At 42.3% G+C, this 53,745-nt stretch overlaps 5 protein-coding genes across 9 annotated transcripts; 2 read left to right on the top strand and 3 right to left on the bottom strand.

Annotated features, from left to right (window-relative positions):
* Positions 1 to 9,880: 9,880 nt before the first annotated feature.
* On the bottom strand, positions 9,881 to 27,788 carry NDC1 (NDC1 transmembrane nucleoporin). Of its 2 annotated transcripts, XM_075759359.1 has the most exons (18): positions 27,636 to 27,788; positions 27,434 to 27,554; positions 25,978 to 26,079; positions 25,461 to 25,635; positions 24,823 to 24,961; positions 23,356 to 23,464; positions 21,823 to 21,874; positions 21,068 to 21,200; positions 18,701 to 18,793; positions 16,932 to 17,013; positions 15,933 to 16,088; positions 14,583 to 14,837; positions 14,331 to 14,449; positions 14,036 to 14,086; positions 13,029 to 13,092; positions 11,716 to 11,816; positions 11,016 to 11,176; positions 9,881 to 10,144 (listed from the first exon to the last, which is right to left on the bottom strand). In XM_075759359.1, exons 1-18 carry the CDS (start codon positions 27,681 to 27,683, stop codon positions 10,081 to 10,083), a joined length of 2,025 nt encoding a protein of 674 aa, XP_075615474.1. In that variant the 5' UTR covers positions 27,684 to 27,788; the 3' UTR covers positions 9,881 to 10,080. The 2 variants fall into 2 exon arrangements, with proteins under 2 accessions (XP_075615474.1, XP_075615475.1); XM_075759360.1 differs by lacking the exons at positions 27,434 to 27,554; positions 27,636 to 27,788 and adding an exon at positions 26,934 to 26,967.
* Positions 27,789 to 28,271: 483 nt separating this feature from the next.
* YIPF1 (Yip1 domain family member 1) lies at positions 28,272 to 36,250 on the bottom strand. Its single transcript, XM_075759353.1, has 11 exons — positions 36,132 to 36,250; positions 35,516 to 35,660; positions 35,180 to 35,254; positions 34,348 to 34,511; positions 33,567 to 33,647; positions 33,368 to 33,455; positions 33,124 to 33,240; positions 31,499 to 31,665; positions 30,693 to 30,875; positions 29,579 to 29,673; positions 28,272 to 28,555 (listed from the first exon to the last, which is right to left on the bottom strand). Exons 3-10 carry the CDS (start codon positions 35,208 to 35,210, stop codon positions 29,584 to 29,586), a joined length of 921 nt encoding a protein of 306 aa, XP_075615468.1. The 5' UTR covers positions 35,211 to 35,254; positions 35,516 to 35,660; positions 36,132 to 36,250; the 3' UTR covers positions 28,272 to 28,555; positions 29,579 to 29,583.
* A 34-nt stretch (positions 36,251 to 36,284) lies between these two features.
* On the top strand, positions 36,285 to 40,607 carry DIO1 (iodothyronine deiodinase 1). Of its 2 annotated transcripts, XM_010306441.2 has the most exons (4): positions 36,285 to 36,679; positions 38,041 to 38,184; positions 39,264 to 39,463; positions 39,944 to 40,607. In XM_010306441.2, exons 1-4 carry the CDS (start codon positions 36,349 to 36,351, stop codon positions 40,007 to 40,009), a joined length of 741 nt encoding a protein of 246 aa, XP_010304743.2. In that variant the 5' UTR covers positions 36,285 to 36,348; the 3' UTR covers positions 40,010 to 40,607. The 2 variants fall into 2 exon arrangements, with proteins under 2 accessions (XP_010304743.2, XP_075615470.1); XM_075759355.1 differs by lacking the exons at positions 38,041 to 38,184; positions 39,264 to 39,463; positions 39,944 to 40,607 and adding an exon at positions 37,282 to 37,424 and having other exon boundaries at positions 36,295 to 36,679.
* On the bottom strand, positions 39,885 to 44,707 carry IFT25 (intraflagellar transport 25). 3 transcript variants are annotated; one of them, XM_075759357.1, is made up of 6 exons: positions 44,208 to 44,566; positions 43,626 to 43,732; positions 42,859 to 42,927; positions 41,691 to 41,734; positions 41,120 to 41,242; positions 39,885 to 39,991 (listed from the first exon to the last, which is right to left on the bottom strand). In XM_075759357.1, exons 1-5 carry the CDS (start codon positions 44,303 to 44,305, stop codon positions 41,135 to 41,137), a joined length of 426 nt encoding a protein of 141 aa, XP_075615472.1. In that variant the 5' UTR covers positions 44,306 to 44,566; the 3' UTR covers positions 39,885 to 39,991; positions 41,120 to 41,134. The 3 variants fall into 3 exon arrangements, with proteins under 3 accessions (XP_075615472.1, XP_075615473.1, XP_075615471.1); XM_075759358.1 differs by lacking the exon at positions 39,885 to 39,991 and having other exon boundaries at positions 40,800 to 41,242; positions 44,559 to 44,707; XM_075759356.1 differs by lacking the exon at positions 39,885 to 39,991 and having other exon boundaries at positions 40,800 to 41,242.
* LRRC42 (leucine rich repeat containing 42) lies at positions 44,706 to 51,635 on the top strand. Its single transcript, XM_075759352.1, has 8 exons — positions 44,706 to 44,867; positions 45,855 to 46,342; positions 48,491 to 48,622; positions 49,687 to 49,805; positions 50,218 to 50,306; positions 50,396 to 50,509; positions 50,659 to 50,743; positions 51,147 to 51,635. Exons 1-8 carry the CDS (start codon positions 44,724 to 44,726, stop codon positions 51,401 to 51,403), a joined length of 1,428 nt encoding a protein of 475 aa, XP_075615467.1. The 5' UTR covers positions 44,706 to 44,723; the 3' UTR covers positions 51,404 to 51,635.
* Positions 51,636 to 53,745: the final 2,110 nt, after the last annotated feature.

Raw genomic sequence — 53,745 nt, 5'->3', positions numbered from 1 at the left:
CATGGGACACCCGCAAAGCACCCCACCACTGAACAGCCGGCAGCACCCTATAAACAACTTCCGTGCAAAAGCCACAGCAACTGCAGTGTGTCACGGAGGAGCAGTGGGAGAGAGCAAAAGCCTTGCCAACAGCCTGGGCCTGGAAAGCAAAGAGATGTGTCAGAGGTGGGTACAACCTGCCCAAGACATCTCCTCAGTGACGCAGTTTCAGATGCCTTCAGTGCTTCTGTCTATATGGTGGTCGTGCACCATTCCATTCCTGTCCTACAGGTGCCTGGAGCTGGCCCATTCCATTAGAGGCAATTAAGCTAGCACAGAGCAATGACATTTGCGCTGACTCCTTCTGGGCCAGCTCGGGTCTGGAAGCAATCTAGCTGGGTTTATTAGCTTGGGCCTGGTTCCAAGCAAACGCAGGCTGAGCAATGATGCACAGCTTTGCACCAGCAAGATTTACCAGCCCACTCTTTGCTGGCTCGGGGTTGTTTGCACCCTGCTGCCTTGCATGCTGCTGTCAGCACAGGTGTAGCACAGCAGGTCTGTGACACACCAGGACAGCTCAAAGATAGGAGTGACTTGGAGTCCCCCCCTGATTTACATGGGTGTAAATCAGACAGATATCTGGTTGGAAATCATACCTGTTTACATCAAATCTAAAGGAGAGGCTTAGGAGATTTAGCATGAGGAGGGACAGCTACTGAACTGGTGTCTTGCTATGCCCCTCCTGAGGAGCATCCCACAGCTAGATGACAGAGATCTTCATCTTCTTGCAGCACAGATGCCACACAGAGTGCCTCGCTCACAGTTTTATCCATCCCCTTAATCACGTATGCCACCCTGCGGAGTAAAGGAATGGTCAAGACAGGAGGCCATGACTTTTTCTTGGCAAATGCTAGAAATGTTGTCGATTTGGTGGGAAGGAGGCAGCTCTCTATAAAAGATGGGAGAGCTTGAGATGGAACAAGCAGTTCTGGGAGCAGTGTGCCTCTCCCGCCATCCAGCGTGGATGTTCCAAGGTCTACAAAAGGAGCTTGCCAGCCTTTACCCTCAACAAGGGCAGTAATAGAGTCTTTTTCTTCTGTAAGGCCATGTCTTAAATTGTTCAGAAGTTAATAGCTCTCTGTCAAATGTGGTTGAAAACTGGTAAATGTCCTCAGAATATGTTAGTAGGAGCAAGATGCTACAAAAAAAGGAGAAATCCCCACCTTACCTCTCTGTAGGAAACAAAACTAACTATCAACTAGCCGGCGCAAGCACTGAATTTTAATGGTGACATCCTGGGGATTTATAAAAGCAAAGTAAAAAGTCTCAGCGTATGTTATCCCTCTGTGTGGCTGTTCTCTACAGCCATACAGCACCTCTCGGTGCTCTGCTACCCTACATCCAGTCCCCAGCCCCATCAGTATCTCTCAGGACCGAGCAGCTCGCTCTCTTCGATTTGGAAATGCTAAAGGTACCTGGCAGTGCTACCAGGAACAGTAATTATTTAAGACACAAATACACTGTGGTGACAGTCTAAACCCCAGCGATGTGAAGAGGCAGTAAAATTTACTGAGGGAAACATTATTCCAGAACGCAGTGTAACCAGGGTAATCTCGCTGCTTCCAGCACAGGAAAAATCCAGTGTTTAGGTGGATCCTGATCATGGATTGTGCAGATTATTACATCTATATTGATACACACTGTCTGAATATCTAAACTAGAGGATTTTTCCTAGAAAACAGGCAGTTTGGGGTATATTGTATAGCTTCCTAGAAGGATTTTCTTTCATGGTTAGGCATCTTCCCACAGCAAGCAGAGAAAAGGACAGACTTCAACGCTTTGGCTGCCCTCACCGCATTAACCCACATCATTCTGAATTCCCTACCTCAGGCCACATGTGTCCTGCTCTGAACCACTGTTTATTTCTTTTTTTCTCTCACCATTATCCAGAATATTCTGCAAAGTACCGGCAGGTGCCGCCACTCGCTTAGCAATAGCCCAGGGCTGGGCTGTTCCGCAGGCAGGATTGAGCACAGAGCCTCCTCCATGCTCTGGGCACCTTCTGGACAGAGGGATGGCGGGGGGAAAGCCTTTTTCACACAGGTGGCCAGGAAGGCTGCGGACCGAAGCACATCACAGCTCCAAGCCTCAACAGCGCGTTGGACTGAAGCCTTCACAGCAAGGTAAATCTCGCAGGTCATCTCGCAGAAATGTAGACTGCATAAGCTCAGGCTGCAGGTACCCACATTCCTTCAAGAGGAAATGAGGCCTCGTGGACTCAAACCTTCTCTCACATCACTACTTCCTCAGTTTCAAGCAAGATGTTTGGCAGCTGCCCTGTCTTTGCTGGGATTATCGAGCTGGGGATGCCCATCCCTGGGCCTGAGCAAGAGAAGCAGGCAGTGGACAGACATCCTCCTCCAGACCTAGCTGTGCCTGATGGAGACTTGACACCTAGAGCTGTTCCAAAGCAATGACTTGGCTCCTCCAGCAAGTCCACAGACACAGGAGGAACAAGTGCTGGGAGGAGCCTCCCTGCTGAATCAGAAGACGCTTCATATGTTTTGGTTCTGGAACAACGGCCAAGCAAGTGCAATCACGGCTGCTAAGACTGTTTTATGCTCTGGGTCACCATGACTTTGCTGTATGCACAAGCTGTACAACAAATACTGATTCACCCAATGTTGTCACTACATCCATGAGCTAGATGGATGTCTTCCATCCTTGTGTAAATCAGTCATTGGTCTCTCTCCCCATGACAGCAATACTCTCCCTTTAGTAGAATGGGGGATGGGGAGGAGATTTCTCCATGTTAGCCACCTTCAACATTTCTGGTTGCCAAGGGCTGTGGTCGTGGGTCATTGCATGACCTGCAGTTAGCCCAGTTACCTCTTCCCTCTATTAATGAAGTCACTATGACCAAAGCAGACATTCTAGTTGGAAGCAGATAGGTCATCTTCAGTCCCTGAAGCTAGTCCCTGGGGGTTGCTTCAAGTCAGATACAAAAAGTGAGGTTGCAATTTTGGATAAAAACCATCCAGAGGAATACAACTGCTTGCCTGAATATCCTCTCCCTAGGTCAAGAGGGTAGGACACAAGTGATAAGTAACCAGAAGCTTGCCCATCTGCCCATTCACTCCTAGTTGGTGACCAAAGAAAGAGAAAACAGATAGTAGTCTAAGGCTAGCTCCAGCTGGGGTGAAATTGTACCTCATGGCAACTAAGAAAAAGCCAGGACGTAGACAATTGCTGGTGCAATGGTGCTAGTTGTGCCAACTGGTGTCCTTGTAGCCAGATGGCACTGAAACACTGATAAGTTCCTTGCCCTCGTGGTTCTGGGCAGTGGTGGTGGTAGGACAAGGCTGTGACACCAAAACCAGCTCCTAGACCACATTAGCCACAGAAACTAGCCAGTCCTGCACCACCACAGCACAGTTAACATAGCTGCACCCTGAGCACGCTCAAGACCATATCGTACCAGGCCCAACTCAAAGCTTACACAGAGCAGTGAGGAGAAAACCAAATTTTTTCCCCGCTGATACCAGCCAAGATCTGGTCATTGCCACAAAGGTGGTTTTCTCAGGGTCTACAGGTGCTTTTGTGGACACGCAGCCTCTTTGCTCCCAACGGCATGAGCCCCTGCGGTCACATCTGCACAAGCAGAGGCGCAGCTTTCCTGGCTTGAGAGGATGCTGCCTGGGAGCTGAAAACACATGAGGACAAGGAGAGATCATCTGTAAAGGGTGAGGGGAAGCAGGAGGGGGGAAAGGAAATTATGTGAAGGGGACCCCAGTTCACCAGATCCAGTCTTCAGAGTGTGCTCTTTTACCTTTGTCAGGAACAGATGGTTGTAACTGGCCTCAGCATTATGGCTGCTCACAAACCGGATCTTCGAGAAACTCCCAGAAGCTGAAAACTCCCAGTTCCCCAAGCAGTTTTTCTGTGGGAGGAGAGGAATGAAGCAGAACGGATGCAGGTAAGGTGAGCTGCACAGAGCAAACAAGCAGAATTGAAGTATTAATCTCTAGTTCACGTACTGAAATTCCTGCTTCTACTCCAGCAGGCAACAAAATTAAATTTCAAAAGGACAGAATTGAAATTGTGAGGCCTTTGTGTAACTGCTGCAGTACAGACAGAGATGGGAGGTGTTACCATATTAACAGTATTCTGTTAACAGTATTATGCCCTATTAATATAGGGCAAAACAAGTTCTCTGGTGGGAGAAATAACAAACTTTGTTATAAATAACCTGGTTGCAAACAAGCTGTCGATTCACACACAGCAGTTTATTTACAAAGGCATGCCAAGTCCAGACTTGTTTTTGTTTTAATTTACTGCACCACAGATAGTAAAAAAGAAACAACCAAACAAAAACTGAGCCAAAGGGATTGTCTCTGTAAGTATCCCCGTTTCTTAGAGATTGCCCATATCCCTTTAAGGCAGCACAAAGCCCGTCTTTATAGTGGTTTTAAAATGACCTCCTAAATTCAGACAGCAGGGTCAAACTGACCACACATTATCTAGCGACGTACTTAACTATTGCCTCATAACTTACAGATTTGTTTATAGCTCTTCCAGTTAGAAAAAAGAAATTCCTCAGATCACTGTGACTTATCTTTTAAAAACAAGTCTCTTTTCAATAGCTAGCATATTTTGGGAAAAATCACACAATAGTCTTCAATCCACCTTTGTCCTGCAGATTGCAAGACACGACCAGCATCTCCAAAAGCCACTGTAACACTACAGATCTATCTCTCTCCTCCCTGCCTCCCCAGTTAATTGGCAGATCATTCTACAGGACTTTGAGGGAAAAAACCTCTAAAAAAGGGTTCAACCAGCCTCCAGTCAGGACATGGTTGTTTACACCTGTAGTTAGCTTCCTCAAACATTCATCTGTATTATTTCTCTGCATCAATCCATAAATAGATTCACACCATTCATGCACAACACAAGCAGTAAAATAAACTTAAGTCATAAACAAACAAACAAACAAGCAAACCCAGGACAGCACAACTTAAGAATGTTCAGCTTGTAAAATCCAATCCTCAGCACTGGGACATGCCAGGACTAGAATTGCTGGTACAGCCTCGATTCACGCCTAGTATAAATGAGTTATACTACTGGCGTTATAACATGGCCCCACAGTTATTTTGCCTGGGGATCTATATATTCAATACACTGAAGATAGCAATTGCAGAATGAGCAGCTAGTCGCTCTTCTGTTTTGTCTTTATTGACATAGTGTCTGGACCACACATTGAATATATTTATTTCACATCAGCTGAGCCCTGTGCAGAATACAGAATTATTGATTTACTCCAGCGCATTTCTTTGGTGTCCATCACTGCAGCAGCCTACCAATTTGCAAAGAAATATTTTGGTTTTATCATTGGAGGTGAGGGAGGGTGGGGTTAGACTAAGCCCCATTTTACAACAGAGGTCCAGAAGCCAAAGGTTCAGTTTGAGCGCTAAACTTGTGACAAAGACTGACTGCTTCCCCCACCCCTCACTCCAGGTTATGTAGCATTTCCCATCATTGTATATGGTAAAGCACATTTCCAGTTCCATCAGTTAAGCTCAACCCTTGGTGTCCCAAACGGAGTGTGCAGAAACTGGGAGACTTGCAAAGAGCGACCACCCGTGAAGAGCTGAAGTGCTGCACAGGATCTTGGTGATGAAGGCAAGGACAAACCACTTCTCTTTGGCAGTATTCAGCTTGCACTAACCGTGAGACTGGCCTTTCTCTTCCTACAACGCTCTTTGTGGTTGCTGGTAAAGCCCTCTCCAGACCTGACTGCCAGTGTCTGCAAAAGCGACAACCCCCTCAGTACCTAACATCGAGCTGCAGCCCTGTGCTCAACCCAAAACTTTGTACACCGAAGGTCCACGCACAGCCTAGTGCTTCCCCAGACCTGCTTTGAGCAGTGACCTCTGCTGGTAACCGGACAGGGAACCCAGTGGTTTGCAAAGCTGGTGACGCATCTACCTGGGCCTCAAAGCTTGCCCTGAAGGTAGTCACTCAGTCTTGATCTGAAACATCTAACAGCCCAGAGCTGGAGCTTGCTGAGTGAGAGCACAGAATGATGCTTACACATAATCTATAACAGTCTTTGACTCACAGAAGACTACATATTCCCACTCCTAATTCCTTCAAAATTCACTCCAGGGCTCTCACCATACCTTTTCAGACAAGATGCAGTTAAATACAACAGCCTGCCCCAGCATCCATGGTTTAGTTGTCAGATTTAAAAGTCGAGTTATTCAAGGAGCAAAAGGCAAAGCCTGTATTTTGTATGTGTTTTGAGCAGGGGAGGGAGAAGAGCTCACTATTGACTCAGCACTTGGTTCTTCTGCTGATTGCGTGAACACATACACGTGCTTCCTAGGCCATAGTTTTCTCTGAAATTCATCCTACTTCTGGAACTGACTCTTTAGGGGGATTAAAAAAAAAAAAAAAAAAGAGAACTCCTATCCCATCACCACCTATTAGAATAATCAGCTAGTGTAGGCCACTCAGGGAACTATTCCCCCTTGAATTTGTGGTTTTGATCTCATGGCAGGCTCGAGAGACACCACGTTTATCTCCTGACAGCTCTACTGTAGTCCCAAGATTTTTGTGAGGGCAGAAAGGTGAGGTCTTATCTAATTTATTTTTTGTCCTCTGAAATCAGAGTAGAATGTAGGTTTTGCTCTCTCGCAGGCTGTTTTCTCAGACATAGGGGAGCTGATATGCCAGATGCGACTCTCTACCGTGAGCCTGCAGTGAAGGGAAGCAATGTTCTGCTGTGAGAGCATCCCCTTAACAACGTTAAGAGCTTGGAAACCACCCTCCAGGTATGCCCATAGCACCCAAACGCATTTGATCCACATAGCAAGTATGTTAACACAGTCCTGGTGATGGGAAATATCAAGACCCCAGGGGGAGGAGGGTGTGTAGGTAGTGGGGAGGGTCCTCAGCTTGCAGCATCTGTGATGATTCCACCCAGCCCTTTGTCACACACCCCCCAAATTCCCCAAAGCGTCAGGGCCTCCTCCCCAGGCAGAGTACAGGATCCCGCACGTGGCCAGTTTGTCGCTATAGGGGGAGGTCAGACTGCACCACTTGCCTGTGACTGAACAGGTACCAGCAGATTCAGCAGTGAGAGGCTGATACTTCCATAGCTGCAGCTGGATGCATCTGCAGGGGTGCTTGCCTCGCCCTCGGAGCCATACGTGTATCTCGGTAGGTGGGAAGGTGGCTGCTCAGGGCCTAAAGACACTGAGTGCGGTACACACAATACAGCCTCTGTTCAAAGTAAGCAGCAACAGAATCGAAACCACTTCAGTTCAAGGGTGCATTCAGGCCCTGAGCTGCAATTGGCATCAAGACAATTCTCCAAAGTGGCAAAGTGCTCCTGTTGAGGGAGCAAGTCCTGGCTGGCTCCCTCGGGTACAGCAGTGTGCAGTAGTTTCGAGGACTAGGGTCACCACGCTGTCCACCCACAGTCTGAATTTTCAAAGCTGTATCTCAGAAAATGAAGCAAGATAGAGGGGTTTTTTTTCATATTTACAAGAGACTGCTTAAGAGCCAAAGCCTCTATTTCATTATTCCATTCTAACAGGAAAACAGATCTGAACAATCAACAGTATACCTCTGCAGCTGCAGTGGAAATCGTTGCAGATACTCGTACTACAGCTAACCTGTAGGGAGAGGCAGGTAGTTCACCAGGTTACCAGAACAGCAAGCAAACCGAATGCTCTGTTTTGCATGTGCATGCGGTAGGCAATCCAGCAAGAAGATGCAGCTCAGCTTTGAGATGATTAAACAGATGAGAAATATTATCAGGCTTGAGGGATCCCATTTAACTGCAGATACATAGAAACCAACTGTAAAAAGGCTTTATTTTTTTACTCATTACCCAGAATGCAGAAATGAACTCAACTCTTCCCAGACTGATTATGTTAAGAAAGAAGTGTATAAAAAGACTTGAAACACCAGCACAGTTTGCCAGAGGAACATAATTATTCCCAAAGCCAAAACTAGATTAAGATGTTATTCCTGCTTGATTGTGTGAGCCAGTTACTGCATCTTCAGAGGGCACCCAACATGCACTTCATATTCTTGCACACTTACAGTCATGAGCATGAGATACTGTTAAAGATGCACTTTTAAGTAAAGGCTCAAAAAATATAAAAGTCTACAGCTCTTTAAGAACTGGAGCTTTTAAAAAAACCACAAAGCAATCAGCTTTGGAAACTCTTCTGTCATACCCAGAGAATGCCATGAATCACATGCACATTAGCAGATGTCGTGTGCAAATCTCTACTGCAACACAAGGAGGACAGACCCCAAGCACTTTGGCATCAAAAAGGCAGCTACATTTTAAGCCTGCTGCTGACAGCCGTAACACTGTTAATTACAACTTGCAGCTTATAGTTGTGGGAGTGTTGCAGAAAATACCAGAGCAATAAAAAACAAAAAAACAAACCCAAAATATTCTGCACCTGTTTAAATGCATGAAAAATTTATTTGAAACTTTTGGCTGAAGTATTTGGGTCAACAGTTACACCCGAGGTATTAAAGCACCATTTTAACTCCAGGTGCACATTGCAACACCAGAAAATAAGTAAATTAAATTATTAAATAAGCCAGACAGGCAAGAGGCTTTGACATAAGTCAAACCTGTGGCAGAAGTTAAGCTTGGGGAAGCTTTAAAAGACTTTGTGCTTAGCCTTTAAATATAATGAAAGGCTGTCCATCACTTTACGGAGTTTGCTGTAAGCCATCTCAATGCAAGAGGAACAATATAGTCCTAATTTGCACTATCACATCTAACACATGCAGTGCACCTGTGTTACAAGAAAATTATGTGTCTCTACTGAAGCAAGCAATAGGCAGGTCTTATTGTAGATTTGGGGTTCTTCTTTCACCTAAAGGCTCCCTGAAGAATTATTACTACACAACCGCTATCAGCCGATCATTTCATCACACCAACATAACTGACACTGTGGCCATCATGAGATCTGAAGTCCAAAAAAACCCAACCCCATAGGACTAACAGCACTGAAGAGAGTGGAAAGAAAATCATCCAAATTTTGTTTCCCCTTATCACACTAAATTCATTTGTAAGACCGTTTAGCTTACTGTTATCTCAAGGAAATTACAGTGAGGTACTGCAGCTAGGCCTAAGCGGTTCATACTCTGTACATTTTCTAGCCTAGATATCACAATAACTGGTTAGTTTAAAAATTGGGTAGTTAATTTTCAAACAATTTGGGCAGGTTTACTTCCAGATAAGTTTTAAAAAGCATTTTTTAAAAGTCATCATTTTCACCAGAAGCTGCCAATAATGTATATTATTTTGAAAAAGTTGGATATGCTGCAAACACCCTTCCTATCCACCTTAACAGAAAGCTGTTGATCCAAACTTTAATTCACAATATCGTTACTGGGAGTTTTACTAAATGCTGTAACGTTTCCTATATGTTTCAGTGTAGATAAAAACTTAGCTTCCTAGGTCACCTTAAAGATAAAATCCAAGCTGCTAAGTTTTCAAGCAGTATTTGTGTCTTAACAACACCGTTCTGCACACCCATTCCACTGTGAAGGAATATTTCCATCTTTGAGAAGAATAGCATGTTTAGCATGTTTTATTCCTGGGCACATCTGTTTCCTACTCCTAAAGTACACACTTCATCTGCACTAAAAGTGTTATCAACTAAATTTATGAAACACTTAGGCACACTAAGTATCTATGTAAATCTCCACTCAGCCCTTTAACAGAAAAGGGGAGGGAAAGAATAAAAACAGTGAAGGATCTGAGTGGCAAAGTAACTGAAAAACTCAAATGTCATAGTCTTATGTAAAATAAGAACTGACACTTTCTCATTTGTAAATGATATTAAAAGGTGGCAAGATGAATTTTAAAAAAAAGTTTTATTATACAAAAGATAATCCAAACCCAGAAGAGCTCTTCTACAGTTCTAGAAGTTTTGTTCTCCGACTTGTACTTCCATACGCTTTTCCAAAAAGCCAAGATAAAAAGGCTGATTAGTCCCACTTTCTTCTTACCACGAGTGTTGAAAAAAAACCCCAAAACGTAGCTGCATCAAAATCTGTTATTTATTCTTTGTATTCCAGGAATTGCTGAAGTCTTTTCTTATGTTCTGTAGACACCTGCACTGCACTAAAAACAACAAATGCAGAACATAAGAATTTACATGAAATGTAACACACTACAAAAATAAAGCCTCATGTCAAAATTAAGTATACCTTGAAATCAACAATTACTCTGAAGCTAAATTGTAGAAAACCCAGCTGTATAAAAAAAATCTAGGTTCCAATAAAAAGACAAAAAAGTATATTAACTCTTAAAACTGTCAATTCTTCACTTCAACAGTGTCCACTACTAGACACTTGTCCCAGAAACCGAGCCTAATTCCTTACCTTTAAGCACACACAAGCAATTATTTAACTTGCAAGAATGATTTAGGCAAGAAAGAATCTCTTAAAATGATTTCTCCTATACATCTAGCACTTCCAAACTGAGTGAGATTCACCCCCACAGGGAGAGATGGGCAGATCCTGCAAGAAGTTTCAGTCCCACATGTTCAGAGGCCAAGTATGAAAGTCTGCCTGCTGTGACAGCAGCTGAGAGCGAGCCATCAGACAACCAAGAAGCAAGGGAATTTCATTATTTGGACTCTTCATAGGATTCTCAGGATTCCCTCCCTACACAACAGACAATTGTCTCTAGTTGATTTGCTTTCTTTTCAATAGCTGAGATTTATTAAACAAGTGGTATTCACAGACTGTTTCTAAAGAGTTCATGAAAAGTCACTAAGGAAAATTGCCCAGAAATCTATGAATAATAAGTTTCTAAAGGGGACTATATATCTACACAAGAATTTTTTAAGGTTCCACAAATCAAAAAATATTAAAATACCATGCTAGATTAATGACCCAAAGGTAGTTTTGCACAAAATTCCCTTTTCACAGGACCTACAATAAGATTAAAACTAAACATAGGAAGCAAGCAAGCACGAAAATGTTCTTACTTTAAGTGTTCTCCGAAGACAGTAGTTATCCGGTATAGTGCTGTTTTCAGAGATGCTCTAAGTGCAAATCGTAGTGTTTTGTAGGATGTGTCCACCAGACTTCCTGAAATCCTGGGGGGTTTGCTAGAAACATGAGGCAGTTTGAAATGTCTGTCTACAACCTGATTGAGAAAAAACATAAATGAACTTGTTTCATCTATTCAATTATTTCATCATGTAACTAGCAACGTGTTTATGTCAAATAAAGCACAAAGAAAGTGCAAGTTCAGAAACTCCACTGAAACACACAAAAATGTATAGGAGACTGAGCTTGGCCTTGCATTTCCTGGCCATCAACATAAACACAGAACCAAGTTCTGTAACTATGCCTAAAATACAGTATTATAATTACTGCATCCCTGAAATAAAGCCTTTTTAACTGAGCACCCAGTACCATTTTTTTTTAAATTACATATTCCATTAAAAATACACTTTCTACCTCTACATTTTAAAAAACTAACAAGGTTTTTATTCAGCTGTTTCATAATGCACACAATGGCAACTAGCTGTTTTGTTTCATTTAACCGCAGAGGAGAAGCCATGTACACTGGTAACTACTTGAATGTTATGACTGGTCAGCAAGGTCAAAATATAACATTAACAAAACTCCTTCTCTTCTCCTCGAATTGTTCTGCTGTAAGGAAATGTTAGTGGTTTTTACCTCCTGAAGAGTCAGTAAAGTATTCAGGATAGCTGGCAGTGTAGTTTGGACAACTCCAAATTGGTCTTCAGTAAAGGAGGCTGCTACCAAATGAGATAGACCTTTAAATAAAAAAAACAGAAGTTTGCTATAATTACTGAATTCTCAAATTCTGAAGCATTAACAAAGGTCATGGTTTTGCCTGAAGATTCTACTAGTGTGGTGGAATTCTTCAGGACTTACTGCAGCTGGATAACAGTTACCTCAGCTTTGGCTTGCTTCAGGACTAAACCAGTCACTAGTTTAACTAGTGTGAGGTTGATAAGGCAAGAGGGATTATATATAAAACAAACTTTAAAAAAAAGTATTGGTTCACTCTTTCCACTGCTCTGATCAGAGCTGTACCTGACGTCAACCAAGAGACAGGACCGATTTCACAATTCTTCTAGCTGTACACAAACATTTCCAGATCACTTCACTTTCTTTGTTCAGCTTGTATGAAGAGAACTCTAATACTTTGAGGGGAACCTTGACTCAGCTTTAAATCCCTTCTCAGTTTACTTGTTTCTGTACTTTAAAAAAAAATACAGCCTAGCCCTCTGCCCTTAGTTAAAACACAAGTGGTATCTTCTGCTTTTATGCAAACTGTACGTGTGATTCCCATCACCTGACTCTGTACGTCCTGACTCATCGCCATCAATCTGACACAGCCTGGCATATCTGCCCATAAAACCTAAGAAAAAGATCAACTTTTGCACAGTCAAATCTAATAAAAGATTATATCAATACCAGTGTTTGCTCATGAATTTGAAACAAACAAGAAAATCCTGTAGTGCAAGCACATACTGTCACTGTTCTTTTAATTCTCTACAGACCATCTTTTTCCATTTATTTGTTAAGTTACTACGTGAGTGCCTCCCTCCCTCAAGTCTCTGTGATTAACAGAGAAATACTCAGAGCCTTTAGTCAGAAAAACTGTTGTAAAAAGACATCATAAATCTGTTACTGAAAAAAAAAATAAGTGTCTAAGTGCTACATGGTTTCACATGGGAGAGAAGTAACAAAAATCAAGTTTAGGAATCTCTACCAAACAAAGAGATTTCATATGGGATCTCAAAACTAACAAGTGAATTAAACCTTTATTCACGTTGGTATCTGAAACGCAGTCAGGCTTTTGTCAAAATAAATTCAAAGATATTTTTTTTTTTTCCATTATATTTATAAAGCACAGAGCCCCAGAAACCTGGAATCGGATCCTTTTAGTTGTAGTTCTGTGAGCCAACACCTGGAAATAGAAACCGCTTACCTAACACCTGGGAATAGAAACTGCTTACCTTCCAAAGCCCAGATGTGCATTTGGGCATCAGAGAAGACAGCCTGGATGGAGGCTTCTGGGTGCTGAGGAGAAATCAAAGCATTCTGAGTGCACTTTATAAATCATATCACCAAAATTGCAGGTTTCAATGAAGGTATTACACATCTGATGGGGTCATGTCCCTCACCTCAGAAAAGACCTGCAAGGCTGACAGATCTCAGGGAATACCCAGAAAAAAAGTCTCATCTTTTAAGAAACTAAAATTCTTTTTGGACGGGAGCTGCCCACAAAGCCATAGCTGTGACACTGCTGTACATGTAAGCATAAACCATTATCACATACACAGAAGAGATCTGCATATAAAAATATGATCTCTACTTGCAGGAAATATTTAAATCCCTGAAAAACAAAGAGCTAAATTAGAGGGGGCTGCTCCTGTAAAACATAACTGAGTTGTTATTCAATTATGCTAAGAGAAATACCCAATTGTTTTTCTGTGTAAACACTATGCAAGTTTAGTTTAAGCATTAAAGTTCACCTGGAAAGTAGTAATATTAGCACCCGTATTTCATAAGAAGAAATTCCCAACATTCTAGCTACCGCTTCTCCCACAAAGGAAAACTATAAATAATTTATTTGGTATGTTGACCTAACAAAAAGCAGTTAACTGAATTTTAAAATTAACTAGAAGCCATGCCATCTTACAATTAGTATACCGAGATAATTGCATTGTACTGAGATAAGTGCACTAGTGTTTTACTAGCACATGATGCTTTAAGCAAAATGCAATTTATAACCAGATGAGTTTAAACAAGTATTATTATTCTTTTTTATGCAGGTACAGGATAATCCTGCTATGAAAGTCACAGTAAGTACAAAGTTGTACTTATGGAAAACCTTAGATTAAAAGAAAGATTTTAGAACAGTCACTATATGCAAAAGGTGCAGAGTGCCACGCAGAACCCTCATACGCTCATGCATTTCTAGGCCATGCTGCTCAGTCACAAAATGTAAGATCAAGATTACCTTGCTGAAGAAATACATTATGAGCACTCGCTTTGACAAAAAGTTTTTTATCTGAAAAGAAACAAAAGATTAAAAATATAATCTGTACTGATCTGAAGGTATGCACAGTTGGCTGTCCCCAAACCCTACCATCTTCTCAGAGTATAAAGGGATTGGGGGGTGGGGAAAGGATTTTTATTATGTAAGCTAATTGGAGAAGGAAGCATTCATTAACAAAACTGGAAAGTTCTTTCAGAAGAGAGAACACCTAAGCTGCACTGGCTGTAACCTATCTGTGCTGCAACTTTTACTCTACCTGTTCTTGCTTGTTCTGAAGCCATGTGTAAATAAAGCTTGGCTGTACTGCCTCACTGCCAACTCTTGCAGCAGACAGCACTGGGAAGGATTCGTGGTGGGAACCATTCATTTGCAGATCTGCAAGAGAAATACAATATCTTCAGAAAAACTGGTTGCTGTCACTTTAATCCTCAAGATACAGATCTCTGTTGACATGCTTACTGCACTTATGACTACAAGGCTAAGGACAGTGCCATGGAAAAATCTCTACCTGAACCTGATGTCCACAGCTTTGGTCCCCTTCTCAAAACATGAGGACTCTGGACTGATCCATGCCAAGGAGAGTTTACATCCAGAATTCCCATCTTGCAATTTAAAGCAGGCGAGCTGAAAGGCGAACCAACATCAGATGCAGGCGATGTCTTTAAAGGCATTAGGGATGATTTAACCAGTGAAGACATGGAGGCTCTGGGAACAATATTAGACCTCTGTGACTGGAAAGACATGTCTTCTGTCACAGCAGCTCCTAATAACAAAGAACACACTGCATGAAGACAAACAGGCTGGCACATATGAAATAAAAGATGGATTTGTTATCTGATTGCTATTTCAACCACCTCTCCATCATTAGAGCTTTTATTAAAGGACACGGTTTCTACTGTGATTTTGCAAACAAGTAAATGAAGAGCACGAGGTGTTTTAAAAGTTCATCAGCTTCAGAACAGCAAGTGATGAGAAGGATCCCTGTGGATTTATTTATTCTTCTCCTTTTGCTAGCTAGCATTATTACACTCTGATATATATCTGATATATAGCTACAAAAAGCATGCTTTCAGGATTAAGTACTAGAAAAAAGGCTACCTATAGAAGAACGGCAACTCTTTCTGATTCTGCTTGGTATGTAAGAAGAGACACATCAGTCACAAAATCCAAGGAAGGGCAGCACTCGAAGAAATTCACCTCTGACATACCAACAGTCCCCTGCTGTTGCCAGGCACTTGTATCCTGGATGCCGACTGCTAAGGATTGAATTACCTGGCAGCCCTTGTGCTAACACAGCTCTGCTGCCAGGAATGATGCCCAAGTCTGGCATGTAAAACACCCGAAATGTTTGCAGGCTGCACACAGCTCAAGAGTCAGGTTGGCTTTTCTTATTATACAGCGATATTAGTGAATCACACAAACATATTCAAAGTTCCCACAACAGCAAAACAGAAACTAGTTTTACCATCTTAAACTAATCGTAAGACCAGCTATGCAAATTGCAAAGCACCTCTTGGCAAGACTTAAGTTCTCCCTGTACTAGGTTGAACCACTTACAGAAACGGTAATAATTAGACTTTTTTCATTCATGCAATGGTGGAAAAAATACTCTATCGAACATAACATCACGCAGAGTAAACAAACTGAGTAAACGTGACGTTTCCAAGTTTTCTAGTTATTTTGGATTATTTCAACAAGAACACGTAACATGAAGTCGGGGGAGAGACTTTGTTTGCATTTATTTGCAGAAAACCCTGTGACTCATTTTCCTCATACAGCTTAATTGAGATGAATGTACCTATGCAATCTATTGGTTCTTTCATGCTTTACAAACTATTCTCAGTGTTTCCTCAAATACCTGGAGTCTGTGGAGATACTTTCAGCTCTCCTGCTGGCTGCTTTGCTCTCCCATTTGCTGCTGCAGCTTCCTGCTGTGTGATCAGCCTCTGGGTCAGATCACTCAGCAGACTCAAACACTCCCTTGATATTGCAGTCCAGTTGTGTGGGTGCCCACCTAGCAGGATGCAAACAAAAAGGAAATGCAGTAGGTATGTTTAACCCAGATGCTCATCCTTGTATCTGTTCTGACAGAACAGAACTTCAAAGTTATAGTACCACTCCATTTCTAAGATGACACATTTTCACTGTGACAGTTTATTTGTACTGAGGGAAAGATGAAAAACATGGAGAGATTCGATCCTCCTGTCAATGGGTAACTCTAGAGACTTTAATGAAACCTGCTAAGCAACATAGGCAGTTCGGCCTGTCAGATCTGAAATCACTAAACAACTGAAGTGAACAAAGTAATATCAATGGTGATGACAAACAGTTTTGAAGTAGTACAAACACTAGAATTCCTGATAAGGTGTAACAAGAAGTTCCTGAAGGCTTCTGAACACTTTTAATTGACCTTCTCTGCCACATCTTTGCACATAGCAAGAGGCTTGTGTACTAATTGAAATTATAGCCATCGCTTGCTTTCACAACTCTAGTGGTGACTCACTATTTGTGCTTCCTTTCACCTCACACCTCAGCATTAGGCTTTCATACACATCTGTTAGATTATTCAGTTCGGACTATTTGACTGGTGGTGTCAAGAGGACCCTGCTTTCAATAGCCTAAGACCTGTGTTTCTCATGGCTGTCATTTAAATCAAACAACAGGCACGTGAATTTGTTGAGTTCAGTAGGTGAAACAATATGAATATAGATAATTAAGCATCATTTTGGAAAAGGAACCATAGGGATGAGGCCTCCTGGCTTATGCAGCATACCTCACAACATTAAATAACTTCTAAACGCTTTTGACTAACACTTTTAAAAAAAGAAAAGCAACATGAAATAGTTTTTATAATTACCTGGCTGACTAAGGCTAAAGACTTCCTGTCGTCGAACAGGGGAATATTGGGAAAGTAACGTCAAGTCTTGTAAGGCTAAAAACTACAAAGAAAGGAAAATGGTTTAGTGCATACAAACTCCAACAGATTTCCTTTAGAAAACCATAGTTATCCATACAAAAGCAATCCCTAACAAAGAATGTGTTCACACAGACTAAACCCAGACATGTAACATCAAAAGAAACGAGGCAAATGACTGCACACATCCCTAGAACCACCCCGGATGGTGCTGCTGAGGTAATAAGAGCTTCACAGAACTTTACTGATAAGTCATTTCTTTGGAGTTAAAGAAGATCTAACACCATTTTTTTATCTTAACCACTCAGACAGAAAGAACCTAAGATGCAAGACACTTGTCCTGGTTTCGGCTGGGATAGTAAATTTTCTTCCTAGTAGCTGGTACAGTGCTGTGTTTTGGATTTAGTATGAGAATAACGTTGATAGCACACTGATGTATGTAGTTGTTGCTAGGTAGCTGTAGTGCCTACACTAAGTCGAGGACTTTTCAGTTTCCCATGCCCTGCCAGGTGCACAAGAAGCTGGGAGAGCACAGCCAGGACAGCTGACCCAGACTGGCCAAAGGGATATTCCATACCATAGCGTGTCATGTTCCGGACAGAACTGGGAAGCTAGCTGGGAGGTGGGATCGCTGCTCAGAAGCAGACTGAGCATCAGGTTGTTTTTTTCCCTGCATGTGGTGAGCAATTGCATTTGTGCATCACTTGTCTTATATATATTATTTATTATTATTATTATCTTCCTTTGTTACCCTATTAAACTGTCTTCATCTCAACACGAGCTATTTTTTCACTCTCCTTCCCATCCCCTTGAGGGGGAAGAGGGGTGAGCAAGCGGCTGCGTGGTGCACAGTCACTGGCTGGGGTTAAACCATGACAACACTTTAGTAAGGGCTGAGATTATAAATTTGACTTCCTCTATCTTTAATTGTGCTCGACTCTTCCCTACCCATCTTTTGATAGTGCAGCAAAGTTTAAAAGAGGATTCAAATGGATTGTAGCCTATCATATTTCCAGTCTTATCAGAGATCTGTAAAATCAGTAAATGTAGATTTTGCACATGCAGGAGGAAATTCTTATCTTTATTTACATATTACTTCTTATATGAGGTCTCCAATTTCTAAGTATTATAATCAGTAAATTCCACTAATGATTACCATAGTCAGACTAAAATTATTCTCCTTTACTCACAGATTTTAAGTAGCTTTTTAGTATTGTCTTTTTAAAAAAGAAACCAAACTTCCAAGATAAATATGGAAATAATTTTTTAGTATCAAGAGAGCGCACACACAGAAGAACTCAAATATAAGTAACAGGGGCAAAGTGTTAAGAGCCTACAAAGGTTTGAGAAAATACCTGCTTATCTGACAAGACTCAAAGTTGAAAGAGTTAAAAAAACCCCTGAGTATCACTAACGTGTTGTTTTAGATCAGAACACACTAATGTACTTATGTTGCAGGCAAATAGATCTTACCTCTAACTAAACAAGTCTGTCTTCAGCTGAAAGCACCGGTGCAGTGAGCACCAGCAGATGTCACTACCAAACAAATTTTCACCACTCCTCGTAACTGCCTCCTCCAGTGTTTGGAGGCAGCTTTTTAAGGAACCAGCACCTCAGTTAAAGCATGCAACTGGATCTTCTAGGTACCCGTTATTTTGAGAAACACCTTCTCAGCACACACCTAGCTGGGAAAATGATGAGAATTCAATTACCTTTATAATAAGGGGAGGGTTGCTGTTCAAGATTTTAGGCAGGCACTGGTCTGTCTCCTCAGCAAAAGTTGGCTGGATCGGAAAATGATGTGTCTAGATATAAACATCAGAAGTTGTGTTATACAGAGCAAAACACAAGAAAACCTTATGAAAGGCCACACCCAAGCTGTTACTTGTCAGATGAATGATAACTACAAAAGCTCATACCCCACTACTTCAACTTACTGCAAACCAGCCTGAAATTTCTAACATAGATACAAAAAGACTTTACTCCTTACGTTTAAAATTGAGAAATCTTAAAAAATCCAGCTATCTTTATCTTCAAATACCTTCCATATACCCATATAATTCGTAGCCAGGGGCATCGTATCATTATGAAAAGAAATTCCTCTAATCGCACACCCGGGAAAAACTAGAGCCACCATATTCAGAAACAAGACTGAAATCTAAACTGTACTGTCAATCTTTAACAGCGTAACCACTCTGGTGAAGAACCGAGGGTTCTTTTACCAAATAATAAAAGACCTTATCAGTGAAACAGTGCAAAAGAAGAATTAAATTACTGAACTCTTATTTTTATCATCATAATATTCATATTCTGTGTTTTAACAGAACTTCTGTTCTTGTGGCTACAACATTTAAAATGTAAGCAGCAGTGCTTAAATTGTATCAAACATTGCATCTTTTTAATGTTTATTTAACATGGACCAGTTTGGACAGATTACCTGTCAGTTTTGTGTTACTGCATTCATTTTACATAGCCTTATTCTCCTTCTGTTTCCAACTGCAAAATTGAAGTTTGAGGCTGCAATTGCTTTCAAAGCATTAAGTGACTTCATGTGGACTAAGTTTACAATTTCTTTCCTGACTTCTCAGTTAACACTATGCAAATATTTACAAAGAGCTTTGGAAGGGTTTTTTTTAGCTCATAAAAAAAAATAATCATGAGGATAAACACATCTTTTGTTCAACAGACAAAAGGGCAAGGTCCATTTTAGACGTTCACAGCTGGATGTTTCTTTTGTCTTCCACAGCTTTATAAGCAATGCAATAATTACAGACACTGACCCTCAGCATTCACTGGTGCTTCAACCATGAGCCTCTGAAATAGGTTGTTCACACCTCAGAGCTGTTGTTGGAGCTGACTACAGATTCTGACGCGTCATTACATCACTTGTGCTTGACTCATTGTTAATCTTTTCTCCATGCAGTCACAACAACTAGACCTTTTTAATTAAAGCTCTCGCTCCAACAAGCACTGTATGCCATGTCATTCCATAAGAGTGCTTTGCACCGATACATTGATCCAGGATTTAAACCTCACTCTTTTTTTCTCCTACTGATCTGCAGTCTAATAATCTTAAAAAAAAAAAAAAAAGAAAACAACCAACCATCAAGTTAAGTGAACAATTTTCTCCTCTGTATTCTTACAATGAAATACCTGGATTTGTCAACAAAGACCAAGTTTTCTCCAATTCTTTGTTGGCAAGACTTTTTTTTTTTCTCTCTTCAATCATGGTCTCACATTTATTCTAATCAGATTCATTACATATTTAAGTGGTCTTTTTTTAGCCATATTAATTTGTAACTTTATGATTGAATGGAGAAGCAAAAGTGTCTTAATTCCCAAGACTACTTGAAGTCTATTTTAACACTGCAGCCTGAATTAGATTAGCACATCCCTGCTTTGGAGAACCGTGTACTTTGACGGTTTGCCTAAATTTAAGATTTCTAGAGCTTAGCTCACAGAAAATTAACAGCATTTTGTTCTCTTCCATATTGTAAAATTGGATTGAGAGCTATACAGTTTCTAGATATTATCTTCCCATGTAACCTGTAGCTGTTTGCCCAAGTTCTCAGCCAGTCTCGTGCTCAAATACAAAATCATTGCACGGAAACACATGCACAGACCAAGCTAGTAAGCTTTGCCAGACACGTATGAGCCCTGCGCTGGCTCCTCTGTCTTTATACCTCAAGAGAACAAAGAACACGGTGCAGACTCCACGAAGCACAAAGTGGTTCTTTGTTAGGGTGGCCCCAACAGCATCTGCATGGATTTAGCATCAAGCATGAACAGGAGAAGGGGACATGGAAACAGAAGTAGAGGAGTAAGAAGAGGAGGTGGCAATAACAAAGCATTGATTTTGTAAGCAGCACAGGGATGTCTTGCCATAAGCAGAGAAAGGGAAAGTCAATTAACACCCAGGCCTCTCTCAACTGTTCAGTTATCAGATATCATCTCTCCTGCATGCTTTGAAAATTCAAGAATTCATAATATGTTATTTCCTAGTAAATCTGCTTTTGAAAAGAAAGTATTATCTGTGAAACACTGATGTTATACCTTTAGCACTGTCAGTAAGTACTAACCTCTGTAGCGTAGATTTTGAAGAGTAACCATGCAATGTACCAGGTAATCAGAAGAAACACGCCACATAACCAGGCATGGTAAAACAAGGAGATATCCAATAAGCCAGTTAGAGTGTCAAGATGATGCACTTTACTGCAGATAAAACAACCAAGAAGATGTAAGTATTTTTATTATGAAAGATACCTATAGTAAGCTGCTACAGTAGCAACAATTGCAAGAATAAAGTTGGGTTTTTTTCAAAAACAGTTTCTTAAAGATGTTTGGGATGCCAGTTCTTTAATTTTTCAGTAACTGTGATAAAATTAAATTAAGAAAAAATTAAGGAAATTAAGGAAAAGAAATATGAAGTAAGTACAATCATTACAGTTTTAGCCAATTAAGGTATTAAGACTCCAGCTTCCCTATTTTAAAACAAATGGTAGCCATATAAAAATAAAGATATGCCCCGCCCAACACCCCACAGAAAAGCAGATAAAACACATATATGCAATTTGGAGAGATAAGCCTTTCTAATAACTTTAGAGACTTACAGAGATGAAGGAAACAGAGAGGATTTCTTAATTACTATCTACAAGAAGGTTCCTATAAGGGGACGTTGGTTCCTTTTGGATCCATTTCAGAAGCACCCAACGCTCTCCCCGTTCTGTGCAGGGAGGGCAGGGAACTGAATCCTACGACCACAAAGAGCCAGTTGCTAAGCTGGACTTCAGCAAAGGGAGTTGTCAGCAATATTCTCCCGCATTGTACTACCCACCTGTCTATATGAAGATCCATCGTGGTACTTATCCATACCTTTGGGATGTAACCTAGGGGATCGAAAAAGAAACAACTGAAACAAATACAACACTGCTAAACACATACACGACAGGCCAAAAAGAAGACAAAAGTAGAATGCACGTATAGCAACAAGAGACTGGTCTTGTAACACACGTGCACCAGGAAACAATCTGCCTTTGGGGGTTTTGTTTTGTTTTTAAGAAATAGAAACAAGAGAATGAAAAAAGGCTTCAGGCCAGCAACTATACACTATATGTAGACTTTATCTTTTATTGCAAGCTTCTCAGCATTGAGTTATTTGTGTTTCCTCACTAACAAAAGAGGGTTAATAGTAACTGAATATTAATTTTCACTACAGCTCAGGCAGCAGCAGAGTGCTTTTAAAGATTTAATGGAAACCGATATAGAACCACCATACTTCTAATTTATCCCCTGATGTAAATAAAGTGGAAATAATTCTAGCATACTTTGACATTAAATAATGAGGATAACTACAACCATAACATAAAAATTTCCTGATTTTTTAGAAAGTCCAGTGCAATCACCTTCATCAGCACAGATTTTTTTACCATGGTTTTAAAGACTAAACTTCATTTTCATACGGGAGGCAGCCATACTGCCTTTGTCTCCCCAGCTTCCTCCAAATAACATAAAGGGCACTTGAGAATAAAGCCAAAGGGCTAATTTTTACTTAAAAAATAGTGAAAATATAGCAACATGACATATAGCGAAGTCATGCCTGCTGCTGGTATGTCAGGCTCAGCTCTATGATGTTCTATTTCCAATACCAGGCAATGGAAGGAGCAGTCCAAGGCACGGAGATGTTTATCCATGTTAAAAAATATTTGGGAATAAAGAAAAAAGGGAATATAAATTACAGACTAAACCAATTTCTGTTTTAATTGCACTGTGTTTTCAGATTTATTCTCTTTTTTGCCACAAATCAGGACAAATAAGTAAATGGTGGCCCAAAGCATCAGGTTTTACAATGTGCACTTGTAAAACAGCAGCTGATTAGAATTTGGTAGTTCCTCTTACATGCAAGTTATTTCACAGCTGCCTACAACAAGACTTCCTGCACAGAAGAGATCGCCAGAGACAGCAGTCTGTGTTTTGGTACAGTGATCAAACACTGACTTCAGGTGAGAAAACTCTTGTTCTCCACTCCCTTCTCCTTAGAATACCATCACCATCTTCAAATGTGATCAGACAATAAATCCTTACAGAAGGTGTTAATCTCTTTGGAGAAGAGACATTTCTCATACGCTAAACGACCTTCTGTGAGGCTGAAACAATTGCCATCATACAAATATCGCTGTGCAAACCCTGTGCTTTTCCTTACTGTTTTAGAGATGTCAGATCCCTTGACATGTTTAAACAAGTGTATGTGCCTTGAGCAAGTTACCCGGAAGGCTGAAAAATAGTATAACAGGCTCGATTGATTAAAGATAAAGTTTTCAAAATACAGGAATTAAAAAAAAGAAAAAGAGAGAATTTCAGGAACCCTTACCAAAAAAGTAATATGTGACACAGAAGTTTCTAACGAAATACAGCGATTCCACACAACTGTGTTTAACCAGGAGAGGCAAAGATCTTCTGAAACGTAAGTACTTGTATTGCTAAAAACAAGCAAAAAATTAGTTTAGTATTCTGCATTTAGAACAAATTGATAAAATGGTAAAATAAAAAATTTTAAAAAGAAAAAAAAAAGACAAGGTACTTGAAAATCTAAAGTCTAGATGAATTAAAAAAAATTATTTTAAGGCAATTCCAGGTGTTACACCTACTATTTATTTTCCTGGTCTCTTTCTTTCTGCCATTTTGTAATCATCTCTAGTTCTCATCCCTTTTCCTACTTGTAGCAGTATGAAAATGGGGGATGGGATAAATTGACTCTATACACAGGGGAACAAACTAGAAGAATAATGGAAAAATAAACAAAAAAAACCCAAAGAAGGCATATTCATTCTACTAGATTTCATTTAAAAGTGTTCCATTAAAATATAGGGAAAATTCAGACAAGTATGAGTTACAGTCAGTAATCCTCCAAGCGGTGAAACCAGTGTAATACTGAGACCTTTCTCCATACAAATTATGTGTCTTCCCAAAAGACCAAAGCGACCTACCTGACACTATATCCAAATGAAACCAAAGTGAATTATTTTTTACTTGGCTAAGTTGCATTTCAAAAAATAAAGAATTAACAATATTCAAATAACAGAATTTTCAAAACTACTGTAACTACAGCATTGCCAAAATGATGCTTGGTTTGCTGATAAACTGAATGGTCACGACTTAAATGTTTTCCACTAATACAACTTTCCTTAAAGACACTTTTTGCCAAATTGGTTGGACTTTGTAAATCCGGGAATCATGCAGAGCTAATGGTTTTTGTAAGATGATGTTTCACAAGCCACTCCTCACCAATTCATGTTGGTACAGCTTTCTGTAGAACTGCTAGAGCCTCTCCAAAGGCATTAATGGAATTTCAGTTTCCACAGCACCACGCACATGAACAAGCTTTGAGTATGGAGCATTAAGCAAGATTCAAAAGGCTATTTAGATTTTAAATTATCGGGTGCGCAGTTTCAATTGGTAATAGGCTTTTTTTCCTGTCAGGATTTTCAGCTTTTAGGCGCCCCTTGTTGTCAGTTCCTGAAGTTAAGATTCAGTTTGTGTTTATTGTTTCTTTCCTGTCCTTCACTTTCTGCAATGGTCCCGCTCAGCCAGCTTTTAACACGTATCAGAGGGGCCTAAATGTTACAGTCACAGCATCCCAGATTTCTGTGTTCATTTGAAAGGGGCTGAGCAGGAAGGAGGAAGATGAACACTACCAGCATTTACAGCTAAGTGTACGCTTCATCTATTAGAGAAAGGATGCCAAAAGACAGCTGCTACTCCCATTTACAAAAACCATAAACAATCAAGGCTTTTTCTGTTTACTTAAGACATGTCTTTCTGCAAAGAAAGATCTTACCTGTATGATTGGAAATGGCAAATAATTCATATTGTTAATAAGATACAAAAGACTATAACTATATCCCATGAAAGCTCCAGAAAGTAGAAAAAAGAGGTGATATTCATTTAGGCACATCTGAGGAACAGCATCATCGACGCTAAAATAGAAAACTTAGAATTAATTCTGAGCTCAAAACAAATAAAGACATTCTAGCCTTAGGAAGTTTGACTCAGAAGTGTGATTTTACTTTTCTGATCAGTACACATGATGATATCTCAGTAAGTCTTTTCTCAAGTAGGAGTCCCACCACCTATTTTTGTAATTTATGCATGAGGATGCTTCTGATATTTATGAAGTACGTCACATTAACCAGAAGCCCGAGACTTAGTTCAAGTGACAATCAATTTGTCATCATTCAACTTTCCATTGAGAATCCCGGCAATTTAGTTCTTCTGGCCCAGTTATTTCTCTGCGCATTGTAACATTTACAAAGGAAGCTATTTCCTATCCTTTAATAAAAGATATCAACGTATAATTGCTTGGTTTTGATAGCACTCACATTTTAGTTTTTTGTTTGAAAGAAGCCATCGGTAAATACATTCTACAATAGAATAGAATCATTGCATAATTTATTTTTAACGCAGACAAATAATTACCTTTCCGAAGGAGTGCAGGGCACAGCAAGAAACTGGAACTTCCCTTTTGTCATAACTGCAGCGCACCAAGCAACCACCATTCCCATTACAGCATGAACAATCGAATGGATAACTTGCTGAGGGTGAATAATTTTTCCTATCAGTGCTAGTCGAGAGCATGGTATTGATGGCACAACTGTAAATAAAACCCAGAAGTGAATTTTCATTTCTTACTAATAAAACCCTTCATTAAAGAAACAAAAAACCAAAACCATTGTCATCAAAGAACTTTTCACAGTTGGAATCAGTCACGAAATATTAAGAAATCAACGAAGCGGCTCAGCTAAGAGGGTCTCAGCCAGGAGGTAAGCAGGAATCTGGGACAATTTACTTTAAAAAAAGCTTTGTGTCTTGTCTATATTAATTTAAAATTAAATCTATTAATGTTACATATATCAAATGTGAATGTAAATCTCTTTAAATGGTCATCCTGCTTAATTGAGGTACCACAGACAGTTCAGTAATTTCCATAACCCACCTGCATAAAATTCAACGTTGAAGATGCTTATTATTAGTATCACCACAGACATAAGGAGGATACAAAAGATGACGTAGGAAGTATATAAATCATTGAAGGAATCTAAAATAAAAAAAAATTAATTGCTTCTCAGAAGATCGCAGTAACACAACAGTGACACATTAAGTAAGGGGAAAAAAATGTCTTTCTGCAAAGAAAGATCTTACCTGTATGATTGGAAATGGCAAATAATTCATATTGTTAATAAGATACAAAAGACTATAACTATATCCCATGAAAGCTCCAGAAAGTAGAAAAAAGAGGTGATATTCATTTAGGCACCTAAGCCGTTAGCAATAATCCACTAAGTGTATAAAGGGGAGTAATGTTCAAGAGACTCTATAATCTCATACCAGATCTGCCCAGCTGCACAACATTTGTGCATAAAAGCGTATTTAAATTTAACAGAAACGATTTTACACCCTTATAACTGGTTCTCATAAGTGAACACTCAGAATTTCATTTTAAAAAAAAGTCTTTCAAAGCAAATTAAACTATGGCTCAACTAACACTGCTTTCCTTCACTTGCTAAAAGCCGCAGTCCTACAGCCACACTTAAAAGGTAGGAAATTCCTTACAGAGTAAATTGCTTTTGAAAATACAAAAGCCCAAAAGAACCAATCAATGGGGGAAACAAATCAAGTCTCCCTGCCCAGAGCAGCTAAATGATCACAGGTATCAAGCTTCCATCTAAACAGCTCTCAAATTTCCACACGTGCACTCAGGGAAAGTTACTCTCACCATGCAGAGCGGCTATTTCAGGAATTTCTCTTGCAATTCATGCCCCAAAGTTAGAGGAAACTTAAGCTCCTAACGCAAACAGCAGCTGCACAAAGCGAAAGGGGAAGTGTGTCCAAGTACTCAGAATAGAGAACTAAGTCACTTCACCTAGTTCTTTCTCTGAAGGATGTACTTACACCAGCTTGTGACAGTCATTTCTACGTAGGAAAGGTTACGACTATTGCGGGTCTAAGTAACACAGCAACTTAGATGTCAAAGCCTAAAGGCCGTTCAGAAACACGCAAAGCGGAAACTTAACACAAGGCCAACGTCGGTTCCCATTGCCCGAGCCTAAACCAACAGACGGGGAAAAAAACCCGCAAATACAAACACGACTGTAAAAATACAAACACGACTGTAAAAATACAAACCCGCCAAAGGGCACCTTGCCAAGTACCGCAGCGGCCACGATTTTATTTTACAAACGGACTCAGAATACTGATACCGCGTCACTTTACGCGACAAAGCACTTAAGCAACGATCACCCGACGCTCTGCTCGCACAGCCACCCGCCTTCTTCCCTTCCAGGCCATTCCCCGCCCCGGCCGCGGGTCACAGCACGGAGCACACCGCATCGCACGGTTCCCGCCCCCACCGCCGCCCCGGAGCGGGGAGGGGGAGAGGCCAGAGCACCTACTGGAGATCCAGCGCACCGGGTGGAAGGGGTCGAGGCCGCTGAGGACGACGAAGGCCGCGGTGCAGAGAGGCAGCAGCAGCACGGACCAGGCGACGGCGGCCGCCACTCTCCAGCCCAGCACCTGAGGGAAGCACAGCGTGAGGGGCCGCGGTGTGGACGGGGACCGGGGGCGGCCGACCTACCCCTCAGGCCCCACACTCACCTGGCGGAGCAGCGCCCGCTGCCGCCCCGGCCCCGGCCCCGCCTCCATGGCTGCGGCCCGGCCGCCCGCGCCCGCTGTTCAAAGTCTCCGCCGTTCAACGGCCACCCCCGCCGGCCGCACGCCACTTCCGCCGCACGCCGGGAGGCCTGACGGTCAGCAGCCAATGGGAGACGGGCAGACCCCCTTTCCCCGCCCCCTGAGCGGAAGTGACGTCAGGGTCAACCTAGGACTACAGGTCCCGGGGTGCAGCGGCCATGGCGGCTGAGGGAGGCCCCGTCACAGCCGCGCACTGAGGCCGGCCCTGCCTCGTCCCGGGGAGAACACGGGCCCCCCCCCGGCCCCTGCGCGATGGCGGGCTTCCAGCAGGGCCCGCCCTGGCCTGGGGGACTACGGGAAACGTTACAGAGCCCCGCCGGGAGAGAGAGCACGGCTGAGGGGGAAGAACGCGGCTGGGGGCGGGAAAGCAGCAGGGATGGCGTGAACCGCCTTCACGGTGTCGTTTGCTACTGAAAGCCCTCGGTGGCTGCAGACGCACACGGCAAACCCCCGTCTCGCCTGCGCCCCACCTTCCCCCCGCTTACCAAAGCCTCTCGCCAGCTTTGGAGGAGGAGTAGCGGATGTTTTGTGCACGCAATCTCAAATCACCTTCCGAACGCTTTATTCAGAGGCAAAATAGTGTGGTGAGTGTAGATAGAATTAAAAAAAAAAAAAAAAGAAAAACTACTGTAAGGGATTAGCAACAGTTCACTCTCCTTGTGGAACCAGTCTCCAGTGAGCACGGAGATGTCCGTAGGTCCGTGGGACAGCACTGTCCTTTCTTCCACAAAAACCAGCCCCTCCTCTTACAGTTTCCATGTTCTTCAGTGAAAAAATAATTTAAAATAAAATTACTGTACAGATGGAGAAACGGCCATTGTAATCTGAAAGAGACAAATAATGCCTATGAATACAACTCCTCCCAGGCACCAGAGGACACAACAGGGCACATATTTATGTTTAACTACTGAAATTCATTACTATCGTTTGGAATCCTAATAGGCACCTGGGATGAGAAACTGGTTTTGCAGGAGGAAAGCTTCTAAAATTGATCTGTGTGATTAGATTGTGTCGCAGCTGGTAATTTTTTATGATCATTTTTGCTAGGCATATTTGGCCTTTTTTTTTTTTTTTTTTTAAATCTAATACAGCGTCTAGTCAGTAAATACTCTGATCTCCACACACATGCTTGCGGCTGGTATACCCGCAGAGGCCTCTGCATGTCTGTTAGCCTTTTCCTGGACCTGCTCCACATCTCATCTCTCCAACAGAATTCAAATGTCATGTGCCGCTGGCAGCACTCCCAGCTACCAGGAAGCAAAAACCTCAAAGCATCCCACGCAAGGAACGCAATCCCTACGGATTGCTGAGGCTCTGAGTCAGCCCTGCTCTCAGAGTACACGGATGTCCCCGTACACGGAGTTGCTGCTCTGAAACGCTGTCACAAACATCAAGGGGAAAGAAAAAAAAAATCCAATTTACTTTTAATGTTACATGGAAAGGAAAATAGGAGTATAATAGTTTATTGCTTAAGTTTTACTTCTGCAGTACAAATTCTAACAAACACTTTTGGGCTTTTGTAAGGGACTGGGGGGGGGGGAAACTCAACTTTGAAATTACCTACGGGACTGAGTAGATTATTTAAATGTTTAAATTATTTACTCTTTGCCAAGAGTAAACCTCAAAGAAAAGAAAGATAACGTGTCTTTGTTCCTCAGAGTCTTTCACGTTTTTATGGCTATACTTAAAACTAACAACTGGAAGAAAAGTTAATAAATGGTATTTTTATATAGGTGCCATTTGGCAAAACCGGTCTGTTAAATCCTTTTCCACTCAACCGTAGCGATGGGGAAAAGTTTCAAGATGTCTGTGATGATTACAGAAGAAAGTTTACATTGGATTCTTACCTTATTTACCAGCTCTCTATTATTACTGTTGTTCCATTGTGATCAGGGTTAATAGATGCAGGAAAATCCAGTTCAGGGGCATCAAAAAAGTATGCCTACATTATTACAGGGGAAAAAAAGACTGTTTAGAGAGAAACAAACAGTTCCGCCTCATTCCAGCTCTTTCTTCCCACACCCACTGTTCACAAGGTACAAACAACACCGAAATGGCAAATTTGGGTCTTTTCTGATTTTATCAGATTAGAAACAGTCAATTAAAATGGCGCTCCAACTGTACTTTTAAATGTAACAGCTAGCAGCTAAGGCCTTTGAAAAGACCTGTACTGGAAGGGATCGGATTGCAGATATTTATTTGACTGTTTGCTGGTTTAACCGATGAAGCTCCAGGCAGTCTCCAGTGACAGGAGCCCCACGGAAGTCAGCTGCAAGTCTCCTGCTAACACAAGAGTTGTGTTCTGCCTTTGCCTCCCCACACGCTGAGCTGCGAGGAACCAAATCTGTCTACTCTGGAAGCTGGGTGGGGGGGAACAGAACTGAAGCCTGGATGATATCATTCTACCTGCTGCAACAATGACACAAAAAATAATTAAGTTCTCATCACTCTCTATTTCACTAGCGTTAGGGTCTTCTGTTTTCATAATGCTGATATTAGTAAAATATTTATTAGTTCTAGCAGGTTTATGTTTTCATACATAAAACTCAAAAGCACATAATACATATTGAACATTTAATCATTTTCAGGGACTAACTAAGCATAGTACTCACTGGACTAAGCTGCGACTGGATACAATAAAGATTAACGCTTTGCTGATACTACGATGAATTCCAGATAAATTTAAGACCATTCTGTGAGTGATTTTGTGCTGAGGACGTATTCATTACAGAGTTTGTTACTGGCACTGTCAAAGGCAGACCAGCATCAATTTTTGCTATGTTTGAAGTAATTGGAACTTTGGAGGTTTTTCAGAAGTACTATTTATTTCTTTATTTAAAAAAAAAAAAAAAAAAAAAAAAAGATTTTCCAGCAAGCAGCCAACTCCTGCTTCCCTGCACCATAACCTGTCACCAGTCCCAGGAAAAAACAAATTTGGGAAAAGCAGGGGCAGCGTCATACCAAACAGCCGACAGCCAGCAGGGCATGAAGCAGAACAATGGTCCCCACGGTCGCCAGCGCAATCCTCCGGTTGTCATCTCGGACAGCGGGCCAAAAGGTCATCACCAAAACAGACCCCGAAAGGCACAGGGAGAACATCATCAGGACCCAGCGTACCATGTTTTGCGGAATGATCCATAAAATCTGTAAAAAGGAGGAAAATGATTGTTGAAGAGACCATGTGAAACAAGGATTCATTTATTTAACGCATTGTTCTGTGACATTTCATTACTCCTAGTTAATTTGCACACAAATTAACTCGTGCCTTATCTGATATGTCTCTGTTATTTGAGGAAAGAATTAACAGCAACAGCAGACACGACAAAAGTGCGTCCCCCGAGTTACGGCGCTCCCTCCAAGGCCTGCCCCTTGCCAGAGCGGCCCAGGATGGTCCCTGCTAGGGGAGCTTGTGCTCAGAGCCTGCCCATCAGCACTGTCACCCTGCACCCCAACCTCTGTGCCCCGGACACCCCACCCCGATTCCTGAAGTTGCCTCGGGCTGCCTGCAAGGCTCAGCAGCAGCACCCTTGCTTGGATTTGCTGCCTCTAGGGAAATAACCTGTCCTGGGCTTTTCCAGGACCCAAATCTTTACCTTAGACAAACTTAAACAAAAAGTTTATTCTAGCCAAGCAAAGGGAACAGATGATTTGCCCAATCCCCAAGATTTTGTCTAATATGAACAATATTATAAGAAATAGCAGATTTTCTAAACCAGGACCTTTTTGTGCGGCACGTAATAGAAGTGCACTCTTTAGGCCATACGTACCGCTGTGGGAATGTAAATGAAGAGGGAGTAGCCATACACACACACGATCTCCAGGAAGGAGTAGGACACAATGTTCATAACTTTACTGTTCCTCCACACCAGGAATCCCCAGAGAGCAAGGGGAACAAGCCAAGCGTACGCATAAATCGTTGTTGCTGCTATGGACACTGGAAATATGACAAAAGATTTCCCATTTTACTTAGAATACCAGCCAGAACCAAACATGTAGAAGCATTTAACCTGAAAACTGGAAAGCTACCTTTGAAGTTACTTTCACAACATAAAGTATGAATTATTAATAATCTGAGATCTTTGCATTTACATCCAGTTTACACCCACTACTTTCCCAACACTTCAAGTTAGTTTAAAAGTGGACTGCAGAAAGTATTCTCTTGACATTTTCAATTTCTTTATTACACCCGTGTACAAAATGATCTTGGTTTCAGCGTGAAAGGAAGAGCCATGGAGGAAAGAAAAACTCTTTTAAAAATAAAAATTCAGCTACTAAAGGCTACTGAAAAATGAGAATAGAATGTGGACATGCTAAAAAATTGAAAGAGAACACAAACACAAATGTCAAATCTGAAATTATTCAAGTGACTGGATTCCCAAATGGCAGCATTCTTCCTAGTGGGTTTGGAAACACAAAAGCTCACTCCGCCTCCACAGTGGGATGGAGGAGAGAATCGAAAAGAAAAAGGTAAAACTTGTGGGCTGAGATACAGGCAGTTTAATAGAACAGAAAAGGAAGATAATAATAATGATAAACGAATACACAAACAAGTGATGCACAGCACAACTGCTCACCACCCAGAGCTGATGCTCAGCTAGTGCCCGAACTGTGACGCCTCCTGGCCCACCCCCAGTTATATACGGAACATGACATCACATGGTATAGAATATCCCTTTGGGCAGTTTGGGTCAGCTGTCCTGACTCTGTCCCCTCCTGGCTTCTTAGGCACTCCCCGCCTTCTCATTGGCAGACCAGTAAGAGAAGCTGAAGAGTCCTTGACTGCTTGGCAACAACTAAAACATCAGTGTGTCAAAGTTATTCTCATCCTAAACCCAAAACACAGCACTAACCAGCTGCTAGGAAGAAAATTAACTCTATCCCAGCCGGAACCAGGACAGCTCCTCACTCCGAGTTCTCTGGGGGCACGTACCAATTGAGCATCTTTTGCTTATTTGTGAGTTTGCCAGAAGGTAACAACTTCCAGCCCTCAGTAGGTGGTGTGAGCAATACTCTAATTCAGTCATTTTCTGTCTGAGGCCAGGCAGCCATGGATCTAGAAAGGCACCTACAAAAGCATGACAGTAGCCACTGCTGGGCTTTCACTCTCTGTACAAGGGGGCATTCAGTAAGGCTAGAAAAAAATAACTGCTCTAATTACTCCTGCCTGCTCTACTAAAACCCTGTAACTACTTTATGCTCTGGAGCAGTAGGGTTCTGCCACTTACAGCCCACTTTAAGGACTTGTTTCACTTCCCTAAAAATTTAAAGCAATCAGTCAAAAGACTCTGCTAAATCAAAGCGGTGACCTGTTTTCACATTACTTCACTAGCACATTAAAAAAAAATCAAAACAAAACACCAAAAACTCAGGACTGTATCGACTACTTACAAACCTTTTCTGAACTCGGGCACATAGTGGTATGTTGGCTTGCCCAGATGGATGAAGAAATTAGAGAGATTGCCACTAACAGCAATGGTAAAGACGAGCGTGGCACATATCCAAAAGGGACCTTAAAAGGAAACAAAGAAGTTCAATAACAACTCCTCTGCCTTCTTGTTTTTTAAGGTTAGCAAGTAAAAGGGAATACACACTCAAAACATTAGCACAGAAGAGGACTTCTCACACCTCGTACCTACCATAAAGGTCAGGATTGCTGCGGATATACAGCCTTACAAAGTTCTTCCCTGGTACTGGGAAAACTGAACCTTTGATTCTGTCCAGGACCTGTGAAAATGTACAGATTTGTCTGACTGAAGATGCAAAACAGAAAAAAATCTCAATATCTGGATAAAGCATAGCTCAGACAATAGCTCTCCTCTGGAGTGGAGTATTAACCTGGTAAGTGTCCACATCGAAGAACGTCTGGTAGTACTCAAATGTCCAGAAAGGGGCACTTTTCTTCTGTCCTGCAAGCAGCTGTAGGGGGAGGGAAAGGCAATATGAAAAACATTACAAGCATGCAATTTATTACATTGCTAGTTCATTTACACAATAGTTAAATGATTTCTGTACCTGGATAGAAAACCAACTTAATGGGGTGGCGCTTACTATTTAATTATTTAACATTTTCCCTTTCCCTCCCTAATATTTGTTAGCAGCAGCTAGTTTTATCTCCCTGCAAGCAGAACAGTGGCCTAGGGTTCTAAAGAGCAGCCACACACCACCTTCCTCCACATCATTTATAACACACACCTTTATCAGCATCACAAGCTCCCTCACCGTTGCCTATGGCTGCATTAGTTGAGCCTTCAGACAAGCCCTGGCCACTTCAGAGTTTCCTGCTCTCCAGCCAGAGTCATCAACCCCACAGCAGAACCAACAGAAACAAACACCATGCTGGGTTTTCAGCTGCTGCTGCGCTTATCTCCTGGCATATTTGCTTAGTTTAAATCACCACCATTTCAGTACAATTTCCTAGGCTGCAAACCACAACAGCTGAAGAGCCAACGCACGTTTACTTCTGCCAACTCTGCTATCGAGAAAGTAACCTGCGACAGAGAAGAAGCAGAGTTTTAAGTCACCCAGCATGAATCCCTGGCGTCCTGCAGAAATATCTGTGTTGTCAGCACCATTTGTATACGTGCCGATGGAGGCACTGTAGGTGTAAGAGCATTACCTCTGTTTTATCAGAGTCATCAGTCCCCAGTAATTCATCATCCTCTTCTCTCCCTGGCTCTTGCAGACGGCCGTGCTGATTCTTGGGGATTTCAGCTGGCTCGTCGATGCTTATTGTGGTAGCGTCAGGATTTGCTGCAAGCAAATTAGCTGCATCGTCAAATTCTGCAAATAAGTACATTACAAGGCAGGTGATGATCAAGCTACCAACATTTTTGTTCTCACGGCTCAAAAAACTATGTTAAGACTCCTACACAGCCCAAGAAAGGATATACCACTAGCTTAGGCATGTCAAACGTCATCTACATTTCTTAAAGCCCAAACTGACAGGGATCAAGCTGAATATTTACTTAGTTAATAAAGCGTGAGGCTGTCTTTCCTGCTAATTGGCTGCATTATGATAAACTAGCACCACTGAAGCCTGCCTTTCCTTCCTGCAATCAGCCCCAATTCAAGGACCACCAGGTCTCTGCAAGGGCAGGGGGAAGCTGCCTCCCTGATGGTAACTTCTCCAAAAGTTACCTTTTTCAGACCTGAATTTATTTATCAAAAATTAAAGAGATCTGAAACTACCGTCCATTGCATATTACAGAATGCTCTGCCCGTTTTCAACGTTAACTTCCCATCACAAAGGATTTCAGTGAACACAGGTGATGCTTTTTAGCTCATCAACAGCACGACCTTATCTCAGAAAACCAGAGATATTCCTGACACCACTGGCAAAACTCCAAGGAAGCTTTCATTCAGAGGAACCCAAAGCAAAGCTCAGAAATGCTTCCAAGCCTCCAACAGTTTGACCACCCCATCAGCTGGGCCCCAAACCTCACGTTTACCTTGAAATTTGAGGTCATCCACAGTCGCCATGCATCCGCTTGGGTGAGGAACAGGTCCCCCAGGCCTCGACCCTCCTGAAAGACAGGCGGCAGCGCTGAGCCCACCACTGACCCCGCGCTCAGCCTGTCCCCTTCCCCCCCGTGCCAGTCCCAGCCGCCGCACCGGTGCAGGACCGGGGAAGCCCCCGCACCTCCGGGGCTCCGCAGCCCAACCGCTCCCGGCAGCGGCCGCTCCGCTCCCTTAAAGGGACAGGCAGGCGCTGCGCGGCGACAGCCAATCAGCAGCTCCGCTGCTCTCCCCTCCTCCCCCGCCTCTCTGGTTCAAAGGAAACATACCGGCCACACCCCTTACGCCGACCAATCAGAGGCCACGCGGCGCTTCCTCTTCCGTCTCCACCTGCCTCCTTAAAGAGCCCGCGACGAGGCCCCAGGGCCGCCCTGTCCCGGCGGCCTGAGCCCGTCTGGAACGGGGCAACGCCTGCTACACGTTACGTACATACACACACATAGATTATACATGTCATTATATTTTTATACACTCTATTATAAATGTATATTACATATTTTGATAATTTCTGTTTTTATATATTGTCTGTATGGGGGGTATATATATTTTTGGGGTACCCTTCCAGCCCCCGACTGACAAATAACGCTGTTGGCAGGGCACCAGAGCGATAGGAACAGGCTGCTCTTCACACAGCACACACAAAATGCGAGCGGCTGCATCACCCCGAGGCGCCGAGCGTCAGCAGCGATGGGCCTGCGCGAGAACGTGCAAGCTCGGTGCCCTGCACGTGCGGGGTCCGAACGCCCAGCTGCTGGCGGGATCAGACCCCCGGTACTGCTAACGTCACTCGCACTTTTAGCCTGCGGTTCAGGGAAAACATCCTGATTCGGCTCCTCGCAGTAGTAAAATACACAACGTATTTGTGAGGAAGCCCTAAAAATCTACCTGTCGCTGTAAAGACTGCCTCTGGTGTAAGGGAGATGGCATGGCTGACAGGCTCCTCGCTCACGCAGACACTGAAGTCCGCAGAGAGGTGACAGCGCGCAAGGCAAGGCGGAAATTTGGCCAAACGTGAGCGTTTTTCCTCCCCCTCCCCCTCTACCTTTGCCCCTGCCGTCGCAGTGCCTTCCCCTTCGGAAGCAGTGAGACCTCCTCCATCACGATGTTTGGGATCAGGGTATTCCTACAAAAATTCCTGATTCTTCTGCATGTCACTATGAGTGTTGTCGTTGGCAAAACACTGATGATACTGTTTCCTGATGCCATGAGAAGATACATCCTAAAACAGGGCGAAAAGAGCAGAATGAACGAGAATCCAAAGTTCAGCTACGAAAATTGGGGTCCGACTTTTTTCAGCTTCAAGTATTTGCTCTTTGTACTGAAGGTGAAGTGGAAGAGGCTGGAGGATGAAGCCTATGAGGGACATCCCGCTCCCAACACACCGGTGGTGACTTTCAACGGGGAAGTTCGTCACCTCTTTGATTTCATGCAAGGTCAGTAAATCAGTCGCGTAGGTGGGCTTGGTTTGCTAAGATGATAAATGAGGAGAAGAGGCTGCCGAGGGAACAGGGACAGGCAGCTGGCAGGAGAGCGCACCACAAAGCAGACCAGACTAACACACGTTCTCTCCAGCTGTCTGCCTCTTGATTTTCAAAAACGACCTGTATTTATAATCCTGGCTACAATATTCCTTATGAACCTCCTGGAAAAGCCAGCTCTGCCTGGAAATACCTCTTCACTGAAAGCCAAGATAATAATTTATTTTAGGGAGAGAAGACCCAGAATCAGAACCACGTGCTGCGATTCCCAAGTGTTGGCTGTCGATCCCTCTACGTGCAGAAAGTCCCACACCAGCTCCCTTAGCCAGCCCAAAGCCTAGAAAGCACACGGTGGGCTTTTTTCCAGCTTCAAAATGGCTAGAAATAAAGCAGAAGAAAAAGAAGTTGCTTTGTACTTTGTCCGCTGCCTCCCACTGAGATCTCTGTAGAACGTGGAATTAATGATTAAGCTGCAGTCTCTATCCCCATGGGAGGGATTATAGACTACTTTAACTCTGCTTTTCTAATTTTACATATTTAGATATATATTTCTATAGAAAATAGAATGCCCATCTGAACAAGAGATACACAATATCTACAGGAAGGTACCCTCTCCATTAGATTCTTTAGGATATGGATCTATGCTAGCAGCAGTTTCTGAAGTTAAGCCCGGCCACAAGGAAGATCCTGAACAAATTTCAGGTAATTTAGCATAACCATAGACTAAACGAGGTGCTTAAAAATCCTGCAAGTTCTCTTAAATCAAGGCCTTGCAAACAGATGCTAACACCTGTGGGCACATACTGTGTTAATTTGTAAGCCAGTGCCTTGTGTAACATTAGTTTAATAAATAATAATACATAACCAGAGTTCTGTTTGGACAGGAAATTGCAGAAATACATTGAAGGCATGAAAGCCTGTGATGCGGAACTGAAAAGTCTGGAGCTTCCACTGAGCTCAGCTAGAACAGACACCTCCAAAAAACGTCAGATCCAATAGATTCACTAAACAGCATTAAGACACCTCTGAACCGCTGTCCTTTGAAAAACCTCGCAAATGATCATGTTTAGTCAGAGCCAGGCTAGGGAGGAGAAAGCATCTTTATGCCTGGTTTGCACAGATGCAGATGTTCTGCTGCCAATTTTCACGTCCTAAGAAGAAAATTATGGGGTGACTGACTGACTGTTGCCCAGGAAACTCTGTGACAGAGGCTCAATGCACTAATTGATTTTATTAATTTAATTTAATTCTGCATAAATTCTGTCCTTCCTCCTACCACTGATTTAACCACAAACTGTCCCGGTTTTTTTCTCCAGATAACCGACCTTTAATCCTGAATTTTGGAAGTTGCACCTGACCTTCATTTATGTTAAAATTTGGTGAGTTCAACAAGCTCATCAAAGATTTCAGCTCAATAGCGGATTTCCTTATCATCTACATTGAAGAAGCTCACGCAGTAGGTATGGTACAATTCCCTTCAGGACGAAAAGTATGTTAGTAAAGGTGGGAACTGCAAATGGGAAGGAAATCTTCCTCAGATCAAAAGTGGCAACACCAAATCTAGGTACCAGTTTGTGTCCCTAATTCTCAGAGATTTTACTCACAAGTGACTTTACACCGAGGTGGTACTGCTGAAGATACTCATCTCTGTGAAGCAAAGCACATAGTTACATCTTTACAAAACTTCCTCTCGGTGTTAGTACAGCTCCTTTGGGGGGGGGGGGTGGGGAAGGTATTTCATAGAACAAAGGTTAAGTGTGTGCAATACCAGCATGTTATGTGGTTTTTTTAAAAAATAATTCATTTTTAATATGTCTGAAGAACAGGATGCAGACTCTAATTTGGAAAATGTAGCAAACAAACTAAACACACTCTTTTATCTACACTGGACTCTAAGTAACACATTGGCACTGATTTTACCCCAGGGTTAAGGGGGGGGTGTGTGCTCTAAAATGTAACATTTACAGTTTTTGTAACATTTAAAAGTTTTTTAACAACACATCACTTTCAATAGTTGAGAAACGGTAACAACTTCAGTCAGTTATCAAAACCTTTTACTGGTTTCTACTTTACTGGGAAGAGTTGGGTGCAAATGTGTGTTTGCATATTTCTGAAAAAGGAAGGTGAGCCCTGGCTCAAATGTTTCACTTCTCACAGATCTGAAAGCTTGTTTTATAGGCTTAATGAGTAGCATCAAGCAGAATGAACAGTACTATTGTTGCGACCGTGCTAAATGAATGGGCATCAGCTGATAGCACTGCTTACCTTTTTAAAATCCCCTCTCTACCAACAATTTTGACAAACCTTACTCAAATTGCCACCCCCCACCTGATATCTTTCTAGGGTTGACTTATGTGGGAAAATTACAGCTAAAATACATCAAATATTTCTGAATCCTGGGCAAGGAGAAAATCATTTGGTGTTAGGAGTAAACTGCAGTATTCTTGTAACAGAGTTTTGGGATATGATGCACAGTACATCTCCACCCTTACACCCATTCAAAACGTTCCTTGCTAAATCCCTTTCTCATTTGTTTTAGATGGATGGGCTTTTAAAAACAATATTGTTATTAAAAATCACCGAAGCCTTGAAGATCGAAAAATTGCAGCACAGTTTCTTCAGAAAAATAATCCTTTATGTCCAGTGGTTTTAGACACAATGGAAAACCTGAGCAGTTCAAAATACGCTGCATTGCCAGAACGACTGTATCTACTTCAAGGAGGGAAGGTCATGTACAAGGTAAAAAATATCAACAATAATAATGAGCACAATACATTGAGATTTTTAAATTTCAAACTAATTTGAGAATGCTTTACATTTAACAGTATTTCATTCTGGCTGAGCGCTAAGAATTTCACAATTCACTGTAACTGTGGAGAGAAGATGACTTGTAGCAAAACCAGTCTGGGCCTTTATAATGTACATATTTGATGTACAGCTCAGTCTTGCTCAAATATTTATCTTTTGGCTCATTAGGAAACCTACGTACATTTAAGCTGTGAGGTCCAGGAACACTTGCCAGCTCCGGGATCCAGACATTGGCCCTGTCCCAGTTACACAGCAGGGTGTAACCTGTGCATACACCATCTCCCACGTGATGTGGCTGCCATGCAAAGGAAACCCAAGCACACCTGCCCAGTTCTGGTGCAACTGCTGTGTTCTAAAGGACTTCTGCTTTGTCTGCTTGAGTATCACTGTGTAGTTTTATTGCCTTTGCAGGGAGGAGTGGGGCCTTGGAATTACCATCCCCAGGAAATACGTGCCATCCTGGAAAAACTGAAATAGAAAAAGAGAAGAGGACTTCAGAGTAAAGACTACCTGGATAAAAAAGCTCAAGGAATGAAGTTTTCATAGACATAACTGTAAGAAGGAAAAAAAAAAAAAAAGAATTAATGTACGTGCATCTAAAGAGCATCTGTAATGTGGTTCATTATGTTTGTCCACAGGTTTTCAAGTCTGATCACTACAACACCTACTACTGCATTGTAGTATCTTACTACGCTTATACCACATGCGGTAATGAATAGTAGTTGGGTCCATTGAGCTGTCAGGACTGGATACCAACTTTTCCAATTTTAAGGGATATCATACAGGATAAACTTCAGGGGTGGTGACACCTGCAAAAGTCAACTGGCATGAAAAACACCTGATTTCACATTATTAAGATTCTCTTTCTCTTGTATGCATAAAATTTCCCTAAATGTTCACTTTCGCTGAATTCAGAAGGCTTCTGAATAAGACAATCTCTATCAACATTTGTTTCTATTGATATTTGTTTTGACAGTCATAGCATAAAGCACAGACTGCTGTGACCTGATTGTAGAAAATATTTATAGAAACAAGAGATTGATTATTATTATTAAAAATCTACCACAGCACTTCATATGACTTCAGATTATTTCCCTCCCCACCCTGCTCCTCTCCCCTCCAGGTTATTTTTAAGCATTAGTAGACTTTTCTATTCATCCTATTAATCTTGCACAGTTTGAATTGATGAGAATGTTACCAGTTTAAGATCTTTTGAAGGACTCGTTTGACAGTAGGAAGTAATACCTCTCATTTAAGTATTTCACACTTTTCTATTTAACTCAGACTGCAAGAGAAACATTTTACAGGAAATCGAGTTTTAATTCATATATTAAGAAAGCCCGATAAAACATACTAGTTTAAATGGACTCAGTTATGTTCAAGTGTTCTAGGGTAACAGTCTAGGTTACAAAACTAGAAAGCTGTTACTACAATTAACAGGAGTACTACATTACATACATTAAACCGGTGGGGAATACATACTACATCCATACCTTCAAAAAACACTTCAATACAAGATTTTAATAATAAATATTCTCTGTGCTACAGATATCAAAATATAACTTCTTAAAAAAAAAAAAGAGGTACAAATTTAAGGTGGACTTAAGCGTTCTCTGCTGTGCCCTCTGCCATCACCCGGTGCACTGATACAAAATGATCAAAGGCAGATTTGATGATAAAACGCAAATAAGTGGCTTGGAAATCAGGAAGCTGTAGAAGGAAAAAAAAATGTTATTGTATTCTCTATAGTAACATAACTATCAGACTTTTGCAGATGTTTGTTAGCCAGAAGGATCTAGATATTTCTGTGTCTGTTTTGAATTACACATAAATCAAGCTCTTTGAGTACATTTAGCCAGCTTCAGAGCATCTTTAGAGGACAGCAATTCAAAAAAGTCTCATCCCTCCTGAATACTGCTGCCTTAAAGGCAACAACTGAGGGAGGAAAGATTGCCACACTTCTGGAAAGAGCTCTTTCACATAGTTAGGAGCAGTTAGGACATGCAATTTCATACCATGATCTACAAATTCCTATATCTAACATCAATTTAACAGTAATTGTAAATAAAGACATAGTTTGGTTTTTCACAGTTTCTCCCTGGTTAGTCTAGACATCTCATGTCGTGAACCACGACTGATGTACACTGTAAATACTCACTGGAAATTCTTCCATTTGAAGTTGTCCTTCTGTGTGTTGCAAATCTAGAAAATACATTTTAAGACAAATAATGAATAATGAAGTTTTCACTGGACTTCAGAATGCAAGAGAATTTAAGGACCATGAACTTACGCTGCATATAGAAATTGTTGGGGTTTTTTTAACAAGGTGATTTAAGAGAACAAATACTTCTTGCAATATCCCAGTGTATATATATCCCACTGATTACACTGTTTTATAAAATGTCGCCCCAGAGGAATTAAAAAAAAAAAACAACAAACCAACCAAACAATGAAGGAAATGGCACTCTATTATACTATGTAAGTCTGTTTTTAATTTTGGGAACATAAAAGTAGTGCTTTTAGCCCTTATACAACATTTTACATCTCCAAACTGCTACACAGTCCATCAGTGTTCATAAACTTAATTTAAATGTGTCTATTACATTAACATCTAATAAAATAATCATCAAGTCACACTCGACTACTCAGCAAATAGACATGAGGTTAAAGTGACTCACTGAAAAAAATATAGTGTATCAATAATGATAAAAAGGATGGTTTTATCTGTATGGCTAAGCACAACCCAACTAAAATGTAAACTCAATTTTATAATCATAATTTTACAGACTATATACACTTAGTCAAAGGCATAAAATTAAGATTTAACTTTAGAATAAAGAGTATTGCTTCCCAGTGTATGTTTTTCATTATCCATCTAAAAATGCATTTTTCAAGTTGGGAAATTGGTGCTATATGGCACTCAGCTACATGAACAGAAACCTGGCTATTTTTTAAAAACGTCCATGTTTTCATTCAATGTTCAAAGAAACCAATGGGGAACCCAAAGAATTTCATATTAGGTACGCAAAAAGTAACAGTTCCCTCCAGAAGAGCATCACTAAAATTATTCAGGCAGCAGGATACATGTTAGTGTTCTCTCTTGTTTTGCTAGAAAAAAAAAAACCCCAACATTTTCAAGCTTCATTGGCAAGTTTATTTTTGATGACTTATCTCAGTAGTAACAATAAAAGTCAATCGGAATCCTTCCTAGTTTGCCTAACACAAGCTTTGTTATTCTAAAACCTAGGAATAGTAAGTGAATCAGTAAACCCAAAGATCAGCATGACTCCCACAAAATCCCCACTGCTTCAGATTCAGAATCTTACCTTTTTCAATGCACTGTTCAAAATCTACTGGGTCTTTAGATATGCTTCTTTCAATCCTTAGGGTCCGCACTAAAATATATATACAGTTAAAATATCAGTACAAATTCTGATTCTTTATTGACAGTGGTATTTATTGCATCACTTTTAATCTACAAAGCACTTTAAAATTATTAACTAATCCATTCTTCCTCTAATTTATGGGGTAGGACTATAATACAACCACCATCTTCATGTTCCAGGTTGGACAAACAATGACAAGTTTTTGTGTCTTTTGTGCAGCCTCTGTTAATGGCCAACCTCCTTTCTCCATGCTCTGACCTTGTAACAGCCCTTTCTGGTTTAGAACTCACATTTTCCTTCACATTATTTTAAAAAGTAAGACTATGAGAGTTCTGCCCAATTAAATTATAAAAATACTCTTTTAATGATTTATTTTGAATAAGTATTGTAGTCCTGTCCATTAAATTAGATCAGCCACCACTGTGTGACAGAACAGTTAATTACAAGCTCAATACAAGGTATTATAAGAATAAAGTGCAGGTGGGGTAGATTTTCCATCTTTTTCTGATTTATTTATGAAAAACTTTCGACATGGAGGACAACTGCTTTGTTAAGTTAAATTAGGCTTTATGAATTAAATTAAGCTTTAGGAGTCTGTTAGAAGTGACTACTTCTAGAATGTGACACTATTGTAAGAATTTACATACAGGCACACACACGTATTTTAACATAGTATGTGTAACATACTGTAATACATGAAGCCTTACCCAAGTAGCACTGGATTGTGACTTTGCTGATTTTTACACATTTAGGAAAACCAATAATGAATTCCTGTGGGAACATGCCCGTCGTTGTCCAAAACGTTTCAGAACTTCTGTGGAGAAAAAAGGACAAGACCCTCCACCTGTGCCTTTCCATCTGTAACCCTCTTGAAATAAGTTTAACACCAAAAAAAACCCCAAACCAAACCCACCACCAAAAAACCAGCACCCAACCAAAAAAAAAAAAAAAAAAAAAAAAAGAGAAAAAGCTGCAAAGCCACTTTTATTTGGGGCAATTTAAGCAAGCCCCTCCTGTACGACAACGGGGAAGCTCTGTGGAAGTATTAATACTTTAACGTTCAGGCTCTGTAGCCGAGCAGCACCACAGGTCTTGCAAATGGTGGGGGTCCCAGAACAAAAGGTTAAATTATGTGGCAAGATGAGCGGGAAGGCAAACGACAGAGCCTGGCGGAGAGGGGCTGCGATAACGGGAGTGATCTCTTGAGGGGACCGGCCGCCCAGAGGAGCCGCTTCCCGCCGGGGCCCGCGCCCCCCTCACGGCCCCTCAGCACCCCGCGCCCTCCTCACCCGTCCGCCACGTTCTCGGCGGGGTGCTGCTCGTCGCTGGAGGTGGCCAGGACGACGGCAGCCCCCGCTGAGTTCAGGCACCAGTCGGCGGCTCTCATCCCCGTGCGGCGGCCGGCAGCGGAGCGGCGGGGAAGGGAAGGCCGGGCCCGCCGCTACCAGGCAACCCGCCAAGCCGTCCCTGCGCACCGCCCGCCCGCGCCCGCCGTTCCGCCCGCGGGAGCTGCGCGGTGCTTCGCGGGGTCCTGCGGGACCTGCCACCTCAGGCTAAGCGCCTCACAGGCGCGGGGCAGCGACAGCCCCTCACGGCCCCGGCGCCCCTTTTCCTGTCTCCCCGCCGGTGCCGTGGCCCACCGGGAGTCTCACGCCCCGGGCCCCTGCGCGGAGGGGTGACGGTGAGGCTGCCGCCACCGGGGCAGAAGGTTTGGGAGCGGGGAGCTCGCCCCGCAAAAGGCCAAGGAAGGCTGGACGAGAACCCACCACTCCCCAGCCCCCTTCCCTTCAGCCACCGCTCCCGGCATGCCCCGCGCCGCTCCGGCCCGGCCTCGGTCCCCGCCCCCGGCGCGGCTCCGCCCGCCGCCCGCGGGCGCTGCGGGATGGGCGGCGGGAGCGCCGAGCCGCGGCCCGGCTGACGGCGCGTCGGGGCGGCCCCTCCCGGGGCAGGTAGGTGGGGGCCGGGTCGGCGGCCCCGGCGGGGAGCGGGGCGCGGGGTCGCTCGCCTGCCTGCCCCACGCTTCCCAGCTGGGCCGGGGCGGACCGGGGGCCGGAGGGACCGGGGACCCTTACCCTTGCGCCCCTCGGGGCTGCGCTCAGCCCCGGCGCGCTCACCCCTGGGCAGGGTTCGATCCATTCACAGCCGCCCCCCCCCCCCCCCCCCGCCCCGGCCAGGGCGTGAGCCCCCTTCCCACCCCCTCAGGGCTGGACGCGATCCCCTGGGCCCCCTCTCCTGGGCAGCGCCCGATCCCTTCAGCACCCCCTTCACCCCTCAGGCAGGGCCCGATCCCCTTCCCGCCGCGCAGGACCTGAGCCCCCAACCCCTCAGGGCAGGAGCTGCCAGGACCCCGTCCCTCCTCTGCCCCCCCGCCATTCCGGGGTTTGTGCCCTCCTGCCCCTCGCCAGGACCCTTGCTCACAAACCAGAGCCTCCCAGCACCGGCTGGGCTAGGCTGGGGAAGGGGCACCCGGAGCCTGCCCTCTCTCCCAGGGAGGGAGATTCTCCAGCACGCTCCATTGCCCTGCTGCAGTCAGCCATTTGCCCTCCTCCTCCTCCCCTGCCTGCAGCAGAGCCAGGCCAAGCCGTGGGGGCTGCTTCCCACACAGCCCCCAGACCCTTCCTGCTGCCCAAGCCTGTGTAGGGCTGGGGTCCAGCCCCAGGCCACTGCGAGCACCAGGCACAGGGCAGCAGGGCCCTGCCAGAGCAAAGGCCCTTCACCTTTCTGCCAGCCCTGGGTTCGGTTCCCACTTGAGTGGTGTTTGTGGTTTGATGGCAGACAGCGCACACCCCTGTTCCGCACAGCCTGGCCTTCCTTGCACTGCAGGGTTACGTGACCACGCTCAGGGCATTGAAGAGAACTGCCAAGGTTTGGGGTCTTTCCGGAGTATTTTTTTCCTCTGTGGCTATTCTTAACCTGTCTATGGTTTGTTTTTGCAGAACTGGACGAGGGGAATGTCTTACTGTCTCCACTCAGAAAGCCATTTGGATACTGGGCCAATATATGTGCGTGAAAACGGGAAGCTGCATGTGGTAAATCAGGGTGCAGGCAGCATACAGAATGTCACTCCCAAAACAAGACCTTTTAGGCTGTTTTCCAGAGGATTTTCAGTGGAGCTTTGTATGAACAGGGAGGACGATAGGGCAAGGAGGCAGAGGACTGATCATTTCATCTTCACGTACACCAAGGAGGGAAACCTCCGGTATTCGGCCAAGTCTCTCTTCAGCCTAGTGTTGGGTTACATTTCTGACAATGTTGATCACATTGACTCGTTGATTGGTTTCCCAGAGCAGATTGCTGAAAAGCTCTTTTCAGCTGCAGAAGCAAGACAAAAGTTCACAGAACCAGTAACGGGACTGAGAGCTCTACAGAAGTTTACTGAAGCATATGGCAATTTGGTGCTGTGTTCATTATGCTTGCGGAATAGGTAAGTGTGCTCAGTAACAAGTATTGTCATCAGCTCCTGCTTTTTGCTAGCACACTTAAAGTTGCCCTTAAATTATTTTCTCTCAAAAAATAATTAAAAAAAAAAATCTCTTGGGCCTTACGACACCACCTAATTTTAATGAAATAACCTGAGCCTTATCTCACTCTGCTGCTTGGTTCCTTTTGTTCCGTTCCTTTCCTACAAGTGCAGCTGCTGGTTTCATTCTAAGGTACAAATGATAGTACAGGTAACAGACTACATTCATGTTACCTAATGGGATTTTTTGTGAAGGATTAAACCTGCAACTATTTTTAACAAGAATAATCAGCACTTCCATAGCAATCTGTGTGTTTAATGCCTTCTCAGGTATTTCATGGGGTGTTTTTGTCATTGCTGTTCATAAGCATTTCAACATACCTAGCTGACTGTACAGATAAAGTATACTCTTCAAACTGTATGGGTTTATTTACTATAAGCTTGCTATCAGGTTTCATCTTGGGGGATCAGAAGAAGATACAGTCTTGTAGGTAAGTTACATGCTTTGAAGTCGGGCAGGTTTTACCTTAGTTTATTGTGGTTCCCATCCCCATATTGAATGTGCTTTAATGAGGTTCCGATCATCTTCTCAATGTCCATGTTGTCTTTCACTAAAAGAGAGTCTTACCAAGCTTAAAACTGGATATGTTTTTAAAGCCTTGCTCCTACTGAAGTCTTTCCCAGTAATATAACCCGTCTATCTTCCATCTGTACACTTGAAAAAGGGATGCTTTATCCAGTTGAAAATCAAAGTACAGACATAGTCATCTGAAATGCCAAGGGTGTTTTGAGCACAGTAGGAATGTTTGAGCAGAGGTCAATTATCTGTTGTTTTATCCTTTAAACCTACTCCCTTTTTATCTCTAGTACAGATACTTTTTATGAGATTAATTCAGAAACAAAGTTACCTCTGGCATCTTTTGCCATTACAGAAAGCTGAGTTAAGTATCAAGTCTTTGAAATCCAGGAAGTAAGATATTACGGCATTTTCTGATTAATCTTATTTCTAAAAGAGTCCCCTCTTCTCTTCACACACCCCCTGAGCTAGTAGTATCTCTCAAGAGTTGGCTTGCGCTCTGACTATACGTACTGCCTTCCGCATAGCTGAATTGTGTGGCAAAGGGATTTTGTGGGGTAGTTTGGTAGGTGTACTTGCAGTGGGAGGATATTACGGTCACCTCATTGGCATGGCCAGAGGTGTTCCTTGAGGGATCAGATCAATAAACACCCCACATTTTAACACTGAAGATGCTGACCTCGGGGTTTGTCTTGCCATGGGAACTATAAGGTAAATTCAGGAGAAATTAGTGAATTTGGGGCTTGTCTTGCCACGGGGACAATAAGAGGTAAATGCAGGGGCAATTGGTGAGGTAGTGACTGCTACGTGCTTATTACTGTATATTCATGCATGCCATTCTTTAGTGGTTTGTTGGTTTGTTCCCATCGCTAAACCTCCTACTGAATAGTTCCAGCACAGATGTTTGCATGGCTGTGGAGTGAATCAGATCAGGGAACCAACACAGCTAAAAAAATAACCACTGAGTAACTACTGCCTGGGGTGTGGTCACAGCTCTAGTTGGAGTCCTGCAGGACTTTTATCTCTAGCGAAGCATTTTTTATTTATGTATATAAAAAGTAAAATTTTGCCATTTGACAAGCTATCCTGCTACATTTGAAGTAGATTTTAAATCTGGATGAATGTGGGTTTGTCTACACACTTCCCAGATACTGAGGAAGAACAGTTTGTAAAGTTGGTTTATTGTAAACTAAAATATTTATTCTGCATTCTTCTGAAATAATAAAATAATAATCTGTAAAGAAGTCCATAATTGCAATGTTTGCAAGTTGAAATATTAGTTGTTAGTCCAATATTTTGAATCAAAGCAAAACCATTATATTTGTTCAAGGAGAAGACTCAGAACTCAGATGTGTTGTGTGCAGACTGCACATAAAAAGGTAGTTAGGACAGCTGGCTAATTTCTGTCAAAATACACGCACTAAATACTTAGAAGAAACAACTGCATTATGCTTGTGACACTTGAGGATATAGGACCCTTCTTATGTGCCTGAACACTGATAGCTTTTTTTTTTTTTTTTTTTTTTTTTTTGCAGATACCTGGTTATCTCTGAAAAGCTAGAAGAAATTAAGTCTTTCCGGGAGCTGACATGTTTGGATCTCTCCTGTTGTAAACTTGGAGATGAACATGAACTGCTGGAACACCTCACCAAAGAGGCTCTGTCTAGGTACTGATTTTTTGACACATAGCTAAACCTGAGACTTTCTTTTCCTATCGCTAAGTGGTTCAAAGAATCAGGCTGTGACTTTAAAGGCAAGTTTCACAGGCAGCAATGTGTAAGTTTGAAGATTTTGGTTCATAAAACCCCTTCTTGAGGTACACATAATACAGAATTTATTGTAAACAAAGCACATCATCCAAAGCACATACTGAATTGTAAAAGGTCCTACAAACGTGCAAGATAATTTACTGTCTCATGTTTTTAAATCAACTTTTTATAATTTCCATTGGCCCTGTAAAAACTGCATCTTAAGCATTTGAAACCATTTTACATTTTTATTTCCTTTTTTAAGAGGGGACTTTATCAGCTAAATTTTTAACCAAACCAGTGTTCCATATGAAGATTTCTGCAAGCAGCAGGTTGAATACTTAGTTAATCAAAATTTCAAAAAATACATTTTGTAATTTTGTTTGATACTAGAGATTGAAAAATAGAAAATTTTGGAAATCGATAGGCAGGGAGACTGTTCATTAGTGGATATTATGTTACTATAAAATTTAGTGCATTTTGCATCAAGGTTTTGTCTTGAAGTGCTCTAGAGAATGTTTTAGCGTTACGTTTTTCCCTGAGTTTTGTTCATCTATGTTATAACACCTCATTGCTTACTTAAAATCATTGCCGTATCTCTTACCAAATCTGCCCCCTCTCATTTTGCCAAGCGTTTTTCTTTTTTTAGTTTGAGTGGATTTCAGATTGGCAGCCTTGGTTTGAATAACATCGGTGTATAAAGAACCTTATTGTCTCTGTTAGCAAATGCTCGTGCTCTAGGATTGGTTTGTCACTGGAGCTCTGGGAATAGCTGTTCAAGTGCGTGCTCTGTTGAGTTAGCAGAAGCAATATATTTATTAGTCTTACTAACCCAGGCTTCTTTCTTGCTACTTTTTACTAGCGTTAACAAAGTAGACTAAAGGGTTGGCACAGGAAGACCCGGCCTTCCGACACAGAGTTTTAGGACATTGTGCAAAACTGCCTAATGACTATAAGCTGTGTGTTTGTATCTCTCTGCCCAGCGTAAAACGGCTTCTCCTGAAAGACAATGCTTTATCAGATGCAGGCCTTCGCAGAATGACAGCACCAGTACGAGTATTGAAAAAGGGACTTGAGAATCTGCTGGTATTAGACTTGTCTTGTAAGTACTTCATGGTTTAATATTAGAAACAACCTATATCCTTTCTGATAAAGAATTTATCCTCCTTAATATTGAAGGAATACGATTAATTTGATGATTCCCATGAGCCAATTACTTAGCCCCAAATTGTACTAGAAGGCACAGGTCATACCTGTAGTCTCAGCCACTTGCTACTCACATAAATATTTTTAGTAGTTTGAGATTTGGTATTGTAAATACTTGTATTTTGATCACTAGAGGAGAAAAAGTCAGTTTTGACTCAGTTTCAGAACATGAAGCATACTACAAAAAAAAAAACAAAAAAAAGGCCAAACCACCTTGGTTCCAGTATTAACTTTTGGAACAAATAGTTTCTTGGTACTGTGATCATCTTTCTCCACATCTTGCAACTTAAGTTTACTTGACCTTACAGGTAACCCTAAAATCACAGATGTGGGAATTGGATACCTTCTTTCTTTCAAGAAATTGAATTGTTTGGACATTTCTGGGACAGGTCTCCAGGTAAAAAAAAAAATAAAAAATCTAAGTTTACTGGGCAAGTGTAATCAAATGTTCTTCCCCTCTGACTTCTTTATTTCCCTTTTCACTAGGATGTTAATGCTGTCATTAAGCGGATCCAAATACAGATAGGCCTCGTTCACTCAAAAGTGCCTCTGAAAGAATTTGATCATAGTAACTGCAAAACAGAGGGATGGGCAGAACAGGTAGGGGGGTTTAAGTCTGTTTTACTCTCTAGAAATTGTCCTTATGGAACATTAAATCACTGATTAGGAAAGAATAAGGGATAGAGTTGTTTCCAGTGATATTTCTGTAAATTTTACAAGAAAAATTTTAACTCCAAATGTTATTTCAGACAGTTTTGCAGTGGGAGCAGGCAGTTATGGAGGCCATCAAGCCACAAGACAACTTGAGATCCAGAACAGCAGCTCTGCACTTCTGTACGTAACTGCATAGAGACCACATAGTTTATTTGTGTTCTTTTCTACAAGGAATATTTTCATACTTTTTTTTTTTTAAGTACAAATAGCATCTCAGGTGTGCAATTTCAGCCATTTGTGTAACTGCATTACAATGTGTTTGAGTTTTTTTCATTTATTAGACTGCTGGATAAGTCTTACAGTACACCATGGCAGCATGCTCAGGGCAACGTGTAATTGAGTTTTCTCCGTAAAATCCTGAGTCCAAAATATAAATGTTATTTTTCCCTCTGCACATTTCAGCAAAGCAGTCAGTATTCCAGGTTGGCTTGGCCAAAACAATTAGTAACACAAGTATGCATTTTACAGCATAATTCTGGTTTTTCCCCAAAATCTAAACTTGATTATATTTTTTTTCCTGTAGATGGCAAGACACACAGAATAGAGGAAGTAGTCAAATGCAAGCTGGTGGAGGCAGAAGCAAAAGCGTCTGGAAACTTGCAGTTTTATAAGGAAAAAGTTCAAAATTGCCATTTAGCTTTGAAAAAGGAGGTTGCAGGCAGCCATGAATTAAAGAACCATAAAAAAAGAGCTTTGGCTGAACAAGAGAAAGAAAGGACTTCCAAACAGAAGCATCTGTGCCTCACTGTGGAGGACTGGGATTTGTTAAATACCTACTGAGCCAGAAAGAAGTGGGTCTTTTGTTTGTTGTTCTCTTGCTGATGACAGAATTTAGACACATTGAGAGGGAGTAACAAAGGAGACCAGTAATGTTAAATTTGGTTGCTGTGATATGCTTGCGGGTTAACCTATGCTTGGGGAGGGATGGAGTCAAGGAGAGGGTTGATGATACTACTGTATATTTTCAATACATAATAATTTTTTCAAATAAAATTTTTGTTGTCATCCTTAACTAATTCTTCTGAACGTAGATATTCACAAAAAGAGCTGGTCCTATCCTTCTTCCTGTCTTGCCTCCTGAGGGGCAGAAGACTAATCACTGCAGCTCATCCAAAATGAAGCTGCACTGTGCTTGTCGAGTGCCCTGGGACATTAATAGTGGTGGTAGAACACAGACCTCAGCCTGTAAGCACTGGGCTGTGCTGACAGAGCTCTGACAAGGGCGGGAAGCAAAGAGGATAAGCAGAGGCCCCTGGGGAGGGAGGCAGAGAGACACTAACCCCTCGGTAACAGTTATTGCCAAAATCCAAAGTAGAACAGAACTCCCCTGTCTCTCTCATTTTTAGCCCAGGAAATGAAAGCTGAAACTGGGTTACTGTAGAGATTAGGCTCTGCAGTTGTAATATATTCTCCCTTATAAGCAAATTCACTGCATTTGAGAGCATTCTGTGGTTTAAAACCCATTCTCAGTGTGTGCGTGCCTGCAATATACTAACTGTACTTCCCCATCTAAAAACATTCAGGGAAGTTTATAATTTGAATATGAATTATACACATTTGCTGTAAAAGCCCTAGGTACCCTTCATTCTGTGTTGGTTTCTCTGAAGCCAGGAGTGCAGCTGTAATGCTGCAGGTCTGTTTATCACTGAATTCCTGCCCTGAGCACTTCTGTCAAAACTGGCTGAGGCCGCAGCGCCCATGAGTTGGGCACTGTGACCATCATTCTGCTCATACGCCTATAAGGCCAAGAATTTACTAGAGGTTTCCTCTACTAGTGCTTATTTAGAAGATATCTGCCTTTTACACTGTTGTTTACCGTAATTCAGTGACAAGAAAAGCAACACTTCCTCGGAAATCATGAAGAGGCCAAGAGAAGGAACTTCATCTCAAAAATGCATAAAGAGCTAAACCCCCTTCTCTCTTTTGATCTTTTATTGCTGAATTTTCCTCAGAAAGAAAACCCTGCACACAAACAAACCAAGCATACTTGCATTCAAGTCCTACATTTTTTTTCCCCAGAAACTCAAGGCTATTAATAGCTTCCACTGACAACTACATCAGCCTTCTGCCGAGACAAATAATGGAACGAGTGGTGACTTAGCAAAACAGCGTCTCAACAGGAAGATGACTGTAGCACTCAAGTACAATCCTCCCTCCTGCAGCTGGCTTCTGGTTCAACAGCCACCATGCATTTCTTTTGCTAGCCCTTCCACCACCACCATGGAGATCTGCTAATCTGATCACGGAGAGGTGCACATCTCAGAGAACCGTGTACTCCATTTCACATCGGTAAAGCAGCTGGGAGCTGGTGCCTTGAGCTGGAAAATAGGCACATCGTGATTTGACATGAACGGTCTCTGCCCAGGTCACAGGCTTGTTGGTAAAATAATACAGTACAGCTTTCCTTTTCAAAAGGGGTGATTTAGAGCACCGCGTTTCTTACGCTCTCCACCCCTGGTAGAATTATTCCTTTTCTTTAGGTTTCTTGCTGACCAGCAGACTTCCTCTTTTAAACACATCACTGTGTAAATTTTATCCTAGGAAGATTTAGACCCGCTTACCACTATGTCCTCACCCCACTAATCTCTGTTAATTGCTCTCCGTAAGGCACACAGCCTCTGCTGACCTGGAACAAGGCAGTAAGCAAGAAAATTACAGGAGGAGACTCACCCTGAAATAGATAGGCTCAGCCAAGTGCCTGCTTGAACTGCCCGCTGTGTCCCTGGCTGCTTCCAGGCTGGGTCTGAGTCTTGCTGCTTCCCATGTCTCTCTTGGCTAGTCCCTTCACAGGTGTAAATCCAGAGCAGGATGAGCCCCCAGTTCCTCTCTCCTCCTAACCTGAGGCCGTTAATCACAGCTCTGGCCTCCCAGGAGCACTCACTGTGAACTGACAAAGGGACATCAGCCGGAGAGCGACCCTGGGGCTCTGCCCTGCAGGTACCGGCTGGGTCAGCTCCTCTGACACCGATGAACCTCTACTGGCTATCTTAGATGCAGAGATCATATTGCTGACCCCATTTCTTTGTGGTTCAGCTCAATTACAAAGCTGAGAGATGGCAGAAAGGGAGAAGGGGTGTGTATTTGGTTTCCTCTTTGCAGCCAGGGATATCCTCCACGCACCC

Source organism: Balearica regulorum, chromosome 8, assembly GCF_011004875.1.
Source record: "Balearica regulorum gibbericeps isolate bBalReg1 chromosome 8, bBalReg1.pri, whole genome shotgun sequence".
Classification (NCBI taxonomy): Eukaryota; Metazoa; Chordata; class Aves; order Gruiformes; family Gruidae; genus Balearica; species Balearica regulorum.
Note: the sequence above shows the minus strand (reverse complement) of the source record. Positions and strands in the feature narration are given on the sequence as shown.

Bases quoted from the DNA above. Each gene is read 5' to 3' on its own strand.
- YIPF1 (XM_075759353.1), bottom strand. From the start codon at position 35,210: ATGGCGACTGTGGATGACCTCAAATTTCAAG. The intron at 33,456-33,566 runs GTTAATACTCCA...ACATTTTCACAG, and splicing joins TCGATGTGGACACTTACCAG to GTCCTGGACAGAATCAAAGG. The intron at 29,674-30,692 runs GTATGACGCTGC...GTAATAATGTAG, and splicing joins TGCTGGCTGTCGGCTGTTTG to GCATACTTTTTTGATGCCCC.
- DIO1 (XM_075759355.1), top strand. From the start codon at position 36,349: ATGTTTGGGATCAGGGTATTCCTACAAAAATTCCTGATTCTTCTGCAT. The intron at 36,680-37,281 runs GTCAGTAAATCA...ATATTTCTATAG, and splicing joins CCTCTTTGATTTCATGCAAG to AAAATAGAATGCCCATCTGA.
- IFT25 (XM_075759357.1), bottom strand. From the start codon at position 44,305: ATGAGAGCCGCCGACTGGTGCCTGAACTCAGCGGGGGCTGCCGTCGTC. The intron at 42,928-43,625 runs GTAAGGCTTCAT...TATATATTTTAG, and splicing joins CACAATCCAGTGCTACTTGG to TGCGGACCCTAAGGATTGAA. The intron at 41,243-41,690 runs GTGAGTATTTAC...TTCCTTCTACAG, and splicing joins TTCAAATGGAAGAATTTCCA to CTTCCTGATTTCCAAGCCAC.
- LRRC42 (XM_075759352.1), top strand. From the start codon at position 44,724: ATGCCCCGCGCCGCTCCGGCCCGGCCTCGGTCCCCGCCCCCGGCGCGG. The intron at 44,868-45,854 runs GTAGGTGGGGGC...TTGTTTTTGCAG, and splicing joins GGCGGCCCCTCCCGGGGCAG to AACTGGACGAGGGGAATGTC. The intron at 50,744-51,146 runs GTACGTAACTGC...TTTTTCCTGTAG, and splicing joins AACAGCAGCTCTGCACTTCT to ATGGCAAGACACACAGAATA.
- NDC1 (XM_075759359.1), bottom strand. From the start codon at position 27,683: ATGGAGGCGGGGCCGGGGCCGGGGCGGCAGCGGGCGCTGCTCCGCCAG. The intron at 14,838-15,932 runs GTATTTGAGGAA...CTTTGTTATTAG, and splicing joins AGTATCTCCACAGACTCCAG to GAGCTGCTGTGACAGAAGAC. The intron at 10,145-11,015 runs GTAAGAACATTT...TGTTGTTTTTAG, and splicing joins GTCTTCGGAGAACACTTAAA to TGCAGTGCAGGTGTCTACAG.